Below are 62,203 nucleotides of genomic sequence, written 5' to 3'. Positions count from 1 at the left end.
CAGGAGTGGTTTTCTACCCTAAACATTCTGTGAAAGGAGTTCAATTTAGGGGCACCTGGGTGGCTCAGTAGGTTAAAGCCTCTGCCTTCGGCTCAGGTCATGATCCCAGGACCCTGGGATCGAGCCCTGCATCGGGCTCTCTGCTCAGCAGGGAGCCTAATTCCCTTCCAATCTCTCTGCCTGCCTCTCTACCTACTTGTGAGCTCTGTCTGTCAAATAAAAAAATAAAATCTTAAAAAAAAAAAAGAAAGGAGTTCAATTTAAAATGGAACTGGAGGGGCGCCTGGGTGATTCAGTGGGTTAAAGCCTCTGCTTTCGGCTCAGGTCATGGTCTCAGGGTCCTGGGATCAAGCCCTGCATCAGGCTCTCTGCTCAGCATTGAGCCTGCTTTCCTCCTCTCTCTGCCTGCCTCTCTGCCTACTTGTGATCTCTGTCTATCAAATAAATTAAAAAAAACACAAATATTTAAAAAGAAAAAAATTAGATTAAATTAAAAAGTAAAATGGAACTGGAAGGGACACCTGGGTGGCTCAGTTGTTAAGCATCTGCCTTCAGCTCAGGTCATGATCCCAAGGTCCTGGGATCAAGCCCTACACATCAGGCTCCCTGCTCTGCGGGAGGACTGCTTCTCCCTCTACCACTCCCTGTGCTTGTGCTCCCTCTCTCGCTCTCTCTCTAAAATAAATAAAATCTTTAAAAAATAAATAAAATGGAACTGGAAGATACGAAATGGACCATCTCGTGTAAACAAACTCAGAAGAATGGAGCTTAAGAACTGAGACTGATTTCCTTTAAATGTTCAGTTTGCAGAAGACTTGTCACCTGACCAACTAACATCCTCCGAGAATATTCTTCCATCCTCACGACAGTGAACTCACTGCATGGACTCTGACTGGACGACTCTATCTTTACACTGCATACCATAAGTACAGCCTGCTAAAAACCCCCAGCTGACTTGCCTATATCTTGCTGCATTTTGTGTGTCTAAATTTTAATTTCTCTGCTATTTCTGAATACATTTAATTTCCAGTAATTCAAGTTTGTGTCAGTTTACCTCCTTATTTAACATGATGGTTCCCTATATTATATTATCACAAAACTTCCTGAATATCTCTAGTGACTAACATTATTCAATTTTAGAAAATTATTTTAAAATTACATCAGGGTGGGGGGCACCTAGGTGGCTCAGTTGTTAAGTGTCTGCCTTTGGCTTAGGTCATGATCCCAGGATTCTGGGATTGAGCCCGGGCTCTGTGCTTGGCAGGAAGCCTGCTTCTCCCTCTCCCACTCCCCCTGCTTGTGTTCCCTCTCTTGCTGTGTCTCTCTGTGTCAAATAAATAAATAAAATCCTTAAAAATAGTAATAAAATAAAATAAAAATTATAAGGTGGCTCAGTCAGTTAAGTGTCTGCCTTTGGCTCATGTCATGATCCCAGGGTCCTGTGATCGAGTCCTGCATTGGGCTCCTCGCTCAGTAGGGAGTCTGCTTCTCCCTCTGCCAGCCACTCCTCCTGCTTGTGTGCACGCTCTCTCTCTCTGACAAATAAATAAATAAAAATATTTTTTAAAAAATAAAAATAATTATCAAGGGGTGCGTTGGTGGCTCAGTTGGTTAAGTGTCTGTTGGTTTCAACTCAGGTCATGATCTCAAGGTAGTGAGATCAAGGTGAGTGTCAGGCTCCACAGTGAGTCTGGAGCCTGCTTAAGATTCTCTCTCTCCCTCTGTCCCTTCCTGACGTTGGTCTCTCTAAAATAAATAAAAAGATAGATAAAATTATTAAGGTTCATGTTTTCTATACACTATAAGCAATCTGAAACAGAGTTATTATCATTATTATTCAACTTTGAATCCAAATGTCCCAGAAGATTAAATAGTATAACAAGAGAGCCTAGGAATATACAGAGTTGACTCAACAAAATGACTGGATGTTCTAGAGGGGACTTCTAGCCCACAAACTGCATTTGAAACATTTGTTTTTTTGTCCAGCAGGCTAAACAAAACAAACACCGGGGCGTCACTGCTAAGGCATGACGGGATGAAGGTCAGAGAGCCGAAGACACCAGGGCAGAGGTGTTCATCAGACCACGGTGCAGCTTTATAATCAGGGTTATGTGAAAATATAAAATAGAAGATGGAGGAAAAGGAGCCAAACATCCTCCACGATGAGAATGGTGCTCAGGGTTCTGGCCTCATGGGAAGGTCTGGAGAAAGGCTATTGCTGGGAATTTGGTGGCCTTGCTGCCTGTGCCACTGCAGACCAGAGATCACAGAGCCACTTGGGAGGCCGTGAAGTTGGGACTCATGTTAACGAAGACCAACCTGAATGTGTTTACCAGAACAGTACATCTTTCTGGAATGTCTGAAAGATGGTATCTATGAATATTTTGATGTAGTTGTTTTTACTCTTTCTTGGTCCAGTCTATTCATAGCAATAAAGGAATTTAGCAGGAGTTACAGGACCCAGGAGAGGAAAGAGCAAAATCTAGTGCACTTTGGGGACATCATTCTCAGCTCCACCCACCTCAAAATACCGGGGAAAGCTTACTGGCCCAGAAGCTGTCTGAGCTGAGACAGGTCCTTCTGGCCCTCTGTGAAAAGAAAGGACAAGTTTATGTCCAACATCACCTAGAAAGTATTTCCTTCCAAAGCTGCCATGGTCTTAAGGAACTCCTTAGAGGGAAGCCCGAAGGAGTTGGCAAAGAAAAATTGCTTAACCAGATCTCTTGATAGATAATCTCCTCATCAGTGCTCTTCACTCTGAGTCTCTTTCAAAAAATCTTTACAAATGTTGGACACATTGAAACAATTACTTCTTCCTTCTACCTTTTAGTTTACAATCTGGGGAGCTTCCTGGGTATAATCTGAAACTGGCCCCCACACATGGAGGACAGAGGCAGACCATCCCACACTGGTAGGTGGCAGGTTTAAGCAAGGGAATGTACATGTGAAGCCTACCCCCCGGGTGACTGCAGGATGAACAGATCTCTGCACATGCCTACCAGGATCCTGACGGTTTTGCAGAAGCCTTAACCAGGATGGGCTGCATGCACCATCCAGAGGGCATCAACACCTTACTAACTCAAGGCCGTGTCCTTGGGCAGCCCAGTGCAGGGAAGGCAAGCAGAATGGACATTCCAAGGATGGGGAGGGGGTAAAAAGCCTCCAATTGGGGCGCCTGGGTGGCTCAGTGGGTTAAGCCGCTGCCTTCGGCTCAGGTCATTATCTCAGGGTCCTGGGATCGAGCCCCACATCGGGCTCTCTGCTCAGCGGGGAGCCTGCTTCCTGCCCCCACCCCACCTGCCTCTGCCTACTTGTGATCTCTCTCTCTGTCAAATAAATAAAATCTTTAAAAGAAAACAAAACAAAAAAAAGCCTCCAATTGCCCAGGCCCATCTCTAGCAGCAACCAGCAGTCATGTCTTCCTGATGACTTCTTCCAACACTACCATTTCTCATTCACACCTGAAATACGCACACATGTGCATGCCTGCATTCACATATATGTGTGTATACATACGTACGCATACATATATATTATATTATTTCAGGGTGGACGTGGCAACACCCTCTTTCGCTGGAACTGTTGATGCAGAAGGTAGTTGGTGTCACGAAGGAAGTTTTGCTAGAACAGTGCCTGCTCGCGGAAACATGTGGTTTGGTAAGAGGAGGAGGAGAAGGTCAGAGATAAATAACCTTTGTTTCCTGAGCAGCCGTATGGTCTGTATGGTGGTCACCATGATAGGGAGCAGTAGCTGTGTTACAATCAGTTACTAAAAATAAAACTTACCAATGGAATTCAGAGATGGAGTTAACTCCTGGAGGGCTGACTCCCTGGATGCAGAAGTACACACTACTGAGAAACAGAAAAATATTCACAGCTCAACTGAAAGTAAAGGAGAAAGCTGGGTCAGACTTGGTTGCTAGACCAAGCTCCCATTTCAGGACATCTGCGCTCCACCCACTGGTCTCAAAGCAGCATCCCAAGAGAAAAACTGTGGGGGATAACAAAGTAATTCTATGATCTCTGCTCACCAAGAAGTTCATAAACAAGGTGGAGGGGAAAAACAAAAACCTTGAAACCAGGGGGCAGACTATGAAGGAGTTCTTTCACTTTATAGATCAGTAACATCAGAACTTTTACAGAAAATGGATTATGAGAGTAACTAATTTGAGGGCTATGTCTTCAGTTTTAATGCTGCAGAATGGAAGAGTATGTTTGTGTTGATACGAGACCCACAGCTCGCTGTGAAATCATCGCAGATGGCTGTATGTGACGGAGACACATAGAAGGTAGTCCTTAGAGGAAAGCCAACCGGCGGAGTGGAGTAAAAGTCCCAGAAGGCTGTGTCAATCCTGACGAGGGATCTGTTTCCCCCATGGATACTGAATGGAGCATCCCAGATGCTCCTGCCGATGTGCTTGGTATGCAGCCGTGTGGGCCTGACTCTGCGACTGGGATATGCACACACTGAATATGCCTGTTACTGGTTCATGGGAAAAGCTGTGGTTAAGGGGCCCTGCTCACATGGGCGCCCCATGCAGCCCTACTGCTGTAAGACTGGACAGTTCAGGAAGCCTTAACATGTTTCTGGGATGCCTGGGTGGCTCAGTGGATTAAGCCTCTGCCTTCAGCTCAGGTCATGATCCCAGAGTCCTGGGATCGAGCCCCACATCGGGCTCCCTGCTCAGCGGGGAGTCTGCTGCTCCACCTGCTCGTGTACTCTCTCTTGCTCTCTCTCTCGAATAAATGAAATCTTAAAAACAAACAAAATGCTGTTTCAGCTTTCCCTCATGGGTCTTATAGATAATAAAAATATTACATTAATTAACAAAAGTAGGAAAAAGCAGGAGACAGAGTCAACAGACTGGTTTTAGCAGGACACAAATTTTTAAACAGTATTAAGGAATAAAGTGAGTAAAACAAATATTGATAGGGGTGAACAAAAAAAAGGATGATTATTTTAACATGGAATGAATAAAATAAATGTTGATAGGGTTAAAACTGTTTAAAAAAAATCAACTGAGTTAAAGGGAAGGTCTAATTGGCTTCATTAAAGGACTTATCAATGAGGCAGCATCCCATCTAGCAAGTAGAGGGCAGCTCCGAGAAGGTGTACAAAATGGCAAGTTTTTAATGGTAGAAACAGTATAGAAAATGGACATTTATTAGCAAAGAATGCATTGTTTTAGAAAAGCTTGCCCTCCTAAGGGGAAGCAAAGGGTCTATCAAGGGATAATTCCCAGTGTTGGCCAGGAAATTCCCATTTGGTTTGTTCAAAGTCCCATTGCTGCAGGGATGGAAGCCGCAGTCACATTAGGAACGGAGTCGCCTGGGACCTCCCAGCCCGCCCAGATTGCAGCTGGCTGGGCGCATCGTCTATGCCCCTTCTCTGGCCGAGCCTGTGCTGTCTTATCTTTCTTTTCCTTCCTCCCTCCCTTGCCCCCTCCCCCTTGCTTCTGTCCTTCCTTTTCTTCTAATTTTTAACACCTGAGTACAGTTCACGCACCATGTGACACTAGTTTCAGACGCACGAAACAGCGATTTGACTTCTGTGCCTTCTTGGGGCTGCAGGAGCTTTTCTTCACAAGAAACAGGCTGTGAGTGCCTTTAGGTCAGGTACCAGATCTTAAAACCAAAGTTGTAGCAAAAACGGTAACCATACCGGTTTGGCACTTTTGCAATCATCATCTCTTTCTCATAATGACCATGTGAGGTTGCTGGGGCGCAGGCACAGTCTCCACCAGACAGATGAGGAAGCAAAGCTCAGAGAGACTAATTTACTCGAAGTTGCACAGCAGCAAGCGGCAGGGCAGGGAGAGGGCCCAGGTCTTCTGCCACCGGATTCTATCCTTGGTTCCGCCACACCCTGCAGTCCCCCTTGGGCACTTCTGATTTCCCTTACCTGAGGCCTGTAACAGGCGGTATTCATCTACTTTATAACCTCCAACTTCACCCCAGCTACCGTCCTGCTGCCACTGTCACCTAATGTCCACTTACCATTGCAACCTTGGCCTCTACCTCTGATGTCGGTGTTGCAGGCGCGGGGGGCCGAGTGAATAACTAACCCTCAGAAGCAGCTGTCCCGTCCTTCATCAGACTGGGCTTGTGTGTCAAGGTCACACAGCTGTGGAAAGAGAGGCTGCATTGGGACCTGGCACTTTCCGGAGCTCAGTCCTGACTCGTATGGGAAAAGCAGAGCTGCAGCAGGGGAGAGAGAGGCTGCTTGGAGAGGTGAGGCCTTACCTAGCTGGACCAGGAGCCCAAAGGTCTCTGGCGCATGCCCAGGCACTGGATCCTCTGGGCTGCGTACAGCCCACCAGAGTTGCAGTCATGAACACCTGAAAAAGTTAAACTAAGGCATTAGATTGACCTTCGGGTGGTGGGTGGGATCAGAGCAGTTGTTCCACTGCTGATAAAGACGCAGAGATCCAACCCAGAGTCACCAAGGCGTCTTGAGGTTCAAGCTCTGTGCTGGGCTCGAGGAGACAGATGCAGCCTTTGCATAATGCTACCGCAGCTGAGAGGAGGAGTGACACTAGAGACGAAAATGGCTTTCCCACGAGGACTGTGGGGGCAGAGGGCAAGTGGGAAAACAGTCCTGATGGTAATTCCACCGAGAACAGCAGCAGCAGTGTCTCCTTGGCCCATGCACCTGCCCTGGGCTGAGCACTCCCAAGCTGTGCTAGAGGGATTAAAGGTAGCCAGGTCTGGAATTAGTCATTTGGGTTTGAATCCAGTTTCTGGAACCAGTGCTCATCTCTTATATGACCTTGGGGAACCAACTAGCTTTCTGAGCCTGGACTTCCCTAGAAATACAACCATTATTCCCATTCCCACCTCCTCAGGTTGCTGTGAGAATTAGCAATGATGCTCACAACACAAACCCTGGAGTCCCGACACTGGCACCTGCTCCAGGTGGGTGTGTCTTTGTAACCCTCTCGGGGCCTAGGTGAGCACCATTACCACATCTGTACTAGCCACCAAGGAGCAACAGACTCAGAGCAGACTCTGAGGCTGAGAAGTACCACCTGCCCCTCAGGTGGGTTGGCAGGTTCTGAGAAGCCCCATTTCCTCCTCACACAAACCCAGGGGTGGAGAGACTTTGGGAGACTGGCTAAACAAGACTGCTTGGCCCAGGGACATCACTGCCAGCAGAGGCTGGAGGTGCCCAGGACTAGAGAGGCCACAGGTGCAGCCACCACACAATGAATGGGTACCTCGGCTCTTAACCTCCCCCAAATGCTATGGAGCAGCCCACACCTTACGCCCGCTACACAGGAGGAATCTGAGGCCCACAGAGGGCTTAGTTTGCCCGTGTTTCCTGGGGATCTCCACACCCTGCACCGGGGCTTGGACGGAGATCCTCATCAGTGCCTTATTTCCCTCTCTGCTGGGCTTCGGGACTCAAAACACACCTTCTTCATCCTGAGTCTCTCTGGTGCCCCCAAGTCCTGCTCCAACCCACCAGCCACCATAGATACACCAGGAAAATGGGCACACACTACAAAGTGAGGGTTTATTGTATTATTAAATGTCTGGACCTCAGGAAGCAAAGACGTCAATAATGTAGATTAAAATTAAAAGTGTGTATGTGTCCATTACATTATGCATAGCATAAAAAAACTGAAAACAATGAGAACATATATTTCCAGTATTAAAAATGATTCCACAAAGTAAAAAAGCCACAAAATGAGTGAAATCCCAACATACATCTTTGTTGTTTCACATCCTTTTATAAAAAGAGAATGAAAATTCACAGAATAGGCAGAAGATACGAACAGACATTTTAGCAAAAAAATAGATAGTAAACGCACATCTGAAAAAAAGGCTCATCATGACTCCTTAGCAAAATTCAGTTAAAACACTAAACAGCACTACACACTTATAAAGAGTTAAAATTAAAAACTGACCAAACTAAACCATTCACTAAGATGTGAAGGAAATGCAACTCTCATACACTGCTGGCAAGAATACAAAAAGGTATAATAATTTAGATCACAGTTTTCTAATTTCTTTAAGTTAAACATTTATTTACCCTAAGACTGAGACTTTCCACTCTGAGTTACTGACTAAAGGTAAGTGAAACACGTATCAATATAATTACACACAAATGTTTGTATCAACTTTATTTTCCATAGGCAAAAATTAGAAATACCCAAATGTCTATAAACTAATGGGTAAACTAATAGTGCTATCTTCAAAGATCAGAATATTTCTCAGCCAAAAAACAAAAACAAAGAAACGAGTTACTTATATATCACTGATGCATCTACAATTCTTTATGCAACATAAAAGTAGGAAAAAAAACTTTGACTCCTACTATATAAAATTATAGAAAATTAAGTTTTCTATTATAATGGAAAGCAAATCAATGATGACTCAGAGGGCTGGGAAGGCAGGTAGAGAGATTATGAAAAGATACGAGTTAAATATGCAATGACACATGATCACTATCGTGACTGTGATGTTCCAGGTTCACAAGTATGTCAAAACTTACATTTCCAGTATATACAGTTTATTACATGTAAATTATACCTTAATAAAGCTTTTCAAAAATGATTCAAAATAAAAAATCTGTGCCCAACTCTTTTTGGAAAACAGGTTTTGCAACCCTACATTCACTGCACATTCTTGCTCCATGGAGGCCAGTTTTGCTCAGTGAGAGCAAATGTAGTGACCAATGAAGGGCTTTCCACCAGCGTCTAAAGGACTGTTGGCTGGGTCACAAAAGCCACATCCCCAGACTACAGATCTCCCTTTTCTCGATCTGTTTTCTGCCTATGCAGCAATGATCTTAAGGTGAACATCGCTGAGAGGTTACAGGAATCCAAAAAACCTTTCCATTACTTCCAATGACCATGACATAGCTACACAAGGTAACTACACCTGGAGGTCCACGGACTGGCATGCACTCCAGCTCTGCAGTCCCTGGCACAGATGTGTTTGCGGGCACACTTTTAGAGGAGGCACACTCCATCTGGTTGGCTGTGGCCTCCTCCCCTACCTATGAAGCCAATGTTATTGCAGCAGTTCAGTTTCCCCTCAACCTTACAGCCATACAACCAATGACCATCACCTATAGAAACCTGGATGTCAGGGCACATGGCTCTTTGCAGGACCTGGGGAAGAGGTTCCCCGCAACAGTGCTGACATCCCCTGTGATATCCTCTGTGAACAAAGGAAAAAATTCATGCTGCTCCCAGAAGCACATGAGGTTCTCACACCTGATCCTCCTCGGCGTGACCTCTGAGACTCCCCAAACTCACAGCATCGTGTCTCAAATGAGGACCAGAAAACCCTGCAGTGTTTCCTAGGAGGCCACGGGCAGTACAAATTTGGCAAAAACTGGTAAGCTATTTCTGCCACTGTTACTGTCCCCTTGAGGTACAGAAAGTTCAAGACCCACCCCAATGAAAGATGTCCACCCCTTCATGCTTGCAGACTTCAAAATGTTTATAAACCACTATACATGGTAAGTAGAACAGCCAAGATCAAAGAGGACTTAAACAGCAAAGACTTGTTATTGCACAAGCCAAAGCAAGAGGGGCTAGCAGTTCTTGAGTTAAGTGACTTGAAAGCTGGAAAAATTAATCACAAAGATCTCAAGAGACCATATCCCTGCAAAGGGTGGTCCTTTTCTGTCAGCTACACTCGTACAGTGTTCTCTAGGACTACGTGGGTCGGGTCCATGCCAGTTAGTCAGAAAAAAGTCAAGGTCCCCCTAAGGACTCAGGTTACTCCTAATTTCCTCCAACAAATGAGAACAGAGGTCAGCTTCCCTGAGCACAGTGGGGTGATGACTGATGCACGTTGTGGAGACTTGCCAGGTGGTAGAAGTACACAGCTTTGGCCACAGACTGGCAGCGACATAATTCTGGAAAGAGCCCTGGGCAGTTTAGAAAATGCAATACAGGCACACGTGCTTCCCCATAACTGAAACTTAAGGGAAATCTCTCTGCTATTGGCACTTGGATGTAGAAGACTGAATTCAGACAAATGGTGCCTCACAAAGGGTTTCCTCTGGTATCATTACACTGAACAAGGAAACTACATTTCCTACCCATCTAAGCCCTTTCGCCGGTGTGAACTCTCCGATGCTGAGAAAGATTAGATTTTCGGCTAAAAGATTTCCCACATTCACTGCAGTCGTAAGGCCTCTCTCCTGTGTGAACTCTCTGATGATAATGTAGGGTGGAACGAGAGGTAAAAGATTTCCCACACTCACTGCACTCAAAAGGCCTTTCTCCTGTGTGAACTCTCCGGTGGATAATGAGGTGAATTCTTTGGGTGAAGGACTTCCCACATTCGCTGCACTTGTGTGGCCTTTCGCCTGTGTGAACTCTGCGATGTCGAATCAGTATGGAGCTATTGGTAAAAGATTTCCCACATTCACTACACTCATAAGGCCTTTCTCCAGTGTGAACTCTCTGATGATAACCGAGGGCAGAGACAGAAGTAAAAGATTTCCCACACTCACTGCACTCATAAGGCCTTTCTCCAGTGTGAACTCTCCGGTGTTTAGAGAGGTATGAATTCTGACTAAAGGATCTCCCACAATCACTACATTCATAAGGCTTTTCTCCAGTGTGAACTCTCTGGTGTTGACTCAGCTGGGAACTATCCCTAAAAGATTTCCCACATTCATTGCAGTCAAAAGGCCTTTCTCCTGTGTGAACTCTCTGATGACAACGGAGGGCAGAGGTAGAGGTAAAAGACTTCTCACATTCTCTGCACTCATAAGGCCTTTCTCCAATGTGCACTTTCTGATGATAACGGAGGGCAGAGCCAGATGTAAAGGATTTTCCACACTCACTGCACTCATAAGGCCTTTCTCCTGTGTGCACTCTCTGGTGTATATTGAGGTGATTTCTTTGGGTAAAGGATTTCCCACATTCACTGCACTCATAAGGCCTTTCTCCTGTGTGAACTCTACGGTGTCGAATTAGTATTGGTCCATTGGTAAAAGATTTCCCACATTCGCTACACTCATAAGGTTTTTCTCCAGTGTGAACTCTCTGATGATAACAGAGGGCAGAGCCGGAGGTAAAAGATTTTCCACATTCACTGCATTCATAAGGCCTTTCTCCCGTGTGAACTCTCTGGTGCTGAGAGAGGTAAGATTTGTGGCTAAAAGATTTCCCACATTCACTGCATTCATAAGGCCTTTCTCCTGTGTGAACTCTTCGGTGTATAATGAGATGATTTATTTGGGTAAAAGATTTCCCACAATCATTACACTCATATGGTCTTTCTCCTGTGTGAATTCTCTGATGATAACGGAGGCCAGAGCTAGAGGTAAAAGACTTTCCACATTCACTGCATTTATAAGGTTTTTCTCCAGTGTGAATTCTCTGATGGTAACGGAGCGCAGAGCTAGAAGTAAAAGATTTTCCACATTCACTACATTCATAAGGCCTTTCTCCTGTGTGTACTCTCCAGTGTTCAATGAGATCAGATTTTCGTCTAAAAGATTTCCCACATTCAGTGCACTCATAACTCATTTCTCCAGTATGAACCGTACGTTGTTGAGTAAGGATGGAGCTCTGGCTAAAAGTCTGAGCGCATACACGGCACACATAACAATTTTCATCAGTTTGACTTCTCTGAGGATGAACGAGGACAAATTTTTGGCTAAAGGATTTCCCACACTTGCTACATTTGCACTGCCTTGGCCCAGCATGAATTCTTCGATGCTGACTGAGGGTTGAGCTTCCCCTAAAGGATTTTCCACAGTCACGACACACATGAAGCCTGTCAGAAGTATGGACTCTCTGATGAATTGTAAGTGAGGATTTGTACCTGAATGTTTTTCCACATTCAGGGCACATGAGACACTGTCTTCCAGTGTGGACAACCTGGTCCTGAACAAGTGTGTGTTTGGGACCAACGGCTTTCTTACATTCTTCCCAGGTGCGATGACTTTTCATGCTCTGAGAAGTTACCCCACGCTCAGTGATTTTATTCTCCCCAGTATGAGTGGTCTGTTGTTGTTGATGCTCTGAGGTGGCTAGGAAGTCCTTCTCAACCTCCTTATACATTAAGGGCTTTCCCGAATCATGGAAATTGCTGCTCTTCACAAGTGAAGCCCTGTCCACACTGCTTCTGATGGGTTTTTCTCCCATGGCTTGCTTCTCATGCTGTTGAAGGTTTGCACTAGGATAAATTTGTTTCACATGTGCCCCATACTTGAAGAGTTTCTGGTTGTTCTGTTTTCCCTGGTGCCCAATCAAGTGGAAAATCTCTCTCAAGACTGAAGAACACATCTCACAGGGGTGGGTCTTCTGGGAAGACCGAGGTTCCTTCGGAGCCCTGGCCTGTGACACACCTACAGAAATGCTCTGTTCAAAGGGTGCCTCCACAGCCTCTGCTCGACAGGAGCAACCTGAACACAAAGAAACACTTGTGACGTACACTTTATTGGAAGAGAGCAATCCAATTACAAATATACACATGAAAAGCAAAAATGAGCAGATAACTATTCTAATGTCAAAGTCTTTAAAGTAAAAAATTACCCGACAAAAAAATATCTCTACAAAATGATAAAGAAGTCGGGCGCCTGGGTGGCTCAGTGGGTTAAGCCGCTGTCTTCGGCTCAGGTCATGATCTCAGAGTCCTGGGATCGAGTCCCGCATCGGGCTCTCTGCTCAGCGGAGAGCCTGCTTCCCTCTCTCTCTCTCTGCCTGCCTCTCCACAATCTACTTGTGATTTCTCTCTGTCAAATAAATAAATAAAATCTTAAAAAAAAAAAAAAAGATAAAGAAGTCAATGCATCAAAAAGATATAATATGTACCCAATATCCAAGCACCTAAATATATTAAGCAAATAACAGAAATAGACAGCAATGCAGTAACAGTAGAGGACTTCAATAACCTGTTATCAACAATGGACAAATTATCCAGACAGAAAATCAATAAGGAAGTGTTGGAGTTGAACTGCACTTACACCAAATGCACTTAACAGATATATACAGAAGATGCCCTTCAATTGCAACAGAATACATTCTTCTCAAGAACGCCTGGAACATTCTCGAGAACTCTCATATGTTAGGTCATGAAACCTTTTTTTTTTTTTTTTTTTTAAGATTCTATCCATTTATTTGAGAGAGTGAGAGCATGAGAGGGGTAAGGGTCAGAGGGAGAAGCTAACTCCCTGCTCAGCCAGGAGCCCAACATGGGGCTCCAGGGTCATGACCCAAGCCAAAGGCAGATGTTTAACTGACTGAGCCATCCAGGCACACACTTTTTTTTTTTTTTTTTTAAAGATTTTATTTATTGGGGCACCTGGGTGGCTCAGTGGGTTAAGCCGCTGCCTTCGGCTCAGGTCGAGATCTCAGGGTCCTGGGATCGAGTCCCGCATCGGGCTCTCTGCTCAGCGGGGAGCCTGCTTCCTCCTCTCTCTCTCTCTCTGCCTGCCTCTCTGCCTATTTGTGATCTCTCTGTGTCAAATAAATAAATAAAATCTTAAAAAAAAAAAAAAGATTTTATTTATTTATTTGGGGCACCTGGGTGGCTAAGTTAGGTAAGTATCTGCTTTCAGCTCAGGTCATGATCCCAGGGTCCTGAAATCGAGTCCCACACATCAGGCTCCCTGCTAAGTGGGGAGTCTGCTTCTCCCGCTATCCTTCCCACTGTTCATGATCTTTCTGCCTCTCTCAGATAAATTAAGATTGTATTTTTTTATTTGAGAGAAAGCAAGCACAGCCAGGGGGAGAGGCAGAGGGAGAAGCAGGTTCCCAGACAAGCAGGGAGCCCAATGAGAGGCTGGATCCCAAAACCCTGGGATCATGACCTGAGCTGAAGGCAGATGCTTAACCAACTGAGCCACCCAGGCACCCCAAGAAACAATTCTTAACATTTAAGAAGACTAAAATCATATCAAGTATCTTTTCCAACTACATGGCACGAAGCTAGCAATCATTAACAGAAGTAAAGCTGGAAAATATCACAAATACGTGGAATTTAAACAACATTCTTCCAAACAATGGATCAAAGAAGAAATAAAAAAATCTATGTACACAAATGAAAATAGAAACCCAACACATTAAACCTTACAGATGCAAGAAAATCAGTTATAAGGGGGAAGTTTTACCAATAAATATCTACATTAAGATAAAAGAAAAATTTGGGGGTGCCTGGGTGGCGCAGTAGGTTAAAGCCTCTGCCTTCGGCTCAGGTCATGATCCCTGGGTCCTGGGATGGAGCCCTGCATATTGGGCTCTCTGCTCAGTAGGGAGCCTGCTTCCCCCTCTCTCTCTGCCCTTCTCTCTGCCTACTTGTGATCTCTGTCTGTCAAATAATTTAAAATTTAAAAAAAATTTTTTTAATAAAAAAAAAGGAAAATTTTTATTTTTATTTATTTTAAAGATTTTATTTATTTATTTCATAGACAGAGATAGGCAGAGAGGCAGGCAGAGAGAGAGAGGGAAGCAGGCTCCCTGCCAAGCAGAAAGCCTGATGTGGGGCTCGATCCCAGGACCCCAGGATCATGACCTAAGCCAAAGGAAGAGGCTTTAACCCACTGAGCCACCCAGGTGCCCCAAGAAAAAATAAAAATTTTAAATAAGCAACTTAATACGTCAACCTATGAGAAAAAGAACAAAGTAAGGTCAAAGCACAAAGAAGCAAGTAACAAAGACCAGAGCAGAAATAAATGAAATAGACATTAAAAAAACAACAGAAAAGACCCATGCAACTAAGAGTTGGGTTTTTGAGAAGATAAAACACTTGATCTTAGCCAAAAGGCCGAGAAGCGATTTTGAGAAGATAAAACAAACTGACAAATGTTTAATTAGACTAAGAAAAAAGAAAGACTCAAATAAAATCAGAAATGAAAGAGGAAACATCACAACCGATAGCGCAGGAATACAACCTATCAAAAGGCTACAATGAACAATTATATGCCAACAAATTGATAACCCAGAAGACATGGATAAATTCACAGAAACCTACAAACTACCAAACCAAAAAAAGAAAGGAAGGAAGGAAGGAAGGTACAACCTGACAATACTGAATAATGAAGAAATAGAAAATGTGAACAGACTCATAACTGGCAAGGAGAAAATGTTCCACAAAGAAAAGCCCAGGACCAGATAGAATCAGAGGGAATTCCACAACATAGTTAGAGAATTAACACCATCTTTTTTTCCCAAAGGTCTATTTTATGTATTTATTTAAATAATTTATCCATTTATTTAAGAGAGGGAGACACAGCGAGAGAGGGAATACCAGCAAGGGGAGTGGGAGAGGGAGAAGCGGAGTTTCTCCTGAGCAGGGAGCCCGACATGCGGCTGGATCCCAGAACCCTGGGATTACAACCTGAGCAGAAGGCAGATGTCTAATGACTGAGCCACCCAGATACCCCAAAGATCTATTTATTTTAGAGAGATAGAGACAGAGCACGAGCAGGGGGAGGGGCAGAGGAAGGGAAAGAGAGAATCTCAAGCAGAATTTTCTCTGAGCATGAAGCCCGCCACCAAGCTCCATCTCACAACCCTGAGATCATGACCTGAGCTGAAATCAATAGTCAGATGCTCAACAAACCGAGAGAGCTGCCCAGATATCCCCATCCTTCTTGAAGTCTTCCAAACAACTGAAGGGGGAACACTTCCAAACTCATTTGCAAGGCCAGCATTACCCTGATGTCAAAGGCATTTAAGCACAATGCAAGAGAAGAAAATTACAGACCAATATCCTTGATGAACAGAAACGCAAGATTCCTAAAAGAAAAAATTCTTGCAAACCAAATCCAAAAGCACATTACAAGCATCATACAATACAATCAATCAGGATTTATCCCTGAGATGCAAGGATAGTTCAACATGTGTAAACCAATACACATGATACACCACCATAACTGAATAACAGTTCAAAGGGTAAAAATCATATAGCCATATCAACAGATACAGAAAAAGCATCTGGCAAAATTCAATATGCTTTCATGATAAAAAAAAAATCACCAACAAATTAGATATATAAGCAACGAACCTCAGTACATCTGACAGGCCCACAGCTAATACATTCAATGATCAAAAGCTCAAACCTTCCCTCTTCCCCTCCCCCAGCCTCTGTCCTTGTCTCTGTTCCTTGTCAGGAACAAGACAAGGTGCTCACTTGCTCCACTTCTATTCAACATAACAGCAGCGGTAATCCTAGCCCTGAGTAATTAAGGAAAAAAATATAATGAAAGGCATCATATTATTTTAAAAAATCATCATATTATTTAAAAAATAAATAAAAGGAATGGAAGAAGTAAAGTTATCTGTTTGCAGGTGATATAATCTTACATATAGAAAACTATAAAGAATCCACCAAAACATTGGGACACCTGCAAGGCTCAGTTGGTTAAGTGTCTGTCTTCAGCTGGAGTCATGATCCCTGGGTCCTGGAATCAAGTCCCACACTGGACTCCTTGCTCAGCAGGGAGCCTGCTTCTCCTTCTGCCTGCCATTCTCCCTGCTTATGGTCTCTTCCTGACAAAAAAACAAACAAACAAACAAACAAAAAAACCACCTATCAAGCAATATTCCATCTTAAAAAAGAAAAAAAAAAAAAGACTCCCCCAAAACACTATTAAATAAATGAATTCAGTAAAGTTGCAAGATTAAAAAAAAATCAATATACAAAACTAAGCTGCATTTACATCACTACTAATAAAAGTATCTGCAAAAAAAAATTGAGAAAACAATCCCACTTAAAATAGCATCAAGGGGGCGCCTGGGTGGCTCAGTGGGTTAAGCCGCTGCCTTCGGCTCAGGTCATGATCTCAGAGTCCGGGGATCGAGTCCCGCATCGGGCTCTCTGCTCAGCAGAGAGCCTGCTTCCCTCTCTCTCTCTGCCTGCCTCTCCATCTACTTGTGATTTCTCTCTGTCAAATTAATAAATAAAAAAAAATCTTTAAAAAAAAAAAACAGCATCAAGAAGAATAAAATTGGGCGCCTGGGTGGCTCAGTGGGTTAAGCCTCTGCCTTTGGCTCGGGTCACGATCTCAGGGTCCTGGGATTGAGTCCCACGTTGGGCTCTCTGCTCAGCAGGGACCCTACTTCCCCCACCCCTCCGCCTGCTTGTGATCTTTCTCTGTGTGTCAAATAAATAAATAAAATCTTTTTAAAAAAAAAAGAATAAAATACTCAAAGAAATTTAACCTAGGAGGTGAAAGATCTATATCCTAAAAATAAGAAGAAACTGATGAAAGAAACTGAAGACAGACGGAAAGATATCCAACATTCTTAAATATCTTGTTCTCGCTTTTGATATTCGCAAAAAAATTCCATTGACATTTTACACAGAAATAGAAAAAACACTTCTTAAATTTGTATGGAACCAAAGAAAACCCCAAATAGCCAAAGCAATTTTGAAAAAGAAGAACAAAGCTGGAGACATCACACTCCTTGATTTCAAAATACTCCAAAGCTATAATCAAAACAGTAAGGTACTAGCATTAAAACAGACCAATGGAAGAGAACAGAGAGCCGAGAAGTAAACCCATGCACACATGGTCAACCGATCTTTGACTAGGACACCAAAAACAGACAATGAAGAAAGGACAGTCTCTTCAATAAATGGTGATGGGAAAACTGGATATCCACATGGAAAACGAAAAAAAGAGGACCTCTACCCTGGGTCTTAAAGTAAGAGGGAAGGTGTGGGGAAAACTTGGCCAAGCCCACCAGCTAGCATGAGAAGCCAGACTAGCTGCCGAGGAGTGTGGGCATTCTGGGCTTACAACCTCTCCCTGCCCCAAGTTTTCTGTACGTACTTCGGGGGGCCAGCCCCACTGCAATGAGGCCAAGGCTGTAGATATTCTCCACATAGACACTGAGGCGCTGAAGAAACTCAACAAGAATAAAAAAATTAGTCAAGAAGCTGGCAAAGAGTCTTGGAACATGGGTTAAAAGAAAAGAAGCTGGCAAAGAAGTATGATGTATTTTTGCTTTCAGAATCGCTGCTCTGGGACGCCTGGGTGGCTCAGTTGGTTAAGCCGCTGCCTTCGGCTCAGGTCAGGATCCCAAGGTCCTGGGATCGAGTCCCACATCGGGCTCCTTGCTTGCCAGAGCCTGCTTCTCTCACTGCCTCTGCCTGCCTCTCTGCCTGCTTGTGTGTACTCTCTCTCTCTATCTCTGGCAAAAAAAAAAAAAAAAAAAAAAAAAGAATCACTGCTCAAGCAGATCCCACAAGTCCTGGCTGAGGGCTGAGTAAGGCTGGCAAGTCCCCGTCTCTAACTCACAGCGAGACCCCGGCGGCTAAAGCGGGTGGAGCGAAGCCCAAAAGCGAACAGCACATGAAGAAGGTCCCATGTCTGGTGGCGGCCACTGGCCACGGGAGGATGACGGAGGATGCGCTCGTGGACAACATCTAATGAACTGTAATTTCCTGGGGTCCAGGCTCAAGAAGAACTGACAAAACAGCTGAGCTTCCTACACTAAGAGCAGCATGGGGGAGCCCCAGAGCCTTCACTAAGACAGCCTAGTGAGTCGTAGCGCTACCAATGAAAAAAAGGAAGATGGAGAAGAGGGAAAAAAAGGAAACTGGACCCTTATCTTACTCCACTCACAAAAATTAATTTGAATTGGAGTAAGAACTTAAACATAAGACCGAAAATTATAAAAGTTTTCTTTTTTAAAGATTTCTTTACTTATTTGAGAGAACGCCGAGTGCGCACACATGCTCAAGTCAGTGGGGGGAGGGGCAGAAGGAAAGAAAATTCAGACTTTGTGCCAAACAGGGAGCCCAACACCGGGCTCAGTCCCACAACCCATAAGATCACCACATGAGCTGAAACCAAGTCAGACACCTAACCAACTGAGCCACTTAGGCACCCCTGAAATTATAAAACTTGTACAAGATATTCAGGGAAAAAAGCTCCTTGATATTGGTGTTGCCAATGATTTTTTGGATATGACACCAAAAGCAAAGGCAACAAAAGCAAAAATAAACAAGTGGCACTGTATCAAATCAGAAACTTCTGTATGGCAAAGGAAACAACAAAATGAAAAGACAACCTAAGGAACAGGAGAAATTATCTGCAAAAGATCTGACAAGAGGTTTTAACATCCAGAGTATATACAGAACTCATAAAAACAACAACAGGGGCACTCAGGTGGCTCAGTTGAGTGCCTTTGCCTCAGATCATGATCCCAGACTCCTGGGAATGACCCCCAGGTCAGGCTCCCTGCTGAGCAGGATCTTTTCCCTCTGCCCCTCTCGTGGGGTTGTGTTTTCTCTCTCTGCCAAATAAATAAAATCTTTTTTTTTTTAAGATTTTATTTATTTATTTGACTGAGAGAGACATTTTGAGAGAGAGAACACAAACAGGCGGAGCAGGAGAGAGAAGCAGGCTTCCCGCTGAGCAGGGAGCCCGATGTGAAACTTGATCTCAGGACCCTGGGATCCTGACCTGAGCCAAAGGCATATGCCTAGTGACTGAGCCACCCAGGCGCCACCAAATAAATAAAATCTTAAAAAATCCTCAGTAACAACAACAACAACAAATAATCCAATTAAAAATAGGGAAAGGACCTCAATAAACACTTATCCAAAGACACGACAAATGGCCAACATATACACGAAAAGATGCTCAACATTACTAGTATCAGAAAATTGCAAATCTGAATCACAGTATCACCTCACACTGCTTAGAATGGCTATTATCAAAAAGCAAGAGGTAACAAGTGTTGGTGAGGAAGGTGAAGAAAAAGAGACCTTTACATACAGCTGGTAAGATGCACTCATACAGACATTGGTACAGAATAGAAGATCTCTAAAAAATTAAAAATAGGGGTGTCTGGTGTCTGACTGGCTCAGTCCCAAGAGCTTGTGACTGGATTGTGAGTTTGAGCCCCACACAGAGCATAAAGATTACTTAAAAATAATTTTAAAAATCTTAAAAAACTGAAAAACGAACTATGATATGGCTCAACAATCCTCTTCTCTGCACACATCCAAAGGCGATGAAATCCCTATCTCCCAGAGACACCTGCAGCCCTGTGTTCACTGCAGCATTATTCACAACAGCCGAGGTACGGAAACAACCTTTCTATGTAGCTTTCTATGGAAAGTATCTTTCTATGGATGAATGATAGATAAAGCCTGATATATATACACTATATATTCAGCCATAAAAAAAGGAAATCCATATCCATAAATTGACATGGATAAACCTGGAGGACAAAACTCAACAATGCAATATGTCAGAGCAAGACAAATACTATATTGTGTCACTTATATGTGGAATTTTATTTTATTTTATTATTATTTTTAAAGATTTTATTTATTTATTTGACAGAGATCACAAGTAGGCAGAGAGGCAGGCAGGGAGAAGGGAAAGCAGGCTCCCCACTGAGCAGAGAGCCCAATTCAGGGTTTGAACTGTGTTCAAGAATAAGTAACGGTGCCTGGGTGGCTCAGTGGGTTAAAACTTCTACCTTTATCTCAGGTCATGATCCCAGGGTCCTGGGATTGAGCCCTACATCGGGCTCTCTGCTCAGCAGGGAGCCTGCTCCCCCCCCCCCTCTGCCTGCCTCTCTGCCTACCTGCTATCTGTCAAGTAAATAAATAAATAATTTTTTTTTTTTTTTTTTTTTAAAAAAGAGGGGCACCTGGATGACTTAGTCGGTTGGGCGTCTGCCTTCGACTTGGGTCATGACCCCAGGGTCCTGGGATCGAGCCCCACATCGGGCTCCCTGCTCTGCAGAAGCCTGCTTCTCTCCCTCTTCCACTCCCCCTGCTTGTGTTCCCTCTCTCACTGTGTCTCTGTCAAATAAATAAATAAAATCTTAAAAACTAAAAAAAAAGTAAATAAAAAAAATGACTGAGTTCATCAGCTTTATAACATCTGAAGCAAGTGAAAAATGTCATGAAGAGAAACAGAAGACAATCAAGGGAGAAGATATTCTCTCTGCCACACTGACCTCAGGCTGTGACAGTTATGTTGAGCCTCTAAAATTATACCTTCAGAAATTCAGAGAGGCTGGGGCATCTGGGTGGCTCAGTGGGTTAAGCCTCTGCCTTCGACTCAGGTCATGATCCGAGGGTCCTGGGATCGAGCCCCACATCGGGCTCTCTGCTCAGCAGGGAGCCTGCTTCCCTTCCTCTCTCTGCCTACTTGTGATCTGTCAAATAAATAAAAATCTTAAAAAAAAAACAAAGAAATTCAGAGAGGCTATGAAAGGAGAAAAAGGAATTGGTGGCAGAGTCATAGCTACAGATGGACTAAGTGAAGAACTTCCAGAGGAGGCACTTCCTAACCAGTTACCAGCTGGCCTAGTAACTGCAGATGGTCAACAACCACGTGCCATGGTTTACAGGATGTCGTATCAACAGATTTCTGGTGTTCAACAAATTCAGTCTTCATGATCTGAAGAAATAATGGCATGGGGAGTGGAGAGAAGTGAAAAAGTCTGTACGATTCTGGAAAAAGACACGAGAAGGAAGTGACTGAGGAACAGATGTCCCTTTGAATACTAAACACCTGTAATGTCGCTTCCTGATGCTTGACTAACTGAGGTGTTCTTTTTTTTTTACAATTTTTTTTTTTTGAAGAATTTATTTATTTGACAGAGAGAAATCACAAGTAGGCAGAGAGGCAGGCAGAGAGAAGAGGGAAGCAGGCTCCCCGCTGAGCAGAGAGCCCAATGTGGGGCTCAATCCCAGGACCCTGAGATCATGACCTGAGCCGAAGGCAGAGACCTTAACCCACTGAGCCACCCAGGCGCCCTGAGGTATTAATTCTGACTTGAAAATCTTTGTTATGAATGTTTGAAAGAAAAATTTGGATTTTAAAGGTATTAAAATGGGCACTGGGTGGCTCAGTTGTTAAGTGTCGGCCTTCGGCTCAGGTCATGATCCCAGGACCCTGAGGTCCTGGGATTGAGCCGCCCTGCTCAGCAGGAAGCCTGCTTCTCCCTCTCCCCCTGCTTGTATTCTCTCTCTGTCAAATAAATAAAATAAATAAAAGAAAGAAAGGAAGGAAGGAAGGAAGAAGGAAGAAAGAAAGAGAAAAAGAATTAAACTATTTTTGCTTTGTAGTTAAACAACAACAACAACAACAATACACTGTTCAACTCACAGAAACAAAGAATAGAATGCTAGGGGCTGGAGGCCACAGGAAAAAGGGAGCTACTGTCAGCTACAAACTGATGCAGTTCTGTGAACCTAACGCACAGCATGGTGGGTACAGTTAATAATAATGCTGAGCTGCATACTTGAATTTGCTAAGAGAACAGATCTTAAGTATTCTTATACACCCCAAAAAGGTAAAATGCACAGCGACAGATTCGTTAATTAAGCTGTTTGGAGTAATCATGTCATAATGTATATGAATATCAAGTCCTAGCACTAACTACTTTAAATATAAATACACACAATATTACTTGTCAGTTACGCCTCAATAAAGCTGTTTTAAAAAAAGGAAAGAAATCTGAACACTGTAAGTAAAACAGTACAAGACAGTCTTAAAAATACAGTCCATGGTCCAGGTAGGTAAAGACCACGATAATACCTGTAATTCCCAGCATAAGGAAGCACAATGAACTGTCAGATAAAAAAAGGAAACAAAACCAGGGACACAAAAGTAACACAGACCTAGAGAGATGACCTGGCCAGGGAGAGGACAAACAAGACACCATCCACTAGCCTCACTGCAAGTCTACTGAACTCCAATTCCTCCTGCGAGGGGTCAGCGCAGATAGCACTGGGTCCGTGGGGAGAGCAGAGGGGGCTGCGAAAACCCAGCCCCAGCAAGGACTGAGACTATCCAAGAAACTGTTGAAGCAAGCAGTACCTATGGTCTGCATGCTGGAAAGGACAAAGCACCCTCTGCAGGGGGTAATGCAAAACCCAGTTTACATCGCTGGGAAGGAGGAGGGCCTTACCCAGTGAGGACAGAAGTGTAAAGTTCTCCAGCATCACATCGCGGTACAGCCGTCTCTGAGCCTCATTAAGGAGACGCCATTCCTCCTGGGAGAAGTACACGGCAACATCCTCAAAGGTCAGGCCACCCTGTCAAGAATGGGATGGATAAAATCAAGAACATTCTCTGAGAATTCACACTCCATCTCCTCTACGTCTACCCCACATTTCTCCTCCTCTGGATCTCCCCACGCCAGAGGAGGTACCAGGCCTTAGAGTGACTAAGAGCTGTTCTCTCCTCACGATCCCGTTCATGCAGCCCTCAGCAACAACAGGCAGGGGGACAGATAAGTGTCATGTAAGCTCTGGGCTGGGCTGCATGGCCCCATCACTTCTACCAAGCAATTCCCGTACATCTCACAGATTTTACACACAAGAGCTAACCACATGGGCTCATGCTTCACCCTGAGGTTCCACGTACCAGGGCACTAGGGCGCTCAGCTCATGCTTATTCTCAATGTGCACATCATTCCGAAGACCAAACCTCTCTCACATCTTTGGATCTCTCAAATGCTTTCCCACAGCTCTGCTATCTCTGTGCCCCACACCACAGGGATGTCCCTGGACTCACCCACACACCGGGCACATGGCAACCAGAGTGTTTGAAAATTTCAAACATGATCTTGTATAGCCCCTGTCCTTTGATGGCTCCCACTGACAAAGAAAGTCCCAAGTGCTGCTTGGAAGGCCTGCCTGGAAGACCCGTGATCTTTGCTTCAGTATTAGTCACCCAGAACCACAAGTCAATTTCAGATACATGTGACCCTCTGATACTTCTGTGCTTCCCTTGCTGTCCCTTCGCAGCAATCACCCTCCTGTCTCCATTTAACCTTCATTAAAGGCACGTCAAATCCCCATTGGTCTCCAAGCCAGGCACAAATTTCTGCAGACCTTGTCCACCAGCAAGACTGAAACACCACAGATGCCATAAAAGCTCACCACAAGATTCTGGTCAATCTGTACAGTAGTGAGTAAACAGTGGGCCTGGCCTATCATCTTGATTTAATTACTACTCTGCCTCCGTAGCCATGTCATGTCCACTCATCCCAGGGAAGTCTTGGCTGCCTGCCAGATCATTCTCTCTTCTATACTGCTCCCACTATCAAATTTCTCCCTCAGCGTGCACCCTCTTCTTTCTAACTCACTAGTAGCATTATCACCATGACACCACAACCTGCATAACCCCTCCTATATGTGATCCAAAACTCCCCCTTGGTCCACACAATCAATACCCATCACTTTTGGATGTCTCCATCCTGGACCTCTCCCCAGATATCAGACCTGTGTGTCCCGCAGACCATCTGATGCTTTTACTCAGTTATCTTAAACTTCTCAGATTCTTAATAGGGCCAAAAACCTTAAGATATTCTCGGTGGAAATTCACCTACCACCAACTTCCCCATCCCAGATGATGGACCTTCCACAGCTTCAGCTGCTAAGACCAAAAACCCGGAGATCATCCCTGACACCTCCTTTCTCTCCCTCATCTACAACATCCAAAAGTCTACTTGGCCCTTCTTAAAAAATGGACAAAAGTCCAACCCTTTCTTCAACCTCTACAGCCAGCACTCCTATCCATCAATTATAGCCAACTGCCTCCTCCCGGGCTCCCAGTCTCCTTCCTTAACTCCATAATCGGTTCTCCACTGGAGAACAGCAGCCACATGGAGCTTGTTAAACCTGGGCATCACCAACTCTTTCTTTCTATCCAAACTGCCCGCTACTTCACTAACAGATGCCCAAGTTCTCAGACAGCCCACATTACAGACTTGATTCTTGATCTGCTCTTTGTTCGTAACAGAAAGAATGAAGACCTGCTGTAGCCTGTTTCTAACTCCAGCACGCCTCCAAGCATTTACACGAACTGGAATCTGTTCCTGAGATAACCTTCCACACCTGTTTACACTGGCTGACTAAACAAAGAACACCTCCATGTAACCCTTGGCTTGCATGCAGGACCCTGAACTTGGGGTATCTCGAAGGTCCCAGACCCAATAGCTGGGAAAATATGTGAGTTTCAGGTTACCACGATCCCATACACTATAGGGGTGGTGTCAGGGCACGCAAGGAACTGGGAGACCCTCTCCCTCCTTCTGTAGGTGCCACAAGTGCCTTTTCAGCCTCCAAAACACTATGGGAAGAGTAAGGTAAACTGAGTGAGCTGGGCATCCTCTGTAGTCAAGTGACCTGTTAACGGACCAACCTCTGTGCCTCAGTGCTCCTCCCACCAGCTCTGCGACCTCAGACAAGAACTCCACTCCCAGGGCTCCCTCGTCGTCATCACCCCCATTCCAGCCCGTGCTCCCTCGCGCAGCTTCTGGAAAGCCGCTAACACCCTAACACAGACTGCATCCCTCTTCTGCTCATGACCCTCCAGGGCCTTAGGAGGGAAGGTACCGCACCGCGGCACGCCAGTCCACGGGTCTCCGCCTCACGCTCTCCGTCCCCTCGTCCCCTGAGGGCAGAATCCTCCCGCCTCAGGACCCCTGCAACCCCCGCCCCGGCGGCCCCTCAGCCCGGAGCCCGCTCCCGCACGCAGCCAGCCGGCGCTCACACACGCGCCCCCGCCCACCGGCGCCTCCCTGTCCCGGACACCGGGGCCTGGGCCGCAGGGCCGCAGGGCCGCGAGCAGGCACCCCGCGCTCGGGCCTTTGGGGTCTGGGTGGGGGAGGGCCCGGGGGACGAGCGCTTACCTGCGCCTGGTCCCTGGGCGCGGCCGCCGCCATCGGACTCAGTGGGTGGAGGGGACCAGCTGTCCCCTGTGGCGTCGCTGAGCAGCGGACCCAAGTCTGTGCTGCGGGACAGCGCCTCCTCCCGCCCGTCCTCTGGTCGCGCCACCACGACCCAGCCCCGGGGTTCCCGAACCTGGGACCCAGTGAAAGAACCAACGAGAACCAGAAATGACCAGGATGAAGAGGGCCGGAAGCCCCGCCTCGAGGCGAAGCGCAGGGCAGATATCCCTCACCTTAGTCCCTCATTGGCTCATGACTGCGGCCTCCCATCGCAGGACGTTCTGGGAAATGTAGTAGCCGCAAAGGGCGCTCACAGCGTTCGACCAGAGGACTGTCCAGGTGGCAACCCCGGGATGCTAGTGGTGCTCCTGCGTCCGAGCGGGAGGAGCTTTGCTCGTGGGTAAACGCGGCGGACAGACGTTATTTTAACTCTCTAAAAAGCTCAGCCTGCGCCATGGGGATGAAAATATTTGAGATGTCCGGAAATCCTCTATCAAATGACATCTCATTCCATAGGTCGTTCAGACGTAAAAGAGTTCACGCACAGCTGGAAACATTATGTCGTTGTTCTTCAAATGTGCATGGCCTGAAGCATTACTCACTTTGGTACTAATGTGCTTGTCAGGAAGAAGAAAAAAGACTGCATACAGGGCCAGAACAGAAGAGCAAGAGAAGGTATGTTAGGCTGCCCTGAAGGGATGCCGGTGGACAACAGGTATCGTTTCCGGTTCCCGCAGAAAACTTCTCCATTACCTGTGTCATCAGTGATTTTAACAGATGGAAGCAAAAATCAACAGAAGTGTAAGTAAAATTGGAAGCTCTATACTAAATCCTCTAAATTTTATAAAAAGCTAATTTATGGGGCGCCTGGTGGCTCAGTGGGTTAAGCCTCTGCCTTCAGCTGGGGTCATGATCTCAGGGTCCTGGGATCAAGCCCCGCATCGCATTGTGTTGTCTGCTCAGCAGGAAGCCTGCTTCTCTCTCTCTCTCTCTCTCTCTCTCTGCCTGCCTTTCTGTGTACTTGTGATCCTGTCAAATAAATACATTAAATATTTTTTTAAAAGCTAATTTATAACTGTGTGGCTTTTTAAAAGATTTTCTTTTTAGGGGTGCCTCGGTGGCACAGGTCCTCATCACACATTGTACTATAAATGCATCGTTCTCCCTTCAGTTCTCTGAATTCCACATGTACCCTTCCAACTCAAGAGTATTCCCAGGTCTTTTTTTCTCCAAATGAAACCTCCCCTCCCCCTTCCAGCTATGCTTTGTTAGTTAGAATTTATCTTTTTTAAAAAGATTTTGGGACGCCTGGGTGGCTCAGTTGGTTAAGCAGCGGCCTTCGGCTCAGGTCATGATCCCAGCATCCTGGGATCGAGTCCCACATCGAGCTCCTTGCTCTACAGGGAGCCTGCTTCTCCCTCTGCCTCTGCCTGCCATTCTGTCTGCCTGTGCTCGGTTTCTCTCCCTCTCTCTGACAAATAAATTTAAAAAAAAAAGATTTTATTTATTTATTTGACATAAAGTTTCAAAAAACTTTATGTATCTGTAGTTCCCCACAGAACCCCAGTTTTCTTTTTCTTTTTTAAACATTTTATTTATTTGACAGAGAGAGAGAGAGAGATCACAAGTAGGCAGAGAGGCAGGGGGAGAGAGAGAGAGAGAGGAGGAAGCAGGCTCCCTGCTGAGCAGAGAGCACGATGCAGGGCTCAATCCCAGGACCCTGAGATTGTGACCTGAGCCGTAGGCAGCAGCCTTAACCCACTGAGCCACCCAGGCGCCCATGTGTTGGCTTTTCAACTCATGTCTGTACAAAAGTACTTTGGAGCCACTTGGTAGACCATGACATAAGAACACATAGTGTTAATGAAGAACAACATGAATGCATGTACTGGGATAATACATCTTTCTAGAATCCTGAAAAACAACATCCATGAATTGTTTTTGGTAGTAGTTTTTCCTTTTTATTGGTACAGTCTATTCATAGCAATAAAGGAATTTAGCAGGAGTTACAGGACCCAGGAGAGGAAAGAGCAAAATCCAGGCACTTTGGGGACATCATTCTTAGCTCCACCTACCTCAAAATACCGGGGAAAGCTTACTGGTCCAGAAGCCATCTGAGCTGAGACAGGTCCTTCTGGCCCTCTGTGAAAATAAAGGACAAGTTTATGTCCAACATCACCTAGAAAATATTTCCTTCCAAAGTTGCCATGGTCTTAAGGAACTATTTAGAGGGAAGCCCGAAGGAGTTTGGCAGAGGAAAATTGTTTAACTAAATCTCTTAGTAGATATCGTTTCAATTCAGTCTCTTTGAATCTCTCTTTTATTTATTTTTTTTTTCTTTTGAAAGAGAGAGTGACAGAAGCAGGAGCAGAGGGGAGGAACAGAGGGGGAGGGAGAAGGAGGCTCTTCAACAGCAGGAAGCACAATGCAGAGCTTGATCCCAGGAGCCGGGATCATGATGAGTCAAAAGCAGATGCCCAGCCAAGCCACCCAGGTGCCCCTCTTTGAATATCTTAAAATAACTTGATGCTGGCTGTACCTGGTTGACTCAGTTGGAAGAGCATGCGACTCTTGACTTTGGGGTCATGACTTCAAGCCCCATGTTGGGTGTAGAGATTATGTAAATAAAACGAAAACACAAACTTTTCATATTGAACCCCCCCTTTTTAAAAAGATTTTATATGCTCATCTGAGAGAGAGACCATGAACAGGTGGGAGGGACAGAGGGAGAAAGAGAAGCAGGCTCCCCGCTGAGCAAGTAGCCCATCTCCTGGCTTGATCCCAGGATTCCAGGATCCTAACCTGAGCCCAAGGCAGATGCCCAACCAACCGAGCCACCCAGGTGTCCCTGTGTTGGATACTTTGAAGCGATTACACTTCACTCTTCCATCCAGTACATCTCCTGCTTCTCCTGCTTCTACCACTTCTCATTCACACATTTACAATCTTTTTTTTTTAACAACTCAACTTTTTAAGAGTGTTTTCTCTTTTTCTGTTATCTCAATTCCTATGTAATTCTCTATGTAATGTGTGTCAAACATTATTCTTGTAAATGAGTAGTAGTAATATCTGGCAAAGAACCTGCTTCAATTAAGCTGATGTTATAGTCAAGAAAGATAAACTTCAGGCAAAACCAATAATAGATAAAATATGTAATATATTTTCAGATGACAAAGGCACAGACAGGAATTCCACAGATGAAATTCTGTCTCTAGACTGTCTTCAGATAAGGCCTGAACATCCACTATTCCCTCAATCTCCAGATTGCCAGTTTCCCCTAAAAGATCTTGGACTTTCCAGCCTCCACATTTTTGCAAGCCAATTCCTTAAAAATGTCTCTCCCTCTCTCATGTCTCTATTAAGCCAGTATTATCAAGGGAAAGAATGAATATAAAATTTCTCTGTGTTGCTCTGGAGAACCCCGATTAGTCTTTGAAAACTTCCCATGATCAGTACAAAACTGTATGCCCCATGTGCTTTCTTATTGGTCCTGGGCAGCAGGTCGCACTTTATTTCATCAATAATTTTGTATCGATGACAAATTTCTGTGATTAGTACAAAGAAAGTGTTGCTGAAGCCAAGTTCAGCATTACTCAAGAGACAAGTTTTGATTGGAAAGGAATGTGTTTTACTCAGGAGACTGGCACCCTCGGCAGAAGGTAGACTTTTGTTCAAAAGCCAATTCTGAGGTTTTAGCCCAGCCCAGGGTTTTTTAAAAGAGGCTTAGAGTAGTTATTCAGCAAAGGGAGTGCTGTGAGCTGCAACATTTGTCACAGGCAGACTTGATGGTGCCAGTGCTCGGGAGTTGTGGCAGGGGTGGGGGGAGCTCTTGCTTCATGATGTGCAGGAGCACCCTGTTCTTTCTGCAAAGGAAGGCAAGTTCTACAGATACACTAAGGGAGTAAAATCATTTTTGTGACCTTTTGCTAAAAAAACCTGGCCAGGCTAATCAGAAAGCCAATGTGGCTTCATACAGACCTGCTGGCCTCTGTGGCCTGGGAAAGTTCTGGTTCTTCACTCCTCAAGGCTAGTGGTCTGCAAATCTCGAAATAAATTAGTTCTGTTACAGATGGAGGGCCTCACGTCAGCAAGTAAGGAGTATGTCAACTTGAAGAAACTTAACCCTTTAATACCAGCTGGAGTGCTGCTACAAATGTGTTTCTCACTTAGAATAATAAACACCATCATTTGAGGGGGACCTTTGTGGCTCAGTCGGTTAAGTTTCTGACTCTTGATTTTGGATCAGATTATTATCTCAGGGTCTTGAGATCAAGCCCCATGCTGGGCTCTATGCTCAGGAGGGAGTCTGTGTGATTCTCTTTCCCTCTCCCTCTGCCCACTCCCTCACCTCTTTCAAATATATAAATCTTTTTTTAAAAAAATAAACACCTTGGGGGCACCTGGGTCGCTCAGTGGGTTAAAGCCTCTGCCTTCGGCTCAGGTCATGATCCCAGGGTCCTGGGATCGAGCCCCAAATCAGCCCCTACTGAGCAGAGAGCCTGCTTCCCCCCTTCTCTCTCTGCCTGCCTTTCTGCCTACTTGTGATCTCTGTCAAATAAAGAAATAAAAATCTTTAAAAACAAACAAACAGGAGCATCTGGGTGGGTCAGTGGGTTAAGCCTCTGCCTTCGGCTCGGGTCATGATCCCAGGTCCTGGGATCGGAGCCCCAGGTCGGGCTCTCTGCTCCATGGGGGGCCTGCTTCTCCCTCTCTCTCTGCCTGCCTCTCTGCCTGCTTGTGATCTCTGTCAAATAAGTAAAATCGTTTAAAACAAAACAAAACAAAAAAACACCTCATTTGATAAAAGAAAGAATGAGTGAAAGATTGCCAAGCTTAGAGGGGAGGAATAATGAAGATGAAGGAATAATGGTGTTAAGGTCTAAGTGTCTCCCTGGTACTATGAAAGTGCCTTGGTGGTCCCCAAACATCAGCATCAGCTCCACATTTGTTAGGCTTTCTAAAGTAACTGCCCAACTCGTTCTTTGAGCAGTGACAACTTGGGTCTGATCTGACCTCCACAATTTAAACCGCGGAGCTGTGACATGGGGATTCTTCCATCACTCTCACTGAAAATAAGATGTGCCAATTGAGTCCCTTAATGTCCTTCCACAGAAACTGTGTGATAAAAGATGGGAAACAGGCTTGATTTTTTTCACAAATGACTGCAGTTTTTAATGGAGTTGAGACATGTAACCACAACTGGTCCAGGAATCAAAGATCTTTTGTGATCTCTATGATTTATCCAAATTTTGTGGTGCTGACTCCCATTTTTTTTTTTTAAAGATTTATTTGAGAGAGAGCAGAGTGAGAAAGAGCACATGAACATGAGTGGGGGAAGGGGCACAGGGAAAGGCAGACTCCCCACTCAGTAGGGAGGCCAACATGGGGCTCAGTCCAAGGACCCCAAGATCATGACCTGAGCTGAAGGCAGCCCCTTAATCCACTGAGCCACCCAGGTGCCCCCTAACTCCCATTTAAATGATATATCTGAGTAATTAAATTCATTTTGAATTCCTCTTTATTATAACTTCCTATTTTTTATCATTTGTACATGTTAATTTCACACACACACACACAGAGTGTATCATTTTCCTTATTTTTTCAATATGTAGAAAATATTTTTGTTTAGAAAATTTTGAGATTTATGTGCATATACATACAATAAATGGTATTTCCTCTTTCTCCTGTTTCCACTGCCCATCCCCTATAATGCAAGAGTTAAGTTCTGTCATCATTTGTTGGGCATGCCTCCAGAAATATATTTTTTTTAAGATTTTATTTATTTGACAGAGAGAGATCACAAGTAGGCAGAAAGGCAGGCAGAGAGAGAGAGGAGGAAGCAGGCTCCCTGCTGAGCAGAGAGCCCAATTCGGGACTCAATCCCAGGACCCTGAGACCACGACCCGAGCCGAAGGCAGCGGCTTAACCCACTGAGCCACCCAGGTGCCCCAGAAATATTTTTTGTTAGCATATAATCACAGTAACGAATCTGAAATTTACCAAATGTCTGATGCTCCCTAAGTCTAGTTCCAATTGATAGTTGTTAGTCAATAGTTTATTGACTATTAATCTAAACAAGTAAGATACTATTATGGATTTGAAGTGAGTGATGCTATGATGAATCCTAATTTGAATTCTCTGACAGCATCTAAATTTTAAGTGGTAAAATTTTAGGTGGTTTAGGTGCTGTTAACTTAAATGTGCTAATTAAACTATGTTGTTTGTTTTTTAACATAACCATGACAGATACCTCACCAAACATGATATATGGATGGCAAACAAGCATATGAAAAGATGCTCAACATCATTTGATATTAGGAATTTCAAAATAAAATGAGATATCACTACATACCTATAAGATGTGGCCAAAATCCAGAATACTGATATGACAAAGCTGGAAAGGATATAGAGCAACAGAAACTCTCATTCATTGCTGGTAGAAATGCAAAATGGTACAGCCACTTTGGATGACAGTTTGGTGGTTTCCTACAAAACTAATCATATTCTTATCATACAATCTAGCATTGTGCCCCTTGGTATTTACTTAAGGCGTTAAAACCTGATAATAGATATTTATTTATAGCTCCTGTATTCATAATTCCCAAAACTAGGAAGCAACCAAGATGTCCTTCAATAGGTAAATGGATAAACAAACTATGGTCCATCCAGATAATGGGATATTATTTGATAAGAGGTTATCAAACCATGAAAAGGCATGGAGGAAACCTGAATGCATATTACTAAGCAAAAGAAGTCAATCCTAGGGCGCCTGGGTGGCTCAGTGGGTTAAGCCGCTGCCTTCGGCTCGGGTCATGATCTCAGGGTCCTGGGATCAAGGCCCGCATCGGGCTCTCTGCTCAGCAGAGGGCCTGCTTCCCTTCCTCTCTCTCTGCCTGCCTCTCTGCCAACTTGTGATCTCTCTCTGTCAAATAAATAAATAAAATCTTTAAAAAAAAAAAAAAAAAAAAAAAGAAGTCAATCCTAAAAGAGTATATACTTTATGACTACAAGTATAGGCCATTCTGGGAAAGGTAGAACTACAGTAAAAAAAACAGTAAAATGATCGGTGTTTGCTAGGAGCTGGGGTCGGGAGAGAGCTGAATGGGCAGAGCACAGATGTGGGGGGCAGTGAAACTAAGTATGATACTGTGATGGTGGATACAGCTGACTACACACTAGCCAAAACCCACAGAAAGCCCCAAACCAGGAGTGAACCCCAATGTTAACTGTGGACTTTGGGTGACGTGTCAGTGCAGATTTGTTTTTTTTTAAAAAAGATTTTATTTATTTGACAGACAGAGATCACAAGTAGGCAGAGAGGCAGGCAGAGAGAGAGGAGGAAAGGGGCTCCCTGCTGAGCAGAGAGCCTGATGTGGGGCTCGATCCCAGGACCCTGGAATCATGACCCGAGCCGAAGGCAGAGGCGTTAACCCATTGAGCCACCCAGGTGCCCCCAGATTTGTTGATTTTAACAAAATATACCACTAATGTAGGATGTAGAGAGGAGGGGGGTTTCTGTTTATGTTGGGGGGAAGGGGTATATGGAAACCTCTGTAACTTCCACGCAACTTTGCTGTGAATCTAAAACTGCCCTTACAAAATAAAGTCTGATGTAAAAAAATTATAATCTGGACTTGATCACCTACTTAACAAAGTAAAAAAATGATCATAAATACAAAATAATGGCCAGCTTAGTTGGGTCTTCTCTTCTTCAGCATGCAAGCCCTACCTACATGGCTGACTTTACTTCTTCTACTGCCCTCTCCTCCCAATGGGGATGGCATGTAAATTATTGATCCTTGCTTAGGAAAAATGATGAGAAAAATGATGAGAGTAATAGAGACTTCCATATAACACTCTCTTAAAATTGAAGGCTAAACAATGCAACATAAAGAATGGTGCCCTCCGGTTCCTGGGTGGCTCAGTTGGTTGGGCGATTGCCTTCAGCTCAGGTCATGATCCTGGAGTCCTGGGATTGAGTTCGGCATTGGGCTCACGGCTCCATGGGGAGTCTGCTTCTCCCTCTGACCTCCCCTCTCATGCTTTCTCTTTCTGTCTGTCTGTCTGTCTCTCTCTCAAATAAATAAAATCTTTTTTTAAAAAATGGTGCCCTAGAAAATAAAAGAATCATTTTAGCAAATAGGGAAAAATATTTATCTGAATTTGTTAATTATTGAAATAATGACTTTTCAGTAACTTCAAATTTTCAGACAACTACAAAAGAGAGTTAATAAACGAATCATGTGGACCCATAACAGAGCTTCACAGGACCTACCCACTGCCAAACTCATTTCATGTATAAACCCACCCAAGTTGCCTCCAAAGCCAATCCATGTTAAGGATAATTTAACAAGCCATATAATTGTGCCTCTAAACACTTCCATGAATGTTCATGAAATAATATTTTTTATAAAATAGTATTTTATGGGACGCCTGGGTGGCTCAGTTGGTTAAGCAGCTGCCTTCGGCTCAGGTCATGATCCCAGCATCCTGGGATCGAGTCCCACATCGGGCTCCTTGGGAGCCTGCTTCTCCCTCTGCCTCTGCCTGCCATTCTGTCTGCCTGTGCTCGCTCTCTCCCCCTTCTCTCTCTGATAAATAAAATCTTTAAAAAAATATAGTATTTTATTTAACATACAGTATTCTTATCACATATAAATTATAGCTGCTTAAAATCATCAAATACCAAATCAGTACTCAAATTCTGATATGCTGATTAAATATTCAGAGTTGTTCATTGGAATCAGCATTCAAATATTTTTCTGACCATTACATCATATTTATATTCTCTAGACTTTATTATATTCTACAGATATCCTGTTCCTTTTATCTTACTACATTTTATGAAGATTCATATATCTTACAGAATTTCACATATATTAATTTGGCTTACTGCTTTCTCGTAATATAATCCTCAATGCCCCATTGTTCCTTTGGACAGTCCCTTAATCAATGGGTGGGATCAAAATTAGATTTGGTATTTGGGTAAAATTACTCATATGGAGCCATTGTTACCTTTTTCTTTTCTTTTTTTCTTTTTTTTTAAAAGATTTTATTTATTTATTTGACAGACAAAGATCACAAGTAGGCAGACAGGCAGGCAGAGAGAGAGAGGAGAAAGCAGGTTCCCCAAGGAGCAGAGAGCTTGATGTGGGGCTTGATCCCAGGACCCTGGGATCATGACCTGAGTGGAAGGCAGCAGCTTTAACCCACTGAGCCACCCAGGCGCCCCCTGATACTTTTTTCTATAGGACATTCCAAAAAAACACAGTATCTCCTTATCTCTCTTTTTGTCAAGTTAACATCAATATATTCAGTAGGTTCTTGGAGTATCAGCCAATCAACCCATAATGACACTGAAGAGAAACAACAAAAAAATAAATTTCCTTCTATTCTGAGAAAAATAAAGCTACCTGTACAAAATACTGTGACACCTTCTTCCTCTTCTTTTTCACCCAACAGTATGTTCTGAGTCACAGCCATTGAGCGAACTTCCTCATCGTCTCCACACTGCCTACCGCTCTGCCTTGGCGTGCTTCGTGGTTTAGTCAGTCTTCGACTGACAGACACCAGATAGGCTTAAATCTTTGTGTTATTATAAAAAAAAAACTCCAAAAAATAAATTCATGTGTACGAAAGACCTGATTAATGTTTCTATTAAATTGAGTTGAAAAAGTGAGTTATGTGAAAAATCACATGAGTGTAATAATAAGCCAATTTTATTTTATTTAATCAATGTCATTTATATATATACATATTTTAAGTAAGCTGTACACCAACCTGGGGCTCAAATTCATGACCCTGAGACCGAGAGTTCCATGCTCCACTGGCTGAGCCAGCCAGGCGCCCCAAGCCAATTTTATTTTAAAGTTTGCTTATTATTGGGACGCCTGGGTGGCTTAGTTGGTTGGACGACTGCCTTCGGCTCAGGTCATGATCCTGGAGTCCCGGGATCGAGTCCCGCATCGGACTCCCAGCTCCATGGGGAGTCTGCTTCTCTCTCTGACCTTCTCCTCATTCATGCTCTCTCTCACTGTCTCTCTCTCTCAAGTAAATAAATAAAGTCTTTAAAAAAATAAATAAATAAATAAAGTTTGCTTATTTCTCTGATTTAAAAAAAATCAACGCCCCCCCCCCATGTCCTCTAAATTGATGTAATTGTTTCTGACTTAAATTTGGATGTTATCTTTCTCAACCATACTGCATCTGGGATCCTTGGAAACACTTTACTCATTTATTTTTATAATTTTACTTTGCTAACTGAAAAGAAGGGGCTATTCCGTAGAGCTTCTCTCTGATGAGATTTGTCAGTGAATGACAGCTTCTGAGTGGAATTTATTTTCTGGAATGATGTTGGATATTAACTTGTCTTTATTTTCACAGACAGGGCAGAAGGTTTTTCTTAGCATTACCTGCTTTCTGAGTGGTTTTCAGAACCTTAAGCTTTGCCACAATACTTTGCAGTGGATGGAACTTAGAATGATGTTCCCACAGAGTCACTGGCTTCTGTGGTTTCCTCTCATGCACCCTGCATCTCCCTTAAACAAATTTACGGCTATTTAAGCAAATGGCTCCAAAATAAACAACAACAACAAAAAACTACTGAAAAAATACACAGTACAGGGGCACCTGGGTGGCTCAGTGGGTTAAAGCCTCTATCTTCGGCTCAGATCATGATCTCAGGGTCCTGGGATCAGCCCCGCATTAGGCTCCCTGCTCAGTGGGAAGCTGGCTTCCCTCTCTCTCTGTGGCCTCTCTTGCCTACTTGTGATCTCTGTCAAATAAATAAATAAAATCTTTTTAAAAATTACATAGTACAGTTCACTGGATATTCCAGAGGTATTATCTCACTGCATGTATGCATGCTGTCGTCCACTGACATTAGGTGCTCTGGTCTCATCTACCAAGTGGCACCACATCCTTGTTCTGTTCAAGCACAAGCAGCAAATCCAACACATTCATAGTCATGGCCTTTCCCCCAGACCTTTCTGTGAAACCAAAGCCCCAAGCTCCATTCTCATCTTTTTTTTTTTTTCTTTTTAAGATTTTATTTATTTTTTTGACAGACAGAGATCACAAGTAGGCAGAGAGGCAGGCAGAGAGAAATGAAGAAGCAGGCTCTCTAAGCAGAGAGCCCGATGCGAGAATAGATCCCAGGACCCTGGGACCATGACCTGAGCCGAAGGCAGAGGCTTTAACCCACTGAGCCACCCAGGAGCCCTCCATTCTCATCTTGATGGGACAAAAGCCAATTTCATCCTGATGAGTATGTTGGTGTCCTTTTACTTTCTTCCATTTTGTCTTTTTGAAGAACCCAATTATGAACCATCAATATGGTCTGATGGACACCTCTACACCGGTCTCTTCAGGCTCCCTGGCATTCATCCCTTCATCTCCTTGACGGTGACATGTGGGTCTCTCAGTTCTGCTTCACCTGCTGGGCAAGAAAAACAAATGTTCCAAGTACAGTCTCTAAGGTTTTAGTTCCTTCTAGAACATCCTGCTATTTATTTAATCAACCTTACACATTTGCAGGCTCACATTTCACATCATTTAGTCTTCTAGGATATTTTGATTCAAAATTCAGTAACAGTGATAGGAAATCTGCTCCTCCTGCTTATAGTGTGGACAGCTATAAGCTCTATCTTGAAAGGTCACACTGCCCTGCTATGATGATGACGCATGAAACCACAAACAGTCTACTTCTGAGGAGCCACAGTCCCTTTCTCCACACATCTACCCTATAACCATCTGTCTCCCACGCCTCCCAACTTAGAGGAGACATCAAGCCCTGGTACTATCAGTGCTGTTGTTACCTCTTGGTTCCACTGACCACTGGGTTCAACCACCAGCAACAGACAGGTGGACAAATGCCTATGTAAGCTGTGGGGCCAGTGACCGGGATCCACCACCTCCTGACAAGTGACTCCCCTGGTAGGGTCGTTGCCTTGTGATTATCAACATAGGGCTCTAGGGTCGTCTGACAAAGCTCCCTCTCCAAGCACACACCATTCTTTGGGCTGCACATCCCTCCGTCTCCACATCCCACAGCTCTGTGACCATGGCTGCCACCACCTCCTGCCCCGCTCCTCACGCATCTGCCTGACCTACCCAGATGTTACTGCCTCTTCTTAGTCCCACTCTTAGATTATGGTAATGGCCAAACACACAACCTGAGACTGGACAGATGAGCCTGACAGCACTTTATTTATCCCCTAAATTCACATCTCTGAGAACAGGATAACACTCACCATATAAAGGCCCACATGGGAGCTGCATCTAAAAAAGAGTGAACGAACCGGGGCTGTGAGATGTTATCCTTGTAGAATGAAAAGGTTGAGAGCACTCTGAATCCCACAGGAGGATGGGACTGGCTTGTTTAAGCCTGTGGGCTGGTAGGGACTGAACCTTCTACAAAGAGATAAGCGGGAACTGCGCCATGTTCCCTTTGTGAAAAGGGTTGTTGGGCTAGAAGCTATTATCCCACGAAGCAGTGTGGGGAGGAGAACTTGAACTCAGGCCATTTGAGCACTTAGTCTCATCAAACGTCAAGAAAGTGCATTATATAGGGTTTAGGCCTTCTGCCACAATTTGGCAGATAGCATCCACAGTACTGTTGGCAATACTCACACAGGATCCCTTAAGACCACCAACTTCCCACGGGTCCCCATAGCAGTGTTACTCCAAATCGTTTTACAAAGACCTCACCCTGTGGCTCTGATCCTTGCCTCAGACTCAGACACACAGAGCCACGTGTGGATCTCAGATAGCCAGAGTTCCATTCTATTTCCTTGATGTACTTGCTGACACCTCAGCAAATAAAAAATTTCTCTTTCCCCATCATTCCAAGACCACCCCCATGAATTGCCCATCCCAGGCCTAGTGATTCTCACAGATAATCCTATTTTCCCCTGACCAGGCTGAATGAAACACTTCACACTCCACCAAAGTCCTCAAAAAATCTTGCTAAGTCTAAAAAGTGGCTCTAAGTACCAGCTCTGGCCTGAGTGTCATCTTTCATCCATTACCCCTTGTCTCTGCATCCATCGGAAAGCCACTCTTCCCTGGGAAGCTTTGGCTACCTACCAGACTATATCCTGCCTGATACACCAAATCTTTAGGTCCACTTACCTACATTTATAAAGCCTAATACCATCACCAGGTACCCAAGCAAGAGACCCAGTCCTGGGTCCCCATTCTCCACACATGGCCTCCAAAGAGCTTTGCCACCACAACCTCAAGCTTGCCTCAATGTGGCCCACAGCTTACTCATCGTGGTACACACCTTAGCTACCACATCGTCCATGTCTCTAATCTGAATCCCTCCCCAGACTTCCTGACCTGTGTGTTAGTTGCTCATTTGAGCAACCACTCCAGTCAATGATTTGTAAAAAACCTCAGACTTTTTTTTTTTTTTTAGAGATTTTATTTATTTATTTGACAGACAGAGATCACAAGTAGGCAGAGAGGCAGGCAGAGAGAGAGGGGGGAAGCAGGCTCCCTGCTGAGCAGAGAGCCTGATGCGGGGCTCAATCCCAGGACCCTGAGATCATGACCTGAGCCGAAGGCAGAGGCTTAACCCACTGAGCCACCCAGGTACCCCAAACCTCAGACTCTTGAAATGGCCAGAACAAAGCTCCTGATATCCTCAGTGAACACCAACTTGCTCGTGTGAATTTCCCACCAGCTTAAGACCAAGGCTTGATCTTTCCTTCTCAGCTGCTTATATCCACCGATCTTTGTCCCACCATTTTTCCTCACATTCCTCTTTTCCATTTATCTCTTAACTCCGGCAAAAGACCCAAGGGGCGTAGCATCCTAGCATGGAAACCAAAACTACCCTTCAAGCAGCAACAAAACCACCCAGATCAGTCTGAGCTTAACCCCAGACACAGGGACTCACGCCTGTGCAGACCGGCCAGGGAGTGACTGACAGTTACCTTTACCTCATGATAAAGCTATAAATCACTCCCAGAGGGGGTGACAACTACAAATAAAATACCCAATGTGTGAAGAAGTTCATTCTGTCAACCACCTGCCCAGCTCCTTGTGTGTCCTCAGTCCCACATGCTTAGACATCACTCTTTCTCCACTCTAGATCCTTTATAACCTTCCCCGGCTATTGTCTGGAGAGTCAGTCTGACACCTTTGTTGTGACTGTGTCTCCCTTCCATTGTAGCTGTTGCCCCAATAAAACCTTGTCTGCTTTTTTTTTTTTTTAATTTTTTTAATTTTATTTGTTTATTTGAAAGACGGAGATCACAAGTAGGCAGAGAGGCAGACAGAGAGAGAGAGAGAGGGAAGCAGGCTTCCTGCGGAGCAGGGAGCCCGATGCGGGGCTCGATCCCAGGACCCTGAGATCATGACCCGAGCCAAAGGCAGCAGCCCAAACCACTGAGCCACCCAGGCGCCCCCCTTGTCTGCTTTTAAATTCGAAGTCCAGCCTCGCCTCAACTGTTACTGTGTCCATGGACCGGATTCTAGTAACACAGTGATGCAGCTCCCATTCCTTAGACCAAAAGCTCTGAGATCATCACTGATTATCTCTTTTGTTCCCTCACTGTGCACATCAGAAAGTCTAGTTGCCCCTCTTAAAACACACAGCCAGAATCCAACTATTTCCCAGGCAACAACCCCTCCATGCACCCTCACCTGGACTAGAGCAGGAGCCTGACAATGACTGTCATTTGTTAGGACCCAATCAAGCCCATAGTCTGTTTTCCACTGTGAAGCCAGATGAAGCCTCCCAAGACCTTGGGATTGAAATTTTTTATTACTTCTAGAATACACACCCAACATCTCTGGCAGTCACTTGACAAGACACCTATTCATTTGCTATTTACTCCTACCTCAAAGGAAGGAGACCTGTGGTTTCTGAACATTCCTGACCTCAGTTTCCTGGAAGCACTAGCACATCCTAGTACCCACTCCTGGGTTAACTTTCCACACCTGTTTGCAGACGATTACCAGAAAGGGAATGCCTGCCTGAGGTATGGCAAGGACGCTCTCCGTTGAACTGTGGACTTCCCACCACAACCTGGGCTTAGGGGTTCTCCAGGTTCACCAGATTCAAGGAGGGAGGAATGGCATGAAGAGCCTCGGGACACCACAGTCAGAGGACACTGGGGTGAGGGTCTGGGGCAGTGAGGGACCAGGACACCCTCCAGTTCCCTGTGTAGCCCTTCTACAGCCACGAGAACCTGTGCTGAAGAGGCAGGCCCTTAAGAAGTGCGTCAGTGCTGGGATTCGACGGGCTCACTGGACCCCTGCCTGGCCCAGGAGCCAGCTGACCTCAGGCTTGGTTCTACTCTGCGCCTGAGTACTCGGTTTTGCCTTTTACCAGCTGTGTGACCTTGAACAAAGACCAAATCTCTCAGGGCCTGGATGTCCTCATCACCCCTTAGGTCCCTCCTTTGGCCAAAAGTCCCCTTGGCGTCCAAAGTCCTCACGAAGGTACCGCACCTCGGCCCGCCAGTGCAGGCGTGGATCCGCCGGACCCTCTCGCCCCTGAAGGCAGAATCCTCCCCCCTCAGGCCCCCTGCAGCCCCCGCCCCCGCTCCCGCACGCAGCCCGCGGGCGCTTACACACGCGCCCCCACCCACCGGCGCCTCCCTGTCCCGGACACTGGGGCCTGGGCCGCAGGGCCGTGAGCAGGCGCCTCGCGCTCGGGCCTCCCGGGCAGGGTAGGGGGCGGAGGGGAGGGCCCAGGGGACGAGAGCTTACCTCAGCTGTGTCCCTGGGCGCGGCCGCCGCCATAGGAGCCTCTCGGCGGAGCGAAGTGATGACAGCTGAGCGGCCCGGGCAGTCGCAGACACCGAGGTCTCCAGGCGGTCCCCGCAGGCGGCGAAGTCCCCGACCCCTAGACTTTATCCCGGATAAAGCCGGCTTTCGCGCAGACACCGCCCCTCCCCGACCCTGCCCTTCCCTGCTCTTCCCTCCGGAACCTCCCACAAGCTGACAAAACAAGCAAGCCGCCCAATTATTGGTCAAGGACCCGACGCCGGAAGTCCCGCCCCGACCCTTTGTGCTCAATCACGGGGCGCCTCTTTTCTAAGCCTTTACTGGCTCAGAGACTCTGTCGTCAACGCAGGGCGTTCTGGGAACTGTAGATCGCAAGGCCTAGGTAAGGGGATTCCCCATCTGACCCCGGGAGAGAAGGCCATCCTTGACTGCGAGGCCCTCTGGGGAACGGAACGCCCCTGCTCAATGGCAGAGGGTCGGTTGCCCCTCTTTAAGGGGCCATATGCGGGTATCTGGAGGCTAGTCACCCAGGCATCCATGCCATTAATGAGAACGACAACTCTATCATAAAGAGGCTATGAGCAGCAATACGAATTGGCCCAAAACTGAGGTGCCATTTTCTGCCATACAAAAATTGTGATGCGTGCAGGGCCCAAATCTACTATAAACCACTGCATAGTAACTAGAACCCCCAAATTTAGAGACAACTTAAACTATAAGGTTTTTCTTATTTTACGAACCGAAGCAACCCATGGTAGGCAGTTCTCAGGTGGGAGACCTGGGAGCTAGGAATGTATCACAAGCAGCAAATGAGACAAACGTGCCTGACAAGATTCTTGTCAAGTTTCCTCTAGGCCAAACCTGGGTGAGGTCTTTGCCTACTGGTCAGAGAGAAGGGAATGTGGACCTCGCGAAGACTCAGGTTACTCCTAATTTGCTGCAATACGTCCCAGAACAGATGTCAGCTTCCTGGAGCTGGCTCTGGTGGTGACTGATGCACAATGTGGGGACCTGCCATGTGGTAGAGATGGAGGGGCCTTGGCCACAGAAACTGGCAGGGACATAAATCTGGAAAGAGCACTGGGCAAGTTAGAAAGTGCAACATAGCCACACACACTTCCTGCATAAATGAAATATATGGGGAATCTTCCCACTATGGAGGTTTAGATGTATGAGATTCAAAGAGGACAGACGGCTACTCAGAGAGGCTTTGATCCATTTTTGTTACACTGAACAAGGAGATTGCATGTTCCTTCCACAACTAAGGTCTTTCTCCAGTGTGAACTAACATTGATAATTGAAGGTGGAACTATAGCTAAAATATTTAATATATTCACTACACTCTTAAGGCTTTTCTCCAGTGTAGACACCTGGTTCTGAGCAAGTGTGTCTGTGTAGCTGAAGGCTTTCTTGCATTCTCCACAGTTGGGATGACTTTCTGCCAACCCACATGTGATGGTTTTGTTTGGCATCCTCTTCTTGCAGAAATACCTTGGGGTGGCCAGTAAGTGCTTCCTAACCTCCGCATAGGTAAAGGGCTTCTTTAGCATCTGGAACTTGCAGCTCTTCACACATGAGGGCCCTTCCATGTTGCTTCTGAAGCTTTTCACCAATATGTTAATCCTGGTGACCCTGAGAGTTTACACTGAAATAAAATTGTTTGGGGGGCGCCTGGGTGCCTCAGTGGGTTAAAGCCCCTGCTTTTGGCTCAGGTCATGATCCCAGGGTCCTGGGATCGAGCCCCGCATCAGGCTCTCTGCTCACCAGGGAGCCTGCTTTCCCCTCTCTCTCTGCCTGCCTCTCTGACTACTTGTGATCTCTGCCAAATAAATAAATAAAATCTTCAAAAAAAAAATGTCTATGATACATCTGCTCTCTGATATACAATTTCTGTCCATAATGTTTTCCATGGCACTCAGCCAACTGTAAGATGTGCTTCAAGATATGGATACATGTATCACAAGGGTGGATTTTTTGGAGGAAGTGACCTGCCTTGGGAGTCCTGATCTGTGCTATTCCTAAACAGAAGGTACCTGGGTTCTCTGCTCCACACCAATAACCTGAAAGCAAAGAAGTGACAGTGCAGCATGTGTTGATGTTACTGGAGGAATGTGTCCACACTGATTCATTGAATTACAACAACTGAATTACTCAAAGGAAAGGCAACCAGAAATAAATCCGGGGGATGCTTTTCAAGAAACGGGAGTAAGGTTCTGGTTGCAGAAGTGGCTACCGTGCATTACTGGACCCATAAGGGCACATACTGGTAGCAGCCTCCCCAGGAAGACACAAGGGCAGGGCGAGTGCCATAGGTAAGCAAGGCAGATGTACAACTTCTTCCACCAAGGCCTCTCAGTGGGTACTTGTCTGCTGGTGACTTTTAAGGCTATGCAGAAGTGGGTGAAAGCCCAGGACAATCCAACTGCAACAAACAAGTGGGAGTTCAACGCCAATGTCAGGCTATGTGTACACTTCAGGACACAATATATGCAGGTCAATGTTGCAGACTGCTTCAGAAGCAGCAGTGAGAGGGATGGGTAGGATGAGGAGTACCGACGAGGGAAGATTTTCCCTAGGTTTTGACAAGTCAGAAAAATATCAACAGTGGAAAGATAGCAGACACCTGGGTGGCTTAGTCAGTTAAGTGTCTGCCTTCAGCTCCCATCATGATCCTAGGGTCCTGGGACTGAGTCCCACATCGTGCTCCTTCCTCAGCAGGAAGACTGCTTCTCTCTCTGCGTGCTGCTCCCCCTGCTCCTGCTCTCTCTCTCTCTCTCTCTCTCTCTGATAAATAAATATCTTTGAAAAGAGAGAAAGGAAGGAAGGAAGGAAGAATCGATGGATGGATGAATGGATGGGTGGGTGTGGCCACTGACAATGGCACCAAAACTCTAGCTGGACAAGACAGGTTGCTGGTGCAATTGAACACAGCCCTGACAACACACTCTCCCCAGCTGCCATCTACCAGGGCCAGGCTTCCTCTGACCCCATCCTGCTGTGGCTTGGGTCATATCCAACCTGTGATGCAAAAAGAACTCTTCCCAAGGTCTTGGTTGAACAACTACATGGGACATGGAGGTTACAAACACTGGAGGGAAAAAAATGCCAGATGAGTGGCAGTACAGGGCCAGGGCAAGTCAGCATGCAACAGACCACAGAAAAGAGATTTAAACGAAGAGAAGTGAGTGGGAGGCTCAAAAAACAGCTCATGGTCCAGGTAGTAGCAGCCATGAGAATACAAGTAACCCCTGGCACCAGCCAGCACAAGGGAACATCAGCTGAATGAAGCAAGCAAAGTCTAAGGTGCAGCAGTGCCATGGACAGAAACGCAGTCACCGAGGGTGCCTGGGTGGCTCAGTGGGTTAAAGCCTCTGCCTTCGGCTCAGGTCATGATCCCAGGGTCCTGGGATGGAGTCCTGCATCAGGCTCTCTGCTCCACAGGGAGCCTGCTTCCTCCTCTCTCTCTCTCTCTGCCTGCCTCTCTACCTGCTTGTGGTCTCTGTCAAATAAATAAATAAAATATTTAAAAAGAAAAGAAAGAAACGCAGTCACCGGCCGGGAGGAAGGCAAGCAGGGCAAGACCCTTTGGCTTACTCTAAGACTGCTGATGCTGAATCTTTCCCTGTGAGGCTTCTGGGCAGATGTTGGGGCTGTAGAGGAGGGAGGTGGTCAGTGCAAACAGCCCAGCCCTAGCAACCACAGCACCTGCCCAGGAACTGCGGATAGAAGCAGTGTCCATGGTCCCACTGTGAGAAGGAAGCCCACAGCACGCTCTGGGGAAAGCAGGGTCAGGGAGGGGCATGTGAAGCCTGGATCAGGGCACTGGGGAGAGCATGAGTGCCTTGCCCAGTGAGGATTTGAGAATGTAAGCGCCAAGTTCTTCTGATTCATGCTGTGGTACAGCTCCTGAACCTCATCCAGGAGCCCCCACTCCTCCCACAAGTACACAAGCATTTCCTCAAGTCTCATAGTGCCTGTCACGATAGCAACAGATGAAAACTTGTCTTCCTCCAGAGGTGCATAGCTCAGAGGGGATGCCAGTCCCTGGTCCCACTGATGCCCATGCTCTTCTAATGGCCCCATTAGTACTCTGCTCATCCTCACCAAGAAAAGGCAGGTAGGCAGATGCCTTCTAAGCAGTGGGTCTGGCCCTGAGGGCTCAAACCCTCTTGCCGGGCAATAACCCTGGGGTCTCCAAGATCATGAATCCCAGATACGACCCAAACCTGGCTTCACTAGTTCACCTTGAGTTCCCAACAGCAAGGCCCTGGAGCCATCGGTCATACTTCCTTTCTATGTGTGTATCATTCTGTGAACCATACTTCCTCATAGCTCCTGACAGCACAGTCACATGTTAACAGTCACCACCATCTCCCTCTGCCCCACTCCACAGGCATCTCTGGCCTCACCTAGGGACTCAGCACAGGACATCCAGAGAGCGCTTGACAAATTCAAACAGGATCCAGCACAACCCAGACCTCAGATGGGTCCCACGGCCCAGGAAAGCCCTGAATGTTGCTTTGAAGGCCTCACAGCCTACCTCTGAACCTTTCTGCAAGGTTAACCACCCAGAACTCCATGTGAGTTTGAGACACCCGTGCCATCTTCCCACTTCCACAGTGTACTTGCTCTCCCCTCAGCAGCCATTATCCATTATTCTCTAATAAACTTTCATTAAAATCTGAACATCACAATGGGGCACCTGGGTGGCTCAGTGGGTTAAAGCCTCTGCCTTCAACTCAGGTCATGATCCCAGGGTCCTGGGATCGAGCCCCGCATCGGGCTCTCTGCTCAGCAAGGAGCCTACTTACCCCTCTCTCTGCCTGCTTCTATGCCCACTTGTGATCTGTCTGTCAAATAAATAAATAAAATCTTTAAAAAAAAATCTGAGCATCACTGATCCCCCTGCCTGCTATAGTGACTCTCACAGATGATAACCTTTCCTCCAGACCTTATTCACCAGCAAGACTGAAAAACCCCAGACCCCACCAAAGCTCGCCCCAAAATGACACTGATTCTGTACAGTTGTGGACAGCAGAAGCCTCAGTGTCCTCTTGTCTCAATTACGCCCATGCCTCCACAGCCATTCCACATCCACTCACCCCACGGAAGCCTTGATCACCTGTGAGATAATCCTCCCTTCATTTTTGTGTCCCTACCACCCGCAACCATGTGCGTGAGCAACAGACTCAGCCCTCTTTACCATCTCTCTAACCTATTAAGAGCATCAACACCATATCATGAATTCCCAACTTCACCATCCTAGTTGATGGAGCTTCAGATGCTAGGACCAAAATGCCTGGGGTCCCTTCTGATGACTCCTTTCTCTCCCTCACCTACAATATCCAGAACTCTAATTGGCTCTTCTTTAAAAATGGACCCAGAATCCAGTCACTTCTCTCTCTTCTACAGCCACCATTGAGTTCAACAACCAGTTCACCTGGGCTGCTTCCGGTCCCTGCCTCCTCTCTCATTTCTTTTCTTTTTCTTTTTCTTTTTTTTTTTAAGATTTTATTTATTTATTTGACAGAGAGAGACACAGCAAGAGAGAGAACACAGAGGGAGTGGGAATCGGAGAATCAGGCTTCCCACCAGGCAGGGAGCCCGATGCGGGCATTGGTCCCAGGACCCTGGGATCATGACCCGAGCCTAAGGCAGAGGCTTTAACCCACTGAGCCACCCAGTCGAACCCACTCTCCCTACCCCACTGCCCACCTCCTCTCTTAACCCAATACACAATCTGCCACTCTGCAGGGTGCCACTCAGACCCTGTTACTTTATCACAGCTGGAACCTACAACACATCTGAGGGAAAGAAAAGTTATCCTGAGAGTTTCAAAAACCAGTCCTTCAGGGACGCCAGGGTGGCTCAGATGGTTAAGCGTCTCCCTTTGATTCAGGTCATGATCCCAGGGTCCTGGAATGGAGCCCCACATCGTGCTCCCTGCTCAGCGGGGAGCCTGCTTCTCCCTCTCTGCCCCTCCCTACCAACTCTCTTTCAAATAAATAAAATCTTTTTTTTAAAGATTTTATTTATTAGACAGAGAGAAACACAGCAAGAGAGGGAACACAAGTAGAGGGAATGGGAGAAGGAGAAGTAGGCCTCCCACCAAGCAGGCAACCTGATATGGGGCTCGAACCCAGGACCCTAGGACCACGACCCGAGCTGAAGGCAGCCACTCAACAACTGAGCCACCCAAGTGCCCCTAAATAAATAAAATATTAAAAAAGAAAAATCAATTCTCCAAGTGGAGCTTTGTTTACATTAGACAAACTGGAGTTTTATGGGTGTTTTTTTAGTTTTTTTTTTTTTTTTTAGTTTTATGGTTTTTAAAAAAGATTTTAAGTTTTTAAAAAGATTTTATTTAAGTAATCTCTACACCCAGTGTGGGGCTCGAACTCACAAGATCAAGAGTCACATGCTCTACCAACTGAGCCAGCCAGGCACCCTAATTTTGGATTCTAACAAACATGGTGCATAGACACAAAAAACCCTCACATAACATATGTACTTTTGAAAAATGCAATACAGGCCGTGATCGTATAGTGGTTAGTACTCTGCGTTGTGAAAAATGCAATACAGGGCACCTGGGTGGCTCAGTGGGTTGGGGCCTCTGCCTTAGGCTCTAGTCGTGGTCCTGGCATACTGGGATGGAGCCCTGCTTGGACTCTCTCCTCAGAGGGGAGCCTGCTTCCTCCTCTCTCTCTGCCTGCCTCTCTGCCTACTTGTGATCTCTGTCAAATAAATAAAATCTTAAAAAAAAAAAAAAGAAAGAAAAGAAAAGAAAAATGCAATACGTGGGGCACCTGGATGGCTGTGGGTTAAGCCTCTACCTGTGGCCTGGGTCATGATCTCAGGGTCCTGGATCGAGCCCCACATCGGGCTCTCTGCTCAGCAGGGAGCCTGCTTCCCCCGCTCCCTCTGCCTACTTGTGATCTCTGTCAAATAAATAAATAAAATCTTTTAAAAATAACCAATTGTATTTTATTATAACAAACAAAAATAATGCTTGGTTGGGGTGCCTGGATGGCTCAGTGGGTTAAGCAACAGACTCTTATTTTTGGCTCAGGTCATGTTCTTAGGGTTCTGAGAACGAACCCCACATCAGGTTCTCTGCTCAGCGGGGACGCTGATTCCCTTCCTCTCTCTCTGCCTGTTTGTTCTCTCTCTCTGTATCAAATAAATAAATAAAACCTTTTTAAAAAAATATTTCCCACATTCATTGCACTCATAAGCTTTTCTCCTGGGTGAACTCCCTGATGGGAAATGAATGTTGCCATCTACTTAAATTTGAGTTCCCACATTTGGGGTGTATTGGTGGCTCAACTGGTTAAGTGTCCAACTCTTTGTTTGGGCTCCGGTCATATCTCATGGGTCATGGGATCAACCTCCCATTCTAGATCCAAGTTCAGTAGGAGAAAGCATATGCCCCTCCTCTCAGTGTTCTCTCCTTCTATAAGATAAATAAATAAATCTTTAAAATATTTTATTTATTTATTTGACAGACAGAGATCACAAGTAGGCAGAGAAGTAGGCAGAGAAGCTGGCAGAGAGAGAGAGGAGGAAGCAGACACCCCGCTGAGCAGAGAGCCTGATGTGGGGCTCGATCCCAGGACTCTGGGATCATGACCTGAGCCGAAGGCAGAGGCTTTAACCCACTGAGCCACCAAGGCACCCCTAAATAAATCTTTTAAAAAATAACACATTTCCTACAATCATTACACTTTAAAGGTCATTCTCCTCAGTGAACCTTTAGGTGTATACTGAGGTTGTTTCTCTGGCAAAGGGAACTTCCACAGTCACTGCACACATAAGTCCTTTATTCAGTGTAAAGTCTAGTGAGAAAGGAAGTCAGTCCTGGTGATAAAAGATTTTGAACATTCACTGCACACATAAGGTATTTCCCCTGAGATCTCCAGTGATAATGGGAGGCAGACATAGAGGTAAAAGATTTAGAACAGTCACTACACTTAGAAGACCTTTCTCCAGGTTGAATGCTCTTAGTAATCAACACTGAGCTACGGTTAAGATATTTTGCACAGCCACTGCGAACGTAACAGTTTTCTCCATTGTGCCATCTCTGAAACTGAAAAAGGACAGAAGTATACAACAATGTCCTCAAAGGTCACACCACTCTGCCAAAAAGGAAGAGAGGAAAACTGTGAACATTCTCTCTCTGAGAACTTACACTTGGAACGCCTATCCAGCCCAGTCTCCCCTGCCAGCCCAGCTCCCCTCCTCAGATAAACACCAGACCCTGGTGCCTCTAATGCTGCTCTCCTCTCACCTTCCCACCAATTACTGTTCAGTCCTCAGCAATAACACGCAGGGGACGCATGGAAACAAGCTAAGCTCTGGGTTTGGCCTGCAAGTCCCATCCTCCTGCCACAATATTACCATGGAGTCTCCCAGGGAGAGCCCTCAGCACAGCCAATTATAGGCTCTGCTCTGCCAGGAAGTCTCAATACCAGAGTCCTGAGGCCCTTAGCTCACACTTCCTCTCCAGGTGTACCTGATTCCATACACTATACCTCTCGCACATCCTCACACCCACAGATGAACGCCCATACCTTCCTACCCCACACCAATGGATTCTCTGTTAACTCACACTTGTACCTCTCACATGACAACCAAGGGATGTGTGACAAACACAAAGAGGTTCCACTACCACCCCAGTACTCCCAAGGATCCCAACTGAGGGAAAGCCTCAAATACTGCTGAGAAGCCTCCTCACCTGCCTCTAATCCTCCCTGCAGTACGACACTCACAACCACTGTCAACCTAGGATCCTCCTACACCATCTTCTACTTCTCTGCTGCCTATGGTGGCCCTCGACAATCAGGAACAAACCATCCTCTACTGAATCTTTGTGAAAACCCCAGCACTAAGGGTCTCCCTGCCAGGCACACAGAACCACAAATCACATTTGCCCCAGACCTTTTCTGGCACGAAGACTCAGAAACACCCCAGACACCATAAAAACTGACCACAAAATTCTGCGGAAGCCCTAGAACACAGAAGAGAGAACAGCCCCAGTCTCACTGTCATCTTGTTTAAATTTTCAACATCCTCAGCCATCTCTTCCAATCATCCCAAGCAACCTTGGTCATTATCAGCCAGATCTTTCTCTCTCCTTCACCCATGGTGACAATGCCCGACAACCACCACCACATGCTGCCCAAGACAACCATTCTTCCACACAACGTAGTAGGATACTGAACCTACTAGCAGCTTTGTCATTACACTCTGTGTTCCGTTCCGAAATGGGATCCAAATCTCCACCCGGGTCCACATCACAGCCATCACTTTTCAAACCCTCCATCAGAAACTTTCCCTACTGTCCCAAGCTTTGCCATCCAGCTCCCCAATTATTCCATGACTCACACTTCTCTGACACATCTGAGACTGTAAAATTCAGCACATCACCAAGGTCTTTGGTTATAATGCAAATGAACACACCAGCTGGAGTATTTATATATATATATATATGTACAATATTTATTAGCAATTTTCCTCTCAGAGACACAGCAAGTATGGGATGGAATGCGATCTGCTCATTCCTTCATGTGGGAGAGCCCGATGCTGCTTTCAAACCACCCCTTCGAGGGCACACAATGTCTAAGATCAAAGGTAATTAAACAAACATGGCACTTACTGATACATTAATCAGAGCAACATGGGGCACACAATTCCTGTGTGGTGACCTGGAAGCTACAAATAGTCATCAAAGCATCAGGAGACCAGAAACACCCCTGTGGGACTTAGCCTTCCTGTGCGAGTCACCACCCAGAACTCACATCGCCCACTGTGGATCAACACTGGTCACATCCATGCCCTAACTGGGAATGGAACAAGAGGTTCCAGGTACCCAGAATTTGGATGAGCAGTTGAGAACGTGAACAGCTCAGCATCATTAACCATGTTGGGGTGGTGATGTACGCACACCAGGAACTGCCAGGTGCCAGACGCTGCCAATGACTTCCATCTTGCGGTGACTGCACCCATATCAGAAAGCACTATGCAGGTTCCGAATTTTTCTGCAAATGGCTGGATCTTATGGGAAGTCACTGCACTGGGGACATTCAAAGGAACCACAGTCGATTCAGAGGTTGTCCTCCAGCCTAAATGCCACCAAGCAAGAAGTATCACCTGTGCTGTTTTAAATCCTTCCTGCAGTGTGAAGGCCATAATGATGTCTCAAACCATTATGACTAATAAAAAGATTTCCCACATTCACGACACTTTAAGGCCTTTCTCCAGTGTGACGTCTCTGGTGACGATGGAGGGCAGAACTAGCAGTGAATGATTTCCCACATTCACTACACTCATAAGGCCGTTTACCTGAGTGAACCTTTTTGTGTACACTGAGGCTATCTTTTCGGGGAAAGGATTTGCCACATTCACTGCACTCATAAGGCCTCTCACCGCTGTGAACACTCTGGTGAGCACGATGTTGATTACTAGTGATAAAAGATTTCCCACATACACGGCACTCATAAGGCTTTTGTCCAGTATGAAGTCTCTGGTGATAACGGAGGGCAGAACTAGCAGTAAATGATTTCCCACATTCATGGCACTCATAAGGCCTTTCTCCAGTGTGGACTCTCTGGTGACGACGGAGGGCAGAACTAGCAATAAATGATTTCCCACATTCATTACACTCATAAGGCCGGTCACCTGAGTGAACCATTTTGTGTATACTGAGGCTACCTTTTCGGGGAAATGATTTGCCACATTCAGGGCATTCATAAGGCCTCTCTCCACTGTGAACTCTCTGGTGAGAACGACGTTGATTACTAGTGATAAAAGATTTCCCACATTCACGGCACTCGTAAGGACGTTCTCCAGTGTGAAGTCTCTGGTGATAACGGAGAGCAGAACTACTAGTAAAAGATTTCCCACATTCACGGCACTCGTAAGGACGTTCTCCAGTGTGAAGTCTCTGGTGAGAACGGAGGGTAGAACTAGCAGTGTAAGATTTCCCACATTCATAGCACTCATAACGCCGTTGCCCAGTATGAAGTCTCCGGTGAGAAGATAGGGCAGAACTAAAAGTAAAAGATTTCCCACATTCACGACACTCATAAGGCCTTTCTCCTGTGTGAAGTCTCTGGTGAGAACGGAGGGCAGAACGAGCAGTGTAAGATTTCCCACATTCACAGCATTCAAATGGCCGTTCTCCAGTATGAACTCTCTGATGATGAAGGAGGGCAGAACTAGCAGTAAAATTTTTCCCACATTCATTACATTCATAAGGCCTTTCACCTGAGTGAACTTTTATGTGTACACTGAGGCTAGTTTTTCGGATAAAGGACTTGCCACATTCACTGCACGCATAAGGCCTTTCACCAGTGTGAACTCTCTGATGATAACGTAAGACAAAACTACCAGCAAAAGATTTCCCACATTCACTGCACTCGTAAGGCCTAATTCCACTGTGAATTGTCTGGTGATAACGTAGTGAAGAACTACCAGCAAAAGATTTCCCACATTCATGGCATTTATAAGGCCTTTCTCCAGTGTGAACTCTCTGATGAGAACGGAGGCCAGAACTACTGGTAACAGATTTCCCACAATCACTGCATTCATACCGTCTTTGCCCTGCATGAGATCTCTCATGATCTGAGAGGGCAGACATAGAAGGAAAAGATTTTGCACAGCTATGACACTTATACAACCGATCTCCAGACTGGACACTATGAGTAAGCAACACTGAGCTACCGCTAAGAGATTTTGCACACCCGCTGCAAACAAAACTCTCCACTCCACTGTGCCATTTCTGGGGATGAAGGAAGACAGATTCAGGGCCTAAAAATTTCCCACATTTGCTGCAGGTGTACTGCCTGGATCCACCCTGAGTCTTACCTTGCTCATTTAGGGTTGGTCGTTGCCCAAGGGATTCTCCACATGGACCAAACTCATGATGTCGTGCTCTAGTATGGTATCTCTGGTGTATGGCAAATAAGGATTTGTACCTGAAAGTTTTCCCACATTCACTGCACACAAAGGACTGTCTACCAAGGTGGACACCCTGCTCCTGTGTATCCGTGTGTTTGGGACCAAAAGCGTTCTTACATTGGCCCCAAGTGCCATGACTGCTTCTGTGAATTAACGTTGCCCTGCAGTGGGGGATCGAATGTGGCTTCTCCCCAGTAAGACTGGCCTCTTGCCCCAGATGCCCCGAGCCAGACAGCAAGTCCTCCTCAACCTCTCCACAGGTAAAGGGCTTTCCCGAACCACCGGATCCCCAGCTCTTGACAGCAGAGGCCCTGTCCACATGGCTTCTGAATGGTTTTGCTCCCGCAGGCTGCTCCTGCTGCTGCTGCTGCTCCGACTTCACACTGAAAGAAAATCGTTTCCCGCAGGCCCCACACCTCAACCGTTTTTGGCTGTTTTCTTTCCCCTGGAGTTCAGCCAAGTGGAAAATGTCTCTCAAGACGGGACCGCACATCTCACAGGGGTGGGTCTTCCGGGAAGACAGAGCAGCCCTGGGCGTCCAGGTCTGTGAAACGCCTACAGAAGCGCTCTGTGCAAATGGGGCCTCCTCATCCTCTGCTCCACAGCAGCAACCTGAAGGCAGAGAAATGCTGGTGAAATACGTGCTGGCTGTAGCGAGGGGGTGAGCCCATTACACACATGCACCCGACTCATCTAGGCAGGATGGTATAGCATGCTTTTCCACACACAAGAAAAGAAACTCAACTATAGGACAGGCCACTGGGCATTTCTGGGCCATTTCTGGGCCATTTCTGGGCCAAGCGGTGAATATACTAGGGAGAACACACTAGGAGGACAGAAAACTAGGGCAGGTCAAGGAAGAGAGCCAAGGTTTACAGCTTATTTTCTGCCCAAAGGTTTGTGTACCACGGTTGCTGCTGCTGGCCTCTGGCTGAGTAGAGGGCTGAGTACAAGCCAATCACATGAAATGGTCTGCAGTCAAGGACAGTTTAAGGAAACGTGACTATTTCATTTCAAAATGCCTGGGGGTGAATGCTGAGATACACAGAAAGAGCAGTGATAGAAATGGGTGAGATTGGATGCCCGAGATGCAGGGATTATCCCTGTACCAGAGTAAACAGAATTACCAAAGGAGTAGAATCCACCCGACATGGGTGCCCGGGTGGCTCAGTAGGTTAAGCCTCTGCCTTCGGCTCAGGTCATGATACCGAGGTCCTGGGATTGAGCCTCGCATCGGGCTCTCTGCTCAACAGGGAGCCTGCTTCCTCCTCTCTCTCTCTCTGCCTGCCTCTCTGTCTACTTGTGATATCTCTTTCTCTGTCAAATAAATAAATAAAATCGTAAAAAAAAAAAAAAAAAGAATTCACTTGACAAAAAAAAGGTCAACGGTGAGGAAGGTAAGAGAGAAACGGGGGGTGGCCATCGGCAATAGCTCCAAACTCTGGCTGAGCAAAGAAAGGTTCCCAGTATGAACAAACACAGGCCTGATATCCCACTGCTGCCGGTAGCCATTCATGAGGAACAGGCTCCTTCTAAGCCCATCTGCTCATGTCTGGGGCATGTCCACGCTTTTATACACAAGGCACTTGTCCTGGAAGCCCTAGAAGAGCAACTAGAGCGCACCAGGAAGACAGACAAACTGATGGAAAACAGGCCAAGCCCACTGCCAGCACTGTCGTAGAGCTACTCAGGACACAATCGACACAGAAAAATGTCCTGTGGGACTGTTATCAGCAGGAAGATAGAAGAAGAGATACCATCCTTACCTCCAAGAAAAATAAAGGCAATAGTGGCCATGAATGACATGAGCCTCGGTGGGATCAACAGTCCAATTAAGACGGACCGGTACACGGGGGAGCGTCAAAGAGGGCACATGCACACAGAAAAATCCCTGCAGATTGTATCAGCAGAGACATGTGGGGATGGGTGGGCAATAAGGCCTGGGCTGTCTCCACCGGCCCCAGGGTAGGTGCAACTGAGGTCCCTGCTCAGCAGAGCCCCCAGCGTCCTGCTCCACAGGGGACACTGGGACATCTGCCACCAAATCAACCAAAGCCTAAAGCCCAAGGAATCTTCAGAAAGAAGATCCAATCGTTAGGCCGCACAATTTCGAACTTAAAACCGGACTGCAAAGCTAGATGATGCTAAACAATAGGGTGAAGGCATAAAAACAGAACAACGGAGGGGCACCTGGGTGGCTAAGTGGGTTAAAGCCTCTGCCTTCTGCTCTGGTCATGATCTCAGGGTCCTGGGATCAAGTGACCCATTGGGCTCTCTGCTCAGCAGGGAGCCTGCTTCCCCCTCTCTCTCTGTCTGCTTCTCTGCCTACTTGCAATCCCTGTCTGTCAAATAAAGAAAATCTTTAAAAAAAGAAAATAAAACAGAACAACGGAATGGAGGAAGGAAAAGCCCATAAGGATGGCCACACACAGTCCACTACTCTTTCACTATTATGCCAAGAGGGAAAAATACCCTCTCTCGCACTGCTGTGAAACCGGACTCCCCAAATGCAAACAGTAGGGGTGGATCCCCACCCACAGTACCTAGAAACACACGTGCAGTTGATGCAAGACTGAAACCCATGACCGGAAACCATAAAGCTCCCGGCAAAAAGAGACGGAAGAGCCTCTTTAATCTTAGCCCTGGCAAGGATTTTTTGAACAGGACACCCAAAGCATAGGTCACGAAAGCAAAAGCACCACTATGCCAAACTGAAAAGTTGCAGCAGAGCCAAAGAAACACACCAAAGAGTGAAGAGGAGATGTTCGGGCGCCAATGCGAGCTCACACTCACTAATCGTCAGAGAAATGAAAACCAACACCACAACGTATCACCTCGTAGTTCTCACAACGGCGATTACCAAAAAGCTAAGACGGGCTGGTGAGGACATGGAGAAAAGCAAACCCCCGGAACGCTGTTGCTGGCCATCAATTAGGGAAGTCACCATGGAACACATTAGCGAGAGCACACAGAAACGGGAAAACTGAACTACCCTATGCCCCACCACTGCCATTTCTAGCTATGTGTGTATCCCAAGGCAACAAAATCACTATCTGCACAAACTACCTGCATGTCCATATCCACTGCAGGACCATTCACAACACCCACAACAGCAACATCTTTCAGTCTGTGTCAAGGCTTAAAGTGACAATGAATATTACGGGGGGACTGCCAGGCTCAGCACGTAGAGCGTGCGACTAGGGATCACCGAGTGGTGAGTTCTAACCCCACAGGGGGTGTAGAGATTAACAGAAAAATGTAAAATTACTAAGCAAAATAGTAAGGTGACAAACAACATTTTGGAAATATGGGACGCCTGAGTGGCTCAGTCCGTTAAGTGTATGCCTTTGACTCAGGTCATGACTCTAGGGTCCTGGAATCCAGTCCCACACTGAGCTCCCTGCTCAGCGGGGAGCCTGCTTCTCCCTCTGCCTGTCACTCCCCCTCCTTCTATGGGCATGCTCTCTCTCCCCTTGTATAATCAATCAATCAATCAATCTAAAAAGTGGGGAAAGGAACGTTTACTGAGCACATGCATGCAGGAAATCTCACATATAAAAGAGGCAACAGGGTGCCTGGGTGGCTCAGCTGGTTAAGCAATTGCCTTCAGGTCAATTCATGATCCCAGAGTCCCGGGATCAAGTCCCATACCCGGCTCCTAGCTCCAGGGGAAGTCTGCTTCTCCCTCTGACTTCCTCACTCCCACTCTCTATGTCTCTCTCTCAAATAACTAAGTAAAATCTAAAAAACATATATGTATAAATAAATAAAATAAGACAATAAAAAACAGGATGCCTGGGTGGCTCAGTTGGTTAAGTGGCTGCCTTCGGCTTAGGTACTAAACCCCGCGTCCTGAGATCAAGTCCCACATCAGGCTCCTTGTTCGGCAGGGAGCCTGCTTCTCCCTCTGCTCTGCCTGCCACTCTGCTTCTTGTGCTCACTCTCACTCCTCTCTATCTCTGATAAATAAATAAATAAAATCTTTTTTTAAAAAGACAATAAAATGAATAAAAAAGGCAGCAGACTCACTGCCACAACATGGCTACACAGTGCCACCTGCCTCAATGTGAAGAACATTATGCCACGTGAAATCAATATGCAAAAAAGACAATACTGTATGGCATTATTTACAGGTATGTCCTCTTTACTTTTGAGAAAAGAAAAGGACCCATTTATTTGGGAAAGAGAGACTGAGACAGCACTTGTGCATGTGAGAAGGAGGGCAGAGGATGGTCAGGGAGACACACGTTCAACGACAAAAGGATTCACTCCTGAGGAACTAACATAGGGCACGCTGACTACAGTTAATACTGCACTGTAGCGCTGAAATTTGCTCAGAGGGTTGATCTTCCGATTTCTCACCAGCACAAGAAAAGTACTGATGCCAAGTGATGGCTATACTGATTCACTTCATTTTGGTAAGAACTTGATAATGCTGAACTACATGAAATCATTATGTAACACTTTCAGTCATAGAATTTGATTTGTCCATCATACCTCACAAACATGAATGGAGGCGGCCAGGGAGAAGAACAGATGTAAACATTATAGAAAGATCCACACAGGACCTTCTTGAGAAACGGCCCACGGTCCACTACAGCAGTGCGCATACCAATGCCTCCAATTTCAGGCACAGGCAGGCACAGGGAAATGTCACCTAAGGGAGAGGTCAAAACCTAGGCCATCGATGAGTCACGGACCTAGATACAGGGTCCCAGCCAGGGAGAGGGCAAGCAAGGTGCATTCCATCAGCCTCAGTGCAGGACCACTGACCTGCGATCCTACCCGATCAGGGCTCAGCGCAGCGGGTACTGGGGCTGTGGGCAGACAGAAGGGCACACCAACAACTCAGGGCCAGCAACAAAAGCAACTGCCCAGAAAGCTGGGGAAGCACGCAGTGAACACAGTCCACACCAGAGAAGGACAAACCCTCCCCTGAAGAATGGAGGAGGGGAGTCCGCAGGGTACAGAGTCCAGGGCAGGTCAAGGGGACGCCGAGGGCCTTACCCAGTGACGATACAAGTGCAAAGTTCTCCAGCATCACATGGTGGTACAGCCGTCTCTGAGCCTCATCAAGAAGCCTCCACTCCTTCCAGGAGAAGTACACGGCCACGTCCTCAAAGGTCACACCACACTACCATGAAAGGAAAACATGGAACCCTGAGCATTCTCTCTCTGAGAACCCACCAGCGTTGCAACCCACACACCCACCCCGGTCTCTCCTGCCAGCCCAGCTCCCCTCCTCAGATAATACCAGGTCCTGGTGCCTCTAATGCTGCTCTCCTCTCACCTTCCCACCAATCACTGTTCAGTGCTCAGCGATAACACGCAGGGGACACATGGAAGCAATCTAAGCTCTGGGTTTGGCCTGCAAGTCCCAAACCCCTGCCAGGATATTCTCATGGAGTCTCCCACGGTGTGCCCTCAAGACAGCCAATTACAGGCTCTGCTCTGCCAGGAAGTCTTCAATACCAGGACCCTGAGGCCCTTAGCTCACACTTCCCCTCCAGGTCTACATGATTCTGTAGACTGTACCTCTCTCATGTCTTCAGACCCCACAGATGAAAGCCCACACCTTCCAAAGGACTCTCCCTTGACTCACACTTGTCCTTGTCACATGACAACCAAAGGATTATGTGACAAACTGAAACAGGTTCCAACTACCACCCCAGTACTCCCAAGGATCCCAACTGAGGGAAAGCCTCAAATGCTGCTGAGAGGCCTCCTCACCTGCCTCTAATCCTCCCTGCAGCACGACACTCACAACCACTGTCTACCTAGGATCCTCCTACACCGTCTTCTACTCCCCTACTACCCATGCTGGCCCTCCACAGTTGGGAACCAACCATCCACTATTGGACCTTTCTGAAAACAACCAGCCCTAAGGACTTCTCTGCCGGGCACAGAAAAGCAAAAATGACATTTGCCCCAGACCGTTTCTGGCAGGAAGACTCCGAAGCACTCCGGATGCCATAAAAGCTGACCACAAAATTCCGGTGAAGTCCTAGAACACTGAAGAGAGAGCAGCTCCAGCCTCTCAAATACTCGCAGGAGGGGCCGCCTGGGTGGCTAAATGGGTTCAGCATCTCACTCTTCATCTCATAGTCCTGAGTTCAAGACTCCTGTTGGGCTCCACACTGGGAATGGAGCCTACTTAAACAAACAAACAAACAAACAACCCTCCCCATGTCCTCAGCTATCACTTGTCCCAGCATCCCACGGAAGGCTTGTCCGTGTATCTGCCAGATCACTGCCTCTCTCCTTCACCTGTGTTCACAACGCCCAGCAACCCCGACCACGAGTTGAGCAGGAAAACCACTCTTCAGCACATGTTACTAGGTCCCTCTGACCTACTAGGAGCATTACCATGACACTCTGCGTTCCCTTCCCAAATGTGATCCCAGTCTCCACCCTGGTCCACACAGCAGCCATCACTTTTCAAACTCTCCATCATGAATCTTTCCCCCAGTTTCCCATAATTTCCTGTCCAGCTGCCCACTTGATGCCATCACTTACCATTTTCTGAAACACCTAAGTCACCTAACACTGTGGAAACAAGTTCGGACACTCCCAAAGATAAGCAACTTACTGTTAACTTCCATCAGGTTGATGGGACTTTCCCTCCCTTCAGCTGCTAGAACTGTGAAAATTAATGAGGGGCAATCTTCCTAAATTGGGGTCGGGAGGTTGCACTGGGGGCAGCTCAAATACTACCATAGTGGGTGGTATCACCTGGGGGTCCAACAGAAAGAGATGGACTTGAACTTATTTGGGGATACTACTTCACTACCGTCCCCCCCCCAAGACAGCCTTTTCATGATCGCCCCACCCAAAAGCTCAGCCAATGAGAAGCCACTATACTTGGACCTTCTAGTTTAGGCTCCTGGGCTTGGAATTCATAACAGCTTTCACTCCTTTTCTTTAAATAAAAATAAATTTAAAAAAAAGACGACCTCTCTCTTCTCCACACTGGCTACGGCTTTGACTCGGCTTCTTCGGTCCCAAACGCTGTTCCCTGTCGCTCCCACAGAAACAAGATCTCTGCCGTAAAATCTCTGCAGTTTTTCTCTTCAAGCGTCACCGACCAAAAGCCCCGAGGTTCCCCTCACCCCCCCCCCCCCCCCCCCGTTCAATTCTCCTCTGCGACACGCACAATTCGCCTCAGCACTTCTCCGAGGTTCTCCAACATCCAGAGCGGACAAGGGGGCGGTCAGGCCACTACCAGCGAGTCTCTCCTGCTACGCGCCCTGTCTGCGCGTTCCCCCCCGGCGGCGGCGCTTCTCCTCGGCCCAAGAAAGCCCCCTGACACCCGGGTTAGACCACCTCCCCTCACCGCCAGCAGACATGGCTTCGGCAGGCAGGGACAGCGCCGGCCTCACCCGCCGCGCCGCACCCTGCTCCTGCTGATGAAGTCCCAGAACCTAAGTCAGGTTAGGTGGGGTGATGCCAGAACCAATGCAGCCGCGCCGTCCCCCGTTGGTGGCGCGGGCCCACTGCAGCCCCCGTCCCGGCTGCCGGTCAGCCCGGAGCCCGCACCCGCAAGCAGCCCGCCGGCGCTCCCACACTGGCCCCCGCCCACCGGCGCCTCCTTGCCCCGGACACCCGGGCCTGGGCCGCAGGGCCTCGAGCAGGCGCCCCGCGCTCGGGCCTTCGGGGTCTGGGTAGGGGTCGGCGGGAGGGCCCGCAGGATGAGCGTTTACCTCAGACGGGTCCTTGGGCACGGCCGCCGCCATCAGACTCGGCGGGCCACCAGCGGGCCGGAGGGTAGTGGACACCCGGGCTCAACTGTGTGCGGCGAGGAGGCGCCGCTACTCGCGTCTTCAGCGTCAGTTACCACGATCCCGACCTGCAATCCCGAACCCGATGAGATAAACAGACCTAAACTGGGACTACAACCCCGCAGCGGGGACGAGGCCGGAAGTCCCGCCCGCAGCGGATGCGCACGCCTAGATATGCCGTGTTCGCGGCCCTCATTGGCTCATCGCTGCGTCGTCAGGCGTTACGCCCTTCCGGGTGGGGTGACTCTCACGCTTCTGGCTGTCTCAGAGAGGGTGTGGCACACCCTAGATTTCGGAACCTTAGGTGTCCCTTCACGTCAGGAGAAGCTGAAACAGGATTGTCACCTCAGAGACCTTTTCGCAGAAGGCTTCGCAAGTCTAGGAAAAGACAGAATCAAAAAAAGCATGTCACCGTGGTAGACTAATGTGCCTGGATGTTGTGAGGCTGTTTATATCAAAATGTGTCATTTGTCATTCCTAAAACATAAGGATGAAGGAGATTGGAAACCGTGGCTCTCAACTAAAGGTCATTCAAGAGGGGCGCCTGGGTGCTCAGTGGGTTAAGCCTCTGCCTTCCGCTCAGGTCATGATTCCAGAGTCAGTCCTGGGATCAGGCCCCACATTGGGCTCTTTGCTAGGCAGGGAGCTTGCTTCCCTCTCTCTCTCTCTCTGCCTGCCTCGCTGCCTACTTGTGATCTGTCTGCCAAATAGATAAAAGCTTTAAAAAAAAAAAAGTCATTCAAGAAAAGAGAGGTCGGGGTGTTTCATCGGCTGCTTGCCAAGGTTAGTGTGTCTTTGCTGGGACAATAGAAATCATCTTTTTTTTTTTTTTTTAAGGAGATTGAAAATCCTACCAAGAAAGCATACATTCTCATCAAGATAAAAAGTATCTTTCTTCCTCTTGGTGATTATCCATGTCCTCCCTGTGAAAGTGCTTTCCATTTGTGGCCAACTGACTTCATTTTAAATGTGGCTTCCTTTACTAATTAACAGTACTTTGGAGGGAAAAGTAAAGAGCACATTTAGGGCCCCCTGATAAGTTAAAAGGAAAGATAAACGCAAATGTCATCTTTATTCATTGTCTAACAA

At 46.4% G+C, this 62,203-nt stretch overlaps 2 protein-coding genes and 1 long non-coding RNA gene across 7 annotated transcripts; all 3 read right to left on the bottom strand.

The window, feature by feature from the left end:
- Nucleotides 1-1,865: 1,865 nt before the first annotated feature.
- On the bottom strand, nucleotides 1,866-30,003 carry LOC309852579 (zinc finger protein 773-like). Of its 5 annotated transcripts, none has more exons than XM_082709463.1 (5): nucleotides 27,713-30,003; nucleotides 25,871-26,390; nucleotides 25,599-25,770; nucleotides 22,869-22,995; nucleotides 7,498-12,382 (listed from the first exon to the last, which is right to left on the bottom strand). In XM_082709463.1, the coding sequence occupies exons 3-5, from the start codon at nucleotides 25,629-25,631 to the stop codon at nucleotides 10,065-10,067; spliced, it is 2,478 nt and encodes an 825-aa protein (XP_082565589.1). In that variant the 5' UTR covers nucleotides 25,632-25,770; nucleotides 25,871-26,390; nucleotides 27,713-30,003; the 3' UTR covers nucleotides 7,498-10,064. The 5 variants fall into 5 exon arrangements, with proteins under 5 accessions (XP_082565593.1, XP_082565589.1, XP_082565590.1 ...); XM_082709464.1 differs by having other exon boundaries at nucleotides 25,871-26,277; XM_082709467.1 differs by lacking the exons at nucleotides 7,498-12,382; nucleotides 25,871-26,390; nucleotides 27,713-30,003 and adding exons at nucleotides 1,866-3,882; nucleotides 6,244-6,338 and having other exon boundaries at nucleotides 25,599-25,860.
- Nucleotides 30,004-35,725: 5,722 nt separating this feature from the next.
- On the bottom strand, nucleotides 35,726-42,226 carry LOC309852655. The gene is made up of 2 exons (XR_014305310.1): nucleotides 41,361-42,226; nucleotides 35,726-37,074 (listed from the first exon to the last, which is right to left on the bottom strand). It is a non-coding gene; the product is annotated as an uncharacterized lncRNA (long non-coding RNA).
- Nucleotide 42,227: 1 nt separating this feature from the next.
- LOC309852634 (zinc finger protein 211-like) lies at nucleotides 42,228-61,266 on the bottom strand. The gene is made up of 4 exons (XM_082709698.1): nucleotides 61,037-61,266; nucleotides 58,344-58,470; nucleotides 53,354-53,948; nucleotides 42,228-43,800 (listed from the first exon to the last, which is right to left on the bottom strand). Exons 1-4 carry the CDS (start codon nucleotides 61,067-61,069, stop codon nucleotides 43,731-43,733), a joined length of 825 nt encoding a protein of 274 aa, XP_082565824.1. The 5' UTR covers nucleotides 61,070-61,266; the 3' UTR covers nucleotides 42,228-43,730.
- Nucleotides 61,267-62,203: the final 937 nt, after the last annotated feature.

This window comes from Mustela nivalis (genome assembly GCF_964662115.1).
Source record: "Mustela nivalis genome assembly, chromosome: 18".
In the NCBI taxonomy this organism is placed as follows: domain Eukaryota; kingdom Metazoa; phylum Chordata; class Mammalia; order Carnivora; family Mustelidae; genus Mustela; species Mustela nivalis.
Note: the sequence above shows the minus strand (reverse complement) of the source record. Positions and strands in the feature narration are given on the sequence as shown.

Coding starts and splice junctions, on each gene's coding strand:
- LOC309852579 (XM_082709463.1), bottom strand. CDS start 25,631: ATGGCGGCGGCCGCGCCCAGGGACCAGGCGCAG. Junction 22,996..25,598: donor CGCCCAGGGACCAGGCGCAG/GTAAGCGCTCGT, acceptor CATTCTTGACAG/GGTGGCCTGACCTTTGAGGA. Junction 12,383..22,868: donor TACACTTCTGTCCTCACTGG/GTAAGGCCCTCC, acceptor CTTTGTGTTCAG/GTTGCTCCTGTCGAGCAGAG.
- LOC309852634 (XM_082709698.1), bottom strand. CDS start 61,069: ATGGCGGCGGCCGTGCCCAAGGACCCGTCTGAG. Junction 53,949..58,343: donor TGCACTTGTATCGTCACTGG/GTAAGGCCCTCG, acceptor CTCTGCCTTCAG/GTTGCTGCTGTGGAGCAGAG. Junction 43,801..53,353: donor GAATGTGGGAAAACTTTCAG/GTACAAATCCTT, acceptor TGTTTGTTGCAG/TTGGATTGTCCTGGGCTTTC.